Raw genomic sequence first — 72089 nt, forward strand, 5'->3', positions numbered from 1 at the left:
TGTGATTCATAGCCCGGACGAGGCTGCCAACTCCAGCTGCAGGCATACAGTCAGCACTGGCTGGGAAGGCGCTCCCTGCTCTGTGCCCTTGTGTGCCTTACGTGCTGGGAGCACAGCTCCAACCCCTGCTTCCCTCCCCCGACTCTTGTCTCCACATGGAACTGTTCCACTGGACAAAACACCCAGCGAGCTCCTTCATTCTATCCATATTCAATCAGGTACTTGAAACAGCGCATGACTCACGTTGGACTCAGCCAAGACCAACAGCATCAGGCCTCTTTTGTTTAAGAGTTAACTCTAAGTTGCATAAACCATTTCAGTGAGTGGAGTCCTTGTTGCTTACATTGCAGCTCTCTCAAGTCAGGGAAAGAAATGACCACACTGGAGCCACAGAAAAGCCAAGCCACAGAGTAGCACAATCTCTTCCTTAAACACTCTTTCTGGAAGATCATCCTGGAAGTATTTTCCTCTGAGACTTAGCCATAGTCACCAGGTTGGCTTTGCTGTAAGGGATCAATGCAGAGTTGATCAAAGAAGCATGGGGTTTGAGAGGCAAGGCCTAGCAGTGACACTCCAGAGAGGAGGAAGGACCTGAGGACGAATTTCTTCATGTAACTCAGGGGTCTGCTGCGAATGCTGACTGCGGTTTGGGGCAAACCTCAGGATTTCCATCTGGGAGGAAAAACAGTCTGTATCTCCCAGTGGAAATAAAATGGGTTGTCCTGAGAAGCAAGGGGCAATACCAGTAACGAAGCATTAAATGTTTGGTGAATTAATGCTCTCCAAACAATGCAAATGATGCTTTTAACACCTGGGTAGAGGGTGATGAAACTGTCTATTTTCTGAATCAAGTGAGAGATCAAGTCGCCTCCTCGCTTTAAGAAAGGTTCTGTTGACACGCTGCTAAGAGAGAAAAGCAAAGTGCTCTTGCATCTTTGATATACTAACTTTTGTGTGAGAAAGAAGAAATCTTCTTGTATCTGCTCATTTGTGCAAATTAAATACAGGAAGCATAAAGAAGAAATTACTGAGTTTGGTTGTGACAGAGGATGGGTGAGAGCAGAGTGGAAAGGACAGAGGAATGGGGGCAGGGTGTGGGGGACTGTTACTTCTCTGTGTATATCTTTTTGAATAGTTTTGGCTTTTTGTGCCATGTTATGCTTTACACACTCGAAATAAATAGAACCAATAAGACTGAGAAGTAAGAGAGAAAAAATCTCTGCTACTCCTTTAAAAGGAAAATTGAAAATTGTCTCCATGATGATGATGAAGATGATGATGGGAATGGTCAGTAAGGAAAGGGCATAAATAAAGGGCACAATGTTTAATGTCTTTCTGACTTTTTTAAGGAATCTGCTATAAACTCTGAAATTGAAATCTACACAATCTAGAGTTCTATAGCTTCCTCATCTCTGGAAATCTTTGAGAATAGAGTAGACATACAGGGCCGGCCCTGTGGCTTAGCGGTTAAGTGCGCGCGCTCTGCTGCTGGCGGCCTGGGTTCGGATCCTGGGCACACACCTCTTCTCCGGCCATGCTGAGGCCGCGTCCCACATACAGCAACTGGAAGGTGTGCAGCTATGACATACAACTATCTACTGGGGCTTTGGGGGGAAAAATAAATAAATAAAATCTTTAAAAAAAAAAAAAGAATAGACATACAAGTATCTGTATGATCCCAGTAAAGGGCTGACAAGCCTGACACTAAAGACTGAATGTTTGTGTCCCCCCAAATTCATATGTTGAAACCTAACCCCCAACGTGATGGTATTAAGTGGTGGGGCCTTTGGGAGGTGGTGAAGTCATGAGGGTGGATGCCTCATGAATGGGATTAGTGTCCTTATAAATGAGACCCCAGAGAGTTCCCTTGCCCTTTCCACCGTGTGAGGACACAGTGAGAATTCGGCCATCTGTGAACCAGGAAGTGGGCTCTCACCAGAACTGAATCTGCTGGCACCCTGATCTTGGACTTCCCAGCTTCCAGAACTGTGAGAAATAAATTTCTGTTGTTTATAAGCCACCCAGTCCTTGGTATTTTGTTATAACAGCCCGACTGGACTAAGACACGTGAATTCCCTACTGGGGGTTGTGGGAAGTTATCAAAGTTGGATCCAGGCAAATGGTAGAGCAGGTGGTTTGTCTCTGAATCTTGTTTTCTCATTTCCTGTCCTCTCCTCCCTCCTTAGACCTCCCTGCTCAGTTCCCCCAACCTGTCTCCATGCCTGATGATCCCCAATAAGGCATTAAGTCAGAAGTCTGAAGAACAACCTTTAAGTCCTAACACCATACGTTAGCATTTTGATAGCCTAAGCACATCCAGTGTTGAGGACAGTGTCTTTGTAGAAAATAGCTGTAATCATGTCTAGTAAAGGATCGGAAAGATTTGAATCCAACATTCAGAATATGTGATATATGTATATGTTCAAGTCCCCACTGGGATAGTCCAATACGAAGTTGGCTTTTTAGAATGTAGAAAAATCCAGTGTAAACTTGACTTTGCTTCTCCCACTCCAGAAAGTTGGAATGGATGTAATCAAGTCCTGGGAGGAAAGATGCAGATGAGAGACGACTGAGTATCCAGGATCCAGTAAGGATCCTAGTTCTGGCTCAATCCCAGTTCCCCCTAAATCAATGATAATGTTTTGGGGTTAATTAAGACGCCTTTCCCGGGGCCCTGGAACCCATCAGGCTACCTCACAACCTCCTTTTCAGGGCACAAGTCCTCCTAGGACATCTCTTTCCTGGAGTAGGTCTCCTTGGCTGTCCCTTTACCCCCGTTAATTAGCATTGGAAAAGAGAAGGAGAGTAATTGTCAAGACAATGACCCCTTGGAACTTGCCCCAAACATTTTATTCTTGTCTTTTATTTTTGGCAATGACATCAGCTGGTTTAAATTTTGGTTTCTAATGAATCAATTCCATTCACATCACCCTCTATTAAATATGCCAAGCAGATTTTACATTACAAACCTACTACTTCTAATGAGATTTAATAAGCTTATGCTTAGATCTTAAAAGATTTATAGATATTCAGCAGAGTGGGAAAGGGCTGCCTCATTTATTGGCTATATATTTAAAGAACGAATTTCAGAGAAGTCATTAAAGTAACATATGTCTTCCATCTTCAAATTCTTCATAACTGTTTTGCGTACATGTATACATCATAAAAGAGCTTTCTCCAGCCCCCAGCTCTTGAAAACCAGGAAGTGTTACACAGAGTGGTAACTACAGCTCCCCAGAGCCCTGTCTTTTTAGCTCTGAGCCATGTGTTATGATAAATAAATAATCCTTGAAGTGCTTATCTTGCTTTTGGCAAGGATATAACAATTTACATGTACAGCTTCATCACGCCTCCAGGAAAGAATTTAGGAGAAGGAAAAAGATTCCATATCTTGGCATGAAAAAGGGAAAGGCTCGTTAACAACAAAAATTAAAAATGTGGAAAGGATATGGGGGCGACTTGACTCAGAGCTGGAGAGAAAAAAACCCTGGAGATTTAAATACCAGTAGTTGGGTCTAAAGCCAAACAAAAGGAGAGGAACTCAGTGATACCAGGTATATTAAATAGCCAGACGTTAAGAGACTGTCATCATACAAAGGTCCCTGCTTATATCCGAAGCTTAGTGCTGTGGAAGAAGCTATTGTTTCTGGAGCTAATCTATTTAGTGCTAAGCTTTCTGTGAGACAAAGCCGTGCATCCCAGGTGTATTTTGAGGTAACAAAAAACCAGTTATAGTGAGCCCCTGAATTCAGTGTGACTGAAGCCGTTTGCCAAACCTAATAGTTGTAGCCCCCGTGACTTACTGTTGCCGGAAGAGGTCAATCCGTGGAAATGAATGGGTGGCAATTACCCTATAGAATCTCCTTGATGGAGCTAGGCTTGAATGCTGCATACGTGGATTTCACCCATGGTGGACATAAGAAATTGCCTTATCTAGAAAAATGTCTTCTTGTTTTTTTAACCTGCTATTGGAAACGTTATTCAATGTCTTTAAACAAGGAAATCCTTGACAAATTCCCTTTGGAACCAAGCAGTGGGAAAAGGTTTGTTCCTCCTGATGAACTGAACTGTTTCCTAAAATTACACAAAGAAGTCTGTAACCGGCTGCTTTCTACTTTTTCTAGGTTGGTGGATGGCTCAGAAGCAAGTTTTATGTTTGATTGCTCTCATTCTTCTCAATCAGAATTTATTGCTTTTGTTTCCTCTCTTTCCATCTTTACTTTTGAGATCATTTTGGTTCTTAAAACGTTTTCTACAATCTCAATTTTTTTTTTCCTGAAGTGGGTGGCATATAAACAAGGTGTAATTAATTCAGAGATTTAAAATGTGCCTCTTGAGACATGTTTCCAAATGGCACTGCATTCCCCTGGCAGAATTTGTTTCCTCCCTCTCCATTGTTTATTTATTTAAAGTGAGAAAGGACAAGAAAGCAAAAGACAGAAAATCGAGGGTGGAGGGTTTGCCTGGAAAATTCCCAGGAACAAACAACTAACAAAATGATCCCCTCTGAAACAGATAGTTCCTACGAAGAATTATGATTTCCATGTTCAAAGACTTTCTTGCTCTTGTACAAACATAGTTGGAAGCTGGTTTCAGCCAGTTCCTTCCTCAATGCTGGAGCAGCAATTGAAATGCCGTCTTCACAGCTGATGCATGGAAATGTGGGTGTGTTTACCTGTAGTCCGAGGCAGAAGGCAGAGCTTGCAAAATGAGTGGAAATCATACACAGAAGGGGACGTGGGAGATTTCCCCATCCTGGTTGCTAGCCACATCCTCAGATTTCTAGGCCATCCACAAAGATCTTTGCATTTGTTTTAAATTGTCCATAGTGGTTATTAAGCTTTTAGAAATTAATTAATTCACAAGTTGGAAGATGACCTTTTAGGGAGAAATATAAGCGTCTTGGGGCTGTTGCCCTTCAAATGAGTAATTAATGACTTTGTGTGTGTCCAATTTCGAGGAGGAAAGGTGTGCTGCTTCCTAATTCTCTCTGTGCACTTTTAAAGGCATGGTAACAGATACTGATTACAGGAAACAGGAGGCGCCAGTAAGTTTGTTAAATGAATGTTTGTTTGTCTGTTTTTTGTTTTTTGGTGATGAAGATTGGCTCTCAGCTAACATCTGTTGCCAATCTTCCTCTTCTTGCTTGAGGAAGATGGTCCCTGAGCTAACATCTGTGCCAATCTTCCTCTACTTTGTATGTGGGATGCCGCCACCGCATGGCTTGATGAGCAGTGTATAGGTCCACTCCCGGGATCTGAATCCGCAAACCCCAGGCCACCGAAGTGGAGCACGTGTACTTAACCACTATGCCACTGGGCTGGCCTCAAATGAATGAGTTTTTAAAAATAGAAACCTGAAGGAGCTTAGAACAGCAGACAGACTACTGGTCTGGGGATGGGAACACATGAGTTTTATTCTTGCACTGCTGTTATCTAGTATAGTAGGAACAGTGGGCTGGTTTGCCACCAGGCACCTCATCATTCCTCCCCTCTCCCTGCCCTGGGAGGCTGATCCTGCTGACCGCATCACCCAAGCCCCCTTGCAATCTGGCCCCATTGGTCTTTGCCTGGAGATGACAGGCGGGAAATAAGAATAGTGAACAGGTAACTGTCCCCATTTCGGCCCTTGTCTTTGCCTCATCATCCTCTGTTTTTTCTCTGAACCCTGCCCATACTACTCTAAGTGGTCCCCTGCTAAGGTCTTTCCATCTGAACCATCTGGGGTGGATTCTGTTTCCAGCCAGGCCTCTGGCTGTGCAAATGGTAATGAGCTTTAGCAAACTAGAAATGGATGTGGAGCAGTGGGGTTGAATTCCGAAACTCTGGGATCACACCAGCTGTGTCTAGATTCTTTCTAAAAGACTGCTAGGTGGGGGGAGAAGAGGGAAGATTAATCGGTACCAGCAAGCCTAGGCTCTTGTGGTCTGCTGCTCTGTCTCACAAGAAGTGTAGACCAAGGACACTTCAGGGGGCCTGGACACTGCTTCAGAGGTTTACATTCAATTTTACCCACCAAAGATACTGACGCACTCGGGCACTTTGGGATAAAAGAGCTTTGCTCATGACTCAACCAAAACTTTTTAAAAATGGAGTTTTTTTGTTTTTTAATAACCATTTGACAAGAAGGTGAACAGATCCCATATTGGGGTAGTGAGACCAGAGTCCAGGCTTCACTCTGTTGGCAGACCTGTCTTCAGGACCTTGCACTGAACTAGAAATGCACATAATTGTAGGAGAAAACTGGGAGGACTTGCAGAGGAGAGGAGGCCTGAAAGGGCAATGACATCGTCAGTCTTTCATATTTATATATTTTATATATATATATTACATCCAAGTATGACAGTCATTTGTACCATTTCCCAGGGAGACGTGGATGTTTCCAAGACAAGGCAGGGCATGGGGGTCAGGATGGGGGGCAGGCACGGAGGCAGGAGATCAAGGGCGGGGCTGGGGGCGGGGCTCACAGGAGCTGCAAGAGCCTCAGCGACTGTAAGAGGGCTCCGGGCTCCGCGGACGCCAGGTACTGGCAGCAAAGCCAGTCCTCCAGCTCCACCCCGCGCCTGCGGTCCACCGCCTTCTCGGCGAACTTCATCATCATCAGAGCCCGCTTCATGTCGATCCAGTTATGCAGCGTGCTGCAGAGCGCCTCCTCGGAGGTGCCCGGCTGCTCCACCAGCTCCCGCCGGGGTCCCCACAGCAAGCACTGCAGCACCCGCTTGGCCTCGCCGATGCGGATGCGCTTGATGGGGTCGGCCTCCAGCAGCAGGTGGGCGAGCTGCTGCAGGCCGGGCGAGTAGAGGGACAGGGTGGGCAGTGGGGGCAGGTCTTCCTGCCGGTAGTCCTGTTCCCGAAGCTGGGCCCGCACCTCGAAGGGGTTGGGCTGGTGCAGCAGCTCATAGATGAGGATGCCTGTTTGGAACTCATCAAACTTGCGGTACTGGGAGGCGGACACGATCTCCGGGGCCAGCCGGGCCTGGCTCTTCTTCTGCTGCAGGTTGGTGGTGCTGCCTGGCTTCTGCTTGGCCTTCAGGAAGTTGCTGATGATGAGCCGGGGCAGGTGCTTCTCACTGGGCACTCCCTGACAGGCGGGGGCAGCTGGGGCACTGGCAGGCACACTGGCAGGGAGGGCAGCAGAGGGGTGAGGGGAGGGAGTAGCTGCAGGAGAAGGGGATGTGGAGGTGGGAGGGGCGCTGGAGGTGGCAGAGGAGGCAGGGGGAGCAGGGGGGGAGGGGCCCGGGGAGGCCTGGGGGGTGCAGTGCACCAGCAGCAGGTTCTCCAGGCACAGGTCTCGATGGATGATCCCATGCTCCTTCAGATGCTCCAGCCCATTGCAGAGCTGCAGAAGCAGGAAGCACACGCGCCGCTCGTAAACCTCGGGCTCAGACTGATGGCTGGTGGCTGAGTCCCGCACAAAGTCAGAGGCGGTCTGGTGGGGCACCTCTCGGGTGATGACCACCACGCAGTCCTGCTCCTGGGCAGGAGGGTGTGAGGGCGGGGCAGGCAGAGGGTCCTTGGGTGCGTCGGGAGGGGTGAGCATGCTGGAGGGCACCGAGGCGACAAAGTGGCCGCAGTCCTGCTGGATGTTGAAGTGCACGGGCACAGAAGGGCTGCAGTAGGAGGCCGTTTTGGGCTCAGGGGTTTTGCAGATCTGTGGGGAAAAGGAGAAATGAGGTCAAGAGTGGGATCCATCATTCTGTTCAACAAATGGTATTGGGACTTTGGATATCCACATGCAAAAAGGTGAACTCAAACCCTTATCTCACACCATACACACAAATCAACTCCAATGAATCGCACAGACATAGGTGTGAGAGCCAAAACATACAAATTTTAGAAGAAAACACAGGAGATAATCTTTGAGACCTTAGGTTGGGCAAAGATTTCTCAGTACCACACCAAAGGCATGGTCCATAAGAGAAAAAATGGATAATCATCAAAATTCAAAACTTTGGTGTTTCAAAAGATATCATTAAGAAAATGGAAAGACAAGTAATAGATTGGGAGAAAATATTTGCAAAACACATATCTGATACATGATTTGTATCCAAAACTTACAAAAAATTCTTACAACTCAGTAATAAGAAGATAAACTACCGGGCCGGCCCCGTGGCTTAGCGGTTAAGTGCGCGCGCTCCACTGCTGGCGGCCCGGGTTCGGATCCCGGGCGCGCACCGACACACTGCTTCTCCAGCCATGCTGAGGCCACATCCCACATACAGCAACTAGAAGCGTGTGCAGCTATGACATACAACTATCTACTGGGGCTTTGGGGGGAAAATAAATAAATAAATAAAATTATAAAAAAAAAAAAAAAAGATAAACTACCCAATCAAAAAGTGGGCAAAAGATATTATTAGGCATTTCACCAAAGAAATATGTAAATGGCCATAATAAGCACATGAAAAGATGCTCAACATCATATGAGTCATTAGGGGAATGCAAATCAAAACCACAATGAGACACCAGTTGACACCGACTAGAATTTGTCTCATAGACAATAATAAATGTCTATAAGAATGTGGAGAAATCCATACATTTGCTGGTGGAATGTAAAATGGTACAGTCACTTTGGAACACAGTTTGGCAGTTTCTATAGAAGTTAAACATAAAATTACCATACAACCCAGCAAGAGTGGGGTCCCTGCACAACACTTCGCAGTGTGGCGCCCTGATATCAGTAGGAAGACGTCCCTCCGCCCAAGGTGCGGGCTGGACAAATTCTCAGGAAGCCAGACAAGAGTTTACACAGGCAGTCAGCCTTACTCCCCATCCCTCACACCCGAATCTGCAGCTACCTGACAGCAAATGTGTTTGACTTCTGGGGTGCTCCCTTCTTGGGAATCTCAGCGGCAGATGCAGGCCCTAAACCTCTAGGACTTGGCCAAGTTCTCTGAGCTGCCCAGGTTTCTAGATCTAGGCAAATACACATGCCTGCTAGCTGGCATGACCTGCGAGCTGATTTATGTGGAAGGCGCACACTTTCCTCCGAGGGTGAGTCATCGAGCTGAAAGAAAACAGAAAGCTCTCCAGCGACAGCGATCCCCAAGTGCCAAAGGCACCCTCTAAACTGAAGGTAGGAATAAACAAGCAGATAATCTCAAGCTCCTCTGGGGAATCCCCACACCGCCTCTTCAACATCTTGTAATAATGACAGTGCCAGCCACCCGAGGATCTCTAGCAACACTAATCCTCATCTGGCTGCCACACAGCTGGAGAGTCTTGAGCCAGATATAATGGCCCCCTGTCAGGCCTCGATTTCCCTGTAATTATGCTGAAAGGGACTGAAGATGGACTGTGGTCTCCTCTCTCAAAAGGATCTTGTGCAATCTCAGCCATGCTTTATGGAAGGTAAGGAGCAGCGTGTAATCCTGGGAAGAAAGGCATCCCGCATCTACCTAAAAAATACCATCCTGCAAACAATCCCCAAATAACCCTTAGGGAAGCCGGGTGCTACACTCGAATGATTACAGCAGTGTTTACGGAGCACCACAATGCTTACAGGTGATGTTTCTAGAAGTTCTGTTGCAAGCACCTTTTCACAGAGATTTATTTGCATTGCAGCTATACAAACCTTCTCAGCATGAAACCTAGGATAAAAGAGTTCAGCCCATGAGGAAACTTTTAAAAAGATAATTGAGAGGTGGGGGGAGGTAACACATTAATTTAGTAATCTATTTTAGGGGTAGAACAGAAATAAAAGGGAAGTAGATTTTATCCCAGACATTGTTTCCTATTACACTAATAAAAATGATTTTGGAATACTTATCTAAAAGGCATTGTTGCAGGCTCTTTCTTATTCCAGCCCACCCAACTGTATTCAGCTTTTAAGTGGCAGTCTTCTGGGACATTAGTAAACTAAAGGAAATTTGGGGGGTCCTCAAAGAATCGTCTTGCATATAAATACCAACCACTGTGTATGGATGTGTCTGCTGTGCTATCTATGCATACGTGGGGAAAGTATTACTGGATGTCAGGTCGCCCCCTCCAGTGAGGGCTTCTCGACCACAACAGACACCTACCTGACTCTGGTATGTGTGAGGCACTGCGCCTACTAAGCACTTTCCATGCAGTGTCTCATTAAATCTCAAACAACCCGGTGAGGTAGATGCTATTACAGAGGAGGAAACTGAGGCTTCAAGAGGTTAAGTTATTTGCCCAAGATTACACAACTGAGAAGTTGTTCTAGAGGTCAAAAGTATTTGCTTTGGAGTGACAAAGACCTTGGTTTAAATATGAACTCTGTAAACATTGGCAGGTTACCGTCGATTCTAGTTATTTGCAGTAGTTATGTTCTACTAAGTAGCCACAAACACCGGATTAGTGAATACTGAACCTTTGCTCCCAGGGAAAATGCAATGTGAAGTTCTTGAAAGCCTTTGGTCGCAGCATTTTCACCAACTGGCCATATGTAACCCGGTTTTATGTGTGTTTCTGTTTAAAGAAGCCTTATTAGGGCTGGCTCCGTGGCTTAGCGGTTAAGTGCGTGCACGCCGCTGCTGGCAGCCTGGGTTCCGATCCCGGGAATGCACCGACGCACCGCTTCTCCGGCCATGCTGAGGCTGCGTCCCACGTACAGCAACTAGAAGGATGTGCAGCTATGACATACAACTATCTACTGGGGCTTTGGGGGGAAAAATAAATAAATAAATAAAATCTTTAAAAAAAAAAAAAGCCTTATTAGTAGATATTGTCGATTCATTAACACTGAACTCATGGCCAACTGACTGTAACTCGTGCCTGAATGAAGCTTATCGAACACCTCCCAAAGGCACATCACAGCCTTCTTGAGCTTAGGAACCCGAGACAGGACTTCAGTGCTCAGCTTGGCCATTTTAAACAGAGAAATCACCAAAATAGCACAAAAATGTGAAGAAGGAGGCACTAAATAAACCTCCAAAAGGAGACCTGTTTTCAGTATGAGAACTAAAACAAGAAGGTAGAGCATCGCCTTGTTCCACCTCAGCTGGGAGTTTGCATGCCTGGTGACTCCAATTCCCCCTACTCTGTGCATATTCAGGAATGACCACAAAAATGCCACAGTATTGATTTGGGGCTACAAATAAATGTTACCAGTGAATTCACAAATATGGAATCCATGAAAGAGGATGGACTGAATTTATCTCTCAGTCTGTTTTCTCCTCTGTGTGTCAGCGGCAGTGACAGCTCCTTCCGCACGGGGCCATCGTGAGCATTCAATGACACAACACAGGTGTGGCTTTCAGCATAGCGCCTAGTCCACGGTGGGCATCCACTGGGACAGGTTGCTATGGCGACCGCTCTTGCACGTCTGGCCGTACCCATGCGGTGGTGCGAGCAATCCAGAGCTGGCTTGCAGCTTACTGTACAAACCAGAGGGCGCAGCTGCCCGGGGCCTGGGAAGTGTTTCCAAGGATCCCTTTCTCCAGGGCGTCAAAGGCCTGGGCCCAGCAAACACTCTGCCCGAGCTCCAAGGGAGCTGCCGACAGTTGCACAGAGAAGCAGAGTAAATGGCAACTGGGCTGGATGCATTTCAAAATCAGTGAGCCGGCCCTCTGGCAAGACTTCCTCACTGCCTGCACGGGAGAGCCAGCGCACGTGAACGGGAGCGGGGAGCCCTGGGCAGGCACCCCCGAGATCATTCTAGAGCGCGGAGTGCCAGATTAGGGGGGCAGAGGAGCGAGAGGGGGGTGGGGAGACTTCTTCTCCATCCCCATCTCCCCTCACTCCTCCCCACTTCATTTTCAGAGGGTCTGCACTTGGGTTTTGGCTCAAGACCTTCACACAAATCTTTGGTTCAGCTCAAATTTCAAACGTTTTCCTGAGCCAAGTCTCACTTTCAACTTTGGAGCCATGGCCTCATTTGTGGTTGAAAATCTGGGCTAAGTCACGTCTGTTAAATAAAAAAGGCCCAGCCGGCTTAACACGGGTCCCTAATTACGGATCTGGAGTTCTAGTTGACTGGGGAGTGAAACAGCTTCGCAAACTCACACACAGCCAATCACTTCTTTTTCGGCCACATATTCATGGAGTAGGGCGACAAGAGTGGCTTTACCTCCTAGCTGCTGCAGGGCACCCAGCCTGCAGACAGAGGGTCCAGCGTTAGCGGGAGCAGGTGTGAGGCCGCTTTTGTTAATGGGGACTTGCCACCAAGGCTCCTGCTTACCATGCACAGATGAAATGAGCTCAGCGACAGACAGGCGACGCGGGAAGAGAGACCCGCTCCCCCTCCTGCGGATTCCAGATGACTGTATTCCGTCTAGACTGCCGTGCTAATGAAGCGGAACAGCTGCACGTGCGAAATGATGTTCCATAACACCCACCCCGCCCTCCCCAATACCAAGCCAGGCACATTTGCAAATTGATATTGTTGTTCCCCAGACTCTGAATATTTGAAGCTCTTCTCCAGATTTCCTTTCACCCGTTACCAAGATAGTCCTTGAGCTGCCAAGTCTCCGGCAAAGTCAAATAGGAGACCCCTGGGACTCTCGTCCTTGGAGGACCAAGGCCTATCTTCTGGTTTCCTTATGGTTTAGATTTGTAATGAAATGAGGAGCAATGCTTGTTTTTAACATCCTCTGGGAAAGCTGAGTTTTCTGCATTGTTCGTCGGAGAATGTGGCTAATTCTACACTATTATAGGAGGTCCTAGAAGGCAAGCTGCACATCACAATCACTTATGGATATAAAAACCAAACCCCCGGCCCCGAGGTTCTGATCCAGCAGTAGGTCTTGTGCCAGGTGGCCCCTTAGTTCCTGCATTTAGGGTCACATCACTTTCTACCCCATGGGCAAGAGGGATTAAGCCTCTTCCACCAGGTTCTTTCCTCCTCAAAGTGGTCAGCTGCCTCTTGACCCTGAGTGAACGCCCAGGGCCAGCCCCGGGAGACAGGTGAGAGTGTCGGAGGCACTTGAACACCAGGAGGTGGAAGTGGAGGGGTGATTCACAGTCACTCTCTCTGGTTCACTGGGGCTGGCAGATGCGAAGAACTTCCTAAAGGCACCTCCATCCCCTTGGCTTTCAAGGAGCTCAAATTTCCATCCCTTTCATTGGATGGCTACAGACCCCTGGCTCTGGGCCAACAGTGATAACCAGGGTAATCCTGGTCAGCTTACGGGAGGGTCCACTCACTTTTTCCTCTACTGGATATAGCACCATCATAATAGGAAGGGAAATGCTGGAACTGTTTCTTTTTTCTTTTAACTATGGTTGGGGGAGTGGCAGGGAAGGAGAGCTTACCAAGAGAGCAGCTGCTGAGTTTAGATATTATATATATATAAATACAGATGCAATGAAGTTCAAGAAATCCACAGACTCTCATTCTAGATGGCTGCATTCTTCCATCTAGTGCCTGCCATCTCGGCCATATCCCCCTCGTCTTTTGGGGCCTTGATTTCTGACAATTAACTGGATCCTACTAGTAGCCACCCCCTCACACCTAATTTTTTCACAAGAAGGCAGCAAGTAATTATATATATAGCCCCTTGAACATACAATTCAGGGGTTCCTAATCTATATTTCATGGTAGTGTCACCAATTTCTTAAAAGAAAAATCTCAAAGTAAAGTTTACTGCAATTTTCCTTGGCTAATAATCATAATATCTTGAAAAATCTTACTGGTAGGGGCCAGCCCAGTGGTATAGAGGTTAAAATTGTGTGCTCTGCTTCGGTGCCTGGGGTTCACAGGTTCGGATCCCGGGTACGGACCACCCCCACCGCTTGTCAAGCCATGCTGTGGCGGCGTCCCATATAAAGTAGAGGAAGATGGGCACGGATGTTAGCCCAGGGCCAGTCTTCCTCAGCAAAAGAGGAGGATTGGCAACAGATGGTAGCTCAGAGCTAATCTTCCTCAAAAAAAAAAAAAAAATCTTACTGGTAAACAGGAAGCTACCCCACCAAGGTTATTTCATGTTAGTTTACTATGTGCATTTTTCTAACTGGAAATAAAAGGAATATCTTGGGACACATGATGGCAGAAGAGAGCTCAGGAGTCCCCTCCTCACTCCCCCACAGAAGCCTGCATTTATAGAAGGGCCACAAACCCACCAGGCATTCAAGGAACTCCAAATGAAGATGAGAAAGGGGGCCATATGGAAGGATCAGAGTCCGTGGCAGAGATCAGAGTGACCAGATGGGCGCAGACGGCTGGCCCGGCTTGCTCAGAGCTGCACCCTGAGAGAGCAATGGGGTGTGGTCACAACAGCCCTGATCCAGTGGCAAAGAGTAAAGAGCTGTATTACCTTGGGCTAGTCACTTAACTTCTCCGAACCTCATTTTTCTTAACTGACAGGGTGGTAGCATAGGCTTTGGAGATAAGACAAAGCAGGGTTCAACTCCGTCTCAGCTACCAGCTAGCTGTGAGCAGATTACTTAAGCATTTTGAGCCTCAGATTCCCCATCTGTAAAACCTACCTACCTTCTGAAGATTTGAGGTGATGTAGTTAACACTCCCAGCCAAGAGTCTACTTGTATAGCGAATGCTCAAGCAATGCTATTACTCTTATTGTGCAAGATGATGCCTGGGTCTAACTCTCCTTCCAACTCTAACACTTGAAGAACAAGATCTTAATTGCCCATCGCCCTTAGGAGATGATAAGCTCCACAGGAACCATATGTTCACCTCTATATACTCAGATTTTTACAAAATACCTGGCACATAGCGGGCACTCAGGAAAAATCTGCTGAATAGATGAAGGAACTCTGTTGCGTTAAAAGACAACTGTGTCCTTAATCCCATTAGATCACACAGGTTCATTCCTGACAGCACAGAATGACCCTACAATCACACTACAGATCTCACAGCACCAGGACCTGGGCCAGGCAGAGAGTGAAATCGTTGAGCATTAAGTGTTAAAAGGAACCTCAGGAATCAACCCTCCCCCTAAAGCCTGCAGAGGTGACATGATTGCTCAAGCCACAATCCTGCCACCGCCGGAACCAGCTGAGGGCACTGCAGAATGGAAGGAGGGAGTGGTACCTACTTTCACAGCGTAGGTGCTGCCGGGGTCCTCAGAGCAGGTGGCACAGTAATAAATGGCATCCCCCGAGTCACAACAGGGCTTGTTACAGGTCAGCTTGAAGAGTGACCAGTTATTCTCGTTGAAGTGCAGCTCCTTTTTCTGGCCGCCCAAGAAGAGGTCCTCACACTTGGCCACGAGGCGGACCAGGGACTGGGCGTAGAGCCCCCCCAGCTTGGCGTAGGTGCCCTCTTTGCTGCTGACGCTGCTCAGGAGACTGTGGAGCTGAAGCTGGGTGCTGCCGCCGGAGGCCTGGCTGGACACGCTCAGCTGGGAGGACGAGGCCGAGGGGACCCCTTTGCACTGGAGGCTGGGGCTCCCGCAGCCGCTTTTGCTGCCCGCCAGCCCTGAGGCTGGGACCCAGTGGCCACTGCCTTTGAAAGTTTTCTCCAGAGGCTCAGAAGAGGAGAAGAGAAGAGGGTGGCGGCTCCCGGGGCTCGAGGAGTAGCTGAAGGGGGACTCTTCATGGACACAGACATTGGTTTCCGAGTGGCTGAGGTTCAGCTTGGGACTGGTTGCTCTTGGCTTGGAGGAGCCTTGGGTCCAGAAGAAGCCATCAGGTGAAGAGGCTGCCCGGCTCACTAACTTCTTCTGGGGGAGAGGCGGGGGCTGCAGGGGGCCACTGGGGGACACGTCCTCTGTGGAGCCAGAAGGGAACGGAACAGGAGCAAAGAGCTTCTTCCCACTGTTGGTGGGCGAGTGAGTCGGCTCAGAGGATGGGCCTGAAAACAAGAAACAGAAACAATCAGGCTAGAGGCCAATGCCTCTCAGTTCTGGGGACCTGTGGGCTTTGCTTTTGGTCAAAGCAATTTATTTTATTTTATTTATATCTGTTTCTTCAAGAGACAATACATGCACAATGAACAAAATGCAAAATGCAAAAAAGGTATATAGTGCCAATGACGTCTTCCTCCTACTTCATCCTTTAGCACCCAGTCCCTCTCAGCGGAGGAAACCACTGCTGGCAATTTCTCACGCATCCTTCTGGAGATATGCCAAACAACCCAAACACACACACACGTACACATTTACACAAGGGAGAGCAAATGGTGCCCACTGTTTGGAATATTGCTTTTCTTCTCTTGTTACTACATCTTGGAGATATTTCACATCAGATGTACAGGTCTAACTCTTTTTAACAGCTATCCCATAATATATCATCACATGCAAGTATGATTTATCACTATTATCATAATTTATTTATCATATAAATTATTTGATAAATTTATGATAAATTATTTATCATAATTTATTTAACCAATCCTTTCTTGATGGACACTGGGTTGTTTCTAATATTTTGCAAACAATGCTGCAACAGCAACAACAAACGCGAACGTGTGTGGTTTGACTGGATTTTTTTAAAGTCAGGTTTATAGAAGGTGCAATTTACCTACAGTAAAATTCCTCCTTTTTAGTGTGTAGTTCTATGAGTTTTGACAAACACTCAGGTGGCTTGGGGGGAAGGGTAGCCCCACAGATATTTTAGAAGGCAGAGGAACGCGATTTTATAAAAGAAGAAACAGATCTTAAGGAAAGCAAGTCTTTCCTAGACCCCCCAGTTCCCAGATTCGTGCCTGTGGATACCAAATCTGATTGGGAGAAGATTCCATCACAGCCACAGGTCTCTGGAGAGCATGGAGACATTCAGAAATGTCACAGACGGTGAGATAGTGGGTTAGTCTAGACAGGGCAAAAACTGCACTTTCCTCTTTGTACCAATGTATGAAATGGAGGTCTCATACTGAAACAAGAGTTCAGGTGAAAAATATGTAGGAAAAGGTGTGGACATTAAAAGCAAAAAAGGGTAAACTGAAATCATACTCATTTCTTTCATTCTAAGAACTGACTCGAAGATGCACCCACTATTTTAATAACCGCTTTAGGGGGGATTTAAAAAACATTAACTATATTCATAGGTTATAAAATGCATCCTATTATCTTGAAGGTTAAAATGTAAAAGAAACATGGGTCTTAGATTCAAGAAAATAGGTACTTATGATGTGCATCCCTCATTAGTTCACTGTGCCATGTCACCTTAAGGGCAGGGCATGTGGTGCCGCTCTGTCCCTCTCCCCGCCTTAGCAGAATGACTAGAATAAGATACAACAGGCACAGAGGCCCGAGGCAAGTGGTAAAAGGCTCCAAAGGGAGCAAATTGTCCGTTAGTTTTGTGTCACCTCCCTCAGAGGCACGTGAATTTTCTAGGGCTGCTCCTAATAACCTTCTGTACCCACACCGAGTCCCTCTCTGCTTTCTCCAACCAAAGTGGGGACAGAATGGGCCCTTGAGGAACAAGCACTGGCACCAAGCCCCTCAGACCAACATTGGCTCTCCTTGTCACTGACTAGGGGCCTCGAGAAACTCCAAGGGGGTTTGGAAGCAATTAACTGTTTTTCCAGGTTGTTTGTTTTCGTGTTGTGTGTTAAGGAGATATAACCAACAGCCATCCTGAAACTGACCAAGCCTCACCACAAGAACTATGCCCATGACCTTTGCCTTATCGTTTTTTTGTGTGTGAGGATGATCAGCCCTGAGCTAACATCCATGCTAATCCTCCTCTTTTTGCTGAGGAAGACTGGCTCTGAGCTAACATCTATTGCCAATCCTCCTCCTTTTTTTATTCCCCAAAGCCCCAATAGATAGTTGTATGTCATAGTTGCACATCCTTCTAGTTGCTGTATGTGGGACGCCGCCTCAGCATGGCCGGAGAAGCGGTGCGACGGTGCGCGCCCGGGGTTCCAAACTCGGGCCACCAGTAGCGGAGTGTGTGCACTTAACCGCTAAGCCACGGGGCCAGCCCAGCCTTTGCCTTATCTTTAATGCAAAGATCTCTCCAGGAGGAGCTTAGGCCTCATTATGTGGAAGCATGTTCTCCAACTGAGCCTGTGCAAGTGCATACCCGCCTCTCCCTTTTGAATATTCATTCCTCAACCAAACAAAAGTTCCTGCTTCCCTTTGTGCAGGGACGCCATGACTTGGAAATGATTCCTCATGGCCTCCTATTTGCTGTGAACACACCTTACTTCGTGAACAACTTCCGCTGGTGTAGAGTCTTATTTAACTCAGCAGGAGGCGAGCCCACTTGGTTTGGTATCATTCTTACGTGGGATGCTCCATGGGGAGGAGGGTCGCTCTCAGGAGCAAGGTGGATGACCACATCCCCAGGGCTTACCTTGCCCTGGGCGGGGCGGGTGCTGCCACCCATGCCCCAGACTCACTGATGCCCAGACACACAGTGTGTGAAGCAGGGCGCCCCTGCTCTGTAAAAGCCCAAATGCAAAGCTCACAGGAGGTCTAAGTTGGGGCATACAGCTTGTTGAACATAGGAGCCAACAGGTTCATGCAAAGAGAAGCCCTGTGCATTGGAGCAAGGCTGACCCACACCATTTCCTGGCTCCACCATCTCTCACCAGACCCAGGAGGAAGCATAATGTTTCTCATGCTCCCACGTCTCCAGCAGGCAATCACTTTTGCTTCCCAGTGGTTTATCAAGATTGTAGCAAGTTTTCCTTCCCACCTCACCCTGCATGGCTAATGACAGGTGGGGCACCTGCCAGCAAGGCTGAATGAGTGATTTATATCCCTTCCAGGAGGCCCAGGTTAATCATCAATGAAGCCGCAGTGGTGCAATTGGGACCAGCCAGCTTCACACGCCCATGTATTCTCCCCTCAACCATCAGAAAGGGGGCAGGGATGAGACAGCCAGCTGGTGGAGGCGAGGTCCTGAGCTGATTTCAGCAGGATCTGAAACCCTGGGGTCCACGGGTCCCCCATCCCACGCTCCCCAGGAAGCAGCTTTTCTCCTCCCTAGGGCTTGGTCAGCAGTGGGGACAGATGAAAGCTAGGGTAGCTGATTCACTTCCTTTCCCTCCTCCCTCTAGCAGCAGAGGCTAAGAGAGGAGGCAGAGATCGTTTATCAGCTCCTAGGCTAAAAGAGGGAGGAGTAAGACTCCTTATGTATGGGGCTCTCCAAGGACACTAAGCCTCAGCCACCAAGCACCCAGGTGATGAGCAAGAGGGTGGGCAGGTGGAAACACGTCCATCTCCTAGCCTTTCTGCATTCTGGACAGCAGAAGCCCACCACCATCGAGGTGGCTGATTCTCAGTTTACTATCCGCACTCAGAGATGCGGGTCGGGGAGGAAGTGGAGTGTGATCAGAATCCCTGGTCAGTGCTTTACTCAGCGTCTCCAGTGGCAGGGACAGCCTGCCTGTGGTCAGCACTCTTGGTCCCCAGGCCAGCCGGCCGGGGTGAGGAGGGGGGCATGTTTCTGACAATTCAGTTTTTTGGCTCATCCCCTCTTGAAGCCTTGTGCTTATTTCCCCACCCTTCTTGGTCTGTCTTCCTTGCCTTCCTTGTTTGGCTCTCCTTGACGCCTCCACCATGTCCCTCTCTGCCTCTCCTCCGATCTGAGGGCAGACAGCAGGATGACCCTTAACTAGCTATCGACCTTACCCGGCTGAGTTTCCTCATTTAAAAAGTGACCAGATTGCATCACCGAAAGGGCCCCTTCCAGCACTAACCGTCTATAATTTCATCCACTCTCTCCATTTTCAACCTCTCCTAACATGCATTTTGTCTCAAAGCTGCTCCTGAAATAAAACACCTCTAGGCAGATGGTTATCTTGCTTCAACCGGTCCTCTCTCTATCTCTAGTTCCCACAGCTGCCGTGCATGAACTTTCCAATCTGTAAGGATAGCAGGAATCTTAAAAAAACATCTGTACACTTCTTATTCTGGAGATTACCAAACAGAATCAACAAGTTCTGCTTTAGCACAAAAAATAACCCGAGTGATCAGGTCGTCAGAAGGCAGTGATTTTCTCCTGTACCCTGTGTGTGTTCTGCTTTCCTGTACTTTGTGTTAGTCAGAGGCTTTGATCAGATTGATATTCCATAACCACTTGGGTAAATCTAGCGGGGAGTACTGGGTATTAGAAGGGGGCGTGGCTTCAAGGATTAACACATGGGCTAGTTAATTTTTCTTTATTTCTCAGATGCTATGTGTTTATTACCCAGCAATCACTGCATACAGCAAGTACTCATCAGAGGATGGCGCCGCATGAGAATGTTCCCCAACCACGCACTCCTCAGCAGAAGTAAAGGAGGGTAGTTACACAAACCTTGACCGGTGAAGCAAGGCTCACCCGAAATATGGACTGTACCCATATAACTGGGCACTACATATGCACATTGTCCTTTTTTTTCGAGAAAAAAAAACTTGCCTAGTCCTGTAACAGGCACAATGCCTTCCACCCTGAGGCATCCTTCTGAACTTATGGTTCCTTACAGCTGTTCTCCAGATGTGGAACTACAGCTGGTGAGAAGATCACAATTCACTCTGATACCCCCAAGCCACCTCAGGACCATATAACATCTCAGCTGTTAATATTGTTAGGGCTACTCTGAAACAGATGCCGACATGTGGGCCTTCTCGAGGAAACTCATTTCTCTACCACGGGATAAACAGTAGCTGTCTTCTATGGGATCAGGGGCCCGGCCATAGACCCACTCTGACTCTGTCATTTTCTTGGCTCTTGCTTGAGGGAACTTCCTCACAAACACTGCCGTGGGCAACACAGCAGCTCGATTCTTACTATTTGCGGCAGATGCCACACTCTGCATTTAGAAGAGCCAGAAACAAGAGCGAACAAATATTGCCTTGACACCTAAAATAGTTTCAAAATTTACAGGCAAACCACTGGTTCAGAAAAATGTGCCTAAAAAATCCTGAATAACTTTGGCCAACCGCTCATATTCTCAGGCACATGGCATGTGAGCTCCAATGGCACATGAGATGCATTCAAAAATATCCTGGTTTTATGCTCGTGTTAGATCACCCTGTTTCCAAATTCTGGCTAACAATTAAGGGTTTAAAAGGGGTGAGAATGGAAAATACTCTTCTGGGAAGTTGGCCTACATCATTGGTAGGTTTTTAAATGGTTTTGCCTACTATCTGGGCCAGAGAGCTCCAAATCCCAGTTCCTAAGTTTTCCTTTCAATTTCCAATGCTGCATATAAAGCCAGGAGCCGATTACAGAATAGATACACCTCTGCTTCTCTTTAGTGCATGTGCTTCAGGGAAGAGAAGGTGTTTATAGAGGGAAACTACACATCACAGATGGTGCACTGGGTGGGATCTTATAAAGACCAGAGGGAAGGTATACTAGTTTGGTGCCATTATATTTAGAAAGCAGAGAAAAGAAATCAGTATTTCAATGGTCGGGGAAAATAGCTTAACCCCTACACAGAAATGCAGGCCAAAAGTTCAAATGTGGTGCTCTGAGGTTTTCCTTATTATAGAGTCCTCTCTTCTTGCTGGGTTTTAATAGGTACTTTCATTGTTCTCTACGTCCAAAATGAGAGCTGGGCTTACGGAGGAAGTGGTCAGTCCAGTTTTGAGCTGTATAAATGAGCGCCTTCTGGCTCCCTCCGTGCCTTCTGACAGCAGCTGGGTCAGAGCAAGTGTGGAGGCAAAGGGCAGAGTCCCAACTAAAGGTCCGCAAGCTCCAAATGTCAGCTTTGGTGTCTGACTATACTCTAACTTCCAGTAAGGTAAAGCGAATTGAATTTTTTGTTTGTTTGAAAATCTTGGAATAGTCTATGGATCGTTTTTAAAAATGAGGATAATAGATTGCATCGCTGGAAATGGCCATATAGATTTATCCATTCATTCGGTCAATATTTCTTGAGCACCTGTGAAATGCAAGGCATAGGGACAAAGCAAATGGAGAAAACCTCGCCCACGCCCCGTGGCCCTGTTTAGCTCTCTCACGTTAAAGGTGAGAAACTAAAGCCAGACGTGTAGGCACCTTGTCAATGTCACACAGGAAGTGGCAGTCTTGCAGGTTTCTGCCAGACCCCCTCCCTCTAGAAGATGTGAATGGTGGGGGAGGATGGATGTTCTAGCCTCAAATGTAACTTTTTCCTCCAAAGGAAAGTTGTGCAACCTTTTGTTTGGTCTCACAATCAGAATAGGCTCAACTCTAAATGTTTTAAAAAAAAAAAGCAGCAAAACATTCCTTCCAAAGGAGCCCTTGCTTTTTCAAGAAGGTAAACGTGGTCTGAAAATGGAAGCATACTATTAGCATTTTACAACTGGATGGGAAACAGGGCCTTTGTGAGGAGTCTCTCCGGACCACTTCGTCATCCCAAGAGACAATAATCAAGATGGGAATGTGATTTCCATGCAAAAGAGGAAAAGCACTGTCTCAGTTTGGCAAATAGGCTCATGGAAAATATTTCATGCCTACCACCCTAGTGTGGTTCTGGAATCATGATCTTTCAATCTCCTGTTATAACACAATCATTAAGAGTTTTCTTCCAGGTTCACAGTAAAATTAAAAGTCAGTTCAAGGCACTTTCACATGCTGTTGATGGAAGTATAAATTGGCATTTTTAGAGGATAATTTGGTAACATCTATTTAAAATGCATATACATTTTGACACATCAATTCCACATCTAAGAATTTATCCCACAGATATGTTCACCACATTATTTCAGTGTATGTCACAGGATCTCACTGTAGACTTGTAGTGAAAATAACCTGAACATGTATTGATAAGAGAAGGGTTTAACTAATTCATACAATGAAAAAATATGCAGCATTTAAAAAAAATGAGGTAGATCTACAGGTTCTGATTTGAAAGACTTCAAGATATAAATTAAATATAAAAATGTATAGAATTAAAGTTTATGACATTTAAAATATGGATAAAAATTTCTGGGATGATACAGACAAAAATGTTCAAAGTGGGGGTGGAACCTGGGATAGGGGTGTCTGAAGACTGATTTCTCATTTCATTCCTTTCTCCATTGTATGAATTTTTATTATAGACATGTATCAACTTTATTGAAGTAATAATATATGTTTTAAAATTCAGTTTAAAGGGAATAGTTTAAACTAAGATGAAGCTTCACTTTAGCGATGTTGTCAGGGCTCAGGGCACAGATAATCTTAAAAATGAACATTTTTTCCTTTGCTTCCTCATCCTTCAGTAACAGCTCTCCCAGAACAGAACCCATGACTCAGTCTGTCTCCATGAGGGGATGGGGGTCGAGGAGGGACATACTGTGTTAGCACAAAATACCAATGTAATATATTAGACCGAGCTCATCAATTTAGGATCAAGTGCTCTAACAGTCAGGAAACACACTATTTTTAGCCAGAGAGTTTTAGATGTCTTTCTCAGGACCACCTTTTTAAAAATACTATTTCTTCTTACAGAGTCTCAAGTAACGGCCTGAGTCAGGGAGCCAATGCTGGGTGAAGGTCAGGCTGTCACTCATTCTGACTGACGTCTGATCTTTGTGGACTTACTGTTTCCCCCCTTGACAGGTCCTCCCACTCCTCCCCGATCACTTCCTGGCTCGATTTTTCCCCAGAGCACTTACTGCCATCTGATACACAAGCCTCTGGACTCCCTGATCTTCCTCACGGTCTGCCTCTCCCCACTAGAAGCTGAGTGCCATAAAAGAAGGGACTGGGCATTTTTTTGTCATTGATCTATCGTCAACATCTAAAATTGTACCCAGCACATAATTTGCATTCAACAAATATCTATCAAATCAATGATTGAATTAATGTATATATTTTAAGAATTTGCTTGGCATTATTATTGAGAAAAACAAGATGGCTACTGTCAAGATATGTAATTAACTTTCTGAATCTCTGGTTTGCTAGTGATAAAAATAAGAATACCAACATTGCCCTGGTACATATCTTCATGTGAGTTAGACCTATATTCACTGTATAGTTAGACCTCTTATCTATTGTTTGTGCCAACAGTTTCCATTCAACAGAGCACTTGCTAATCTCTTATACTATGGGAACTTGGCAGCCACAGATGTTTGATAAACTGCTGAACTGAATTTTCTTATCCTAACTCAAAAACGAAAATGACCGTAATGTGACATGAGGTTTGCATATTTAAAAGTAACCACCGAAAGCACAAGAGTCTTCTGATGACCATTCCTTTTTCTTTTTTCTTCTGATGACCATTTCTGATGATCATTTAGCCGATTGTTTCCCCTCACATCCATCCATCCATTCACCACAGATAACCTTCCCGTTGGCGGCATTCATAGATCTGTCCTACCACATGCAGTCTGTCCCTCCCAAACCAAGCATAAACTAAGCAACTGCTTCGATGGATTTTTCCTCTGAGTTCACTCACTGTTCAACTGAACGGCCCACATGGACAAATGGGATAACAGATGTGCTTTGAGGAACATGAAATGTGATACAAGCATAAAGAGGTGAAATTTAATATTGATACAAAAATATCTTGTAAACATAAAATTTAGACAAACTCATTTTAAAAATGCAACAAAGTTATAGACTTTAATTATGTTTGTTTTCTTATAAAATTTAAAACTCTTTTTGCCACAAAACTCGAATAGTAGAAAACTAACTTTAACCATTAACCCTGATGAGCTTCCAAGAAGTTTACACAAGCTACTATTATGATATACCCTGGAATAACTTTGTCCTCAACTCACTCTGGCCAGCCTATAGTGTGGATGCAAAAAGTCAATGAATGCATCGTTTTCATTAGTGAATTCCTATTGACAGAATAAATGTTGAGTCTAATGGTATCTTTTGACTTAGTATATAATATTAGAGAGGTAGACACTACATTCTGGTTTCAAGAAACTTTAGCTTGAACTAATTCTACCTCACCCGTTCTGATCCACTCTCTCAGCTTCAGTACTACATGGCAAATAGTAACAAAAGGTATGGCAGGTGAATATCTTGGCTACAAGGTAAAAGTTAATAAGCATTCTGGGACTGAAAGATAACTGTTCAATAGCAGATCTAAGGCAAGTTGCCTTGGTTGATGATGAGAAGCTGAATGAAGGGTTTCTCACATTCCATGACCAGTGGTTCTGGATATTCTCCAGATTAATGTTTAAAAGATGCTAAAAAGGAAAAAAATAAATAAAAGAAAGAAAGAGAGAGAATGCCTTTGGTCTCTTGCCAGTTTCAAAGCATGGTTCCAGGTACAGAGACATATGCAGGAACAGCAGATAGAAACGGTTTGTTCTAAGGAGCCAGAGTCTGGTAACAAAGTACATGCTTTCTTGTTGATCCAGGAATCTAAATTTTGGAGTGCATTTCCATTGAGTAACTAGCTCATGATAAAGGAATAACCATTCCTTTTAATTAAAAAATGTATTCATTTTAATTCAAAAGTGTCACCATTGTGCTCATAAAACTCCAGTGGCTCCCTATTTCTGAACTCCACAAATTGGTTACGAGAGCTTTGTACAATCCATCCTCCAGCTTCCCACCAACCTCAGGTCCCATTTTCCCTTCACCTGCCTCCACTGAAGTGAGTAAGGCTGGTCTTACCCTTTTCCCAATGTGCACTGCTAACCCTGTGTCTTTGCTCTGCTTTTATTGTTTCCTTAACCTGTAAAACCCTCTCCTTCTCCCTCTACCTCCTCAATTCTAATTACACTTGAGATAGGAGCTGAAGTCCCATTTTCTCACAAAGCCTTCTCTGAACCCTCCACCAGCCCTCATTGATTCCTTTCTCTTCTGGAAGTCTTTACAGGCATTCATGTTCTGGGCAGCCCGATTTCCTAGCTTAGCCTATCCACCCTCATGTCATACATTTTAATCTTATTTTCCTAGCTAGATCTTAAGAGCAAACATCATGATTTGCTGGTTCTGAGAAGCAAAGTGCTTTTAAGCTGGCAATTAAGTCCAGTTCTCATCAACACCAGCCCGGCCGGTGGCCAATGGAGGGCTCCACTGTAGACTGCTCCATCAGACTTGGTCACCATCCCCAAGAGAGCAGCTCAGGGCTGACCAGCTCAGGGACTAATGGTGCACGTGCCCAGCCCAGTCCTCTGTAGAATAATCTGCCTCCTGGAATTTTCGCACAGTTGGATGGGAAAAGGAAAAAGACAGAAGCCCAGGAAAATCTGCAGAAAAAGAAAATACTCTTTGCCACATCCCACCCGAATCAAGACTAAGATATTCCTGTTTTTAAGTCAGAGCTATCAGAAGGTTCCCATCAGAACACACCACAGACTGACTTATAATTATGCTTTTGTCTTAGCGGTACTCATCTTTTAGATAGAAAAATGTTGGTGACAGTAAATTTACAATGGAACCTTCTACTTCAAAATTGCCTACTGAGAAGAAATACTTCCATAGAGTGAGCCAGGTAGTCATGTTGGCACATGTGGAAACCTAACATGCTAAAGCAAGTCTATGAGAAATGCAGGAGAGGACACACACAGGGAGAATGCTGAAAAGGTGAGAGGTTAATACTACTCATCACATCTACAGAAAAACAAGACTTCCTTTTTAGGAACATACCCAATTAGGACATAGCCACATATTATGCCTTAGAGCTTTATCCAGAAAGTGGGATGGATGGTGGTCTAATGCTTTAATTCAACAAACATTTAAGTAAACACCTGCTTTGTGTCCAAGTAAGTGTGTGCACGTGGGTGCGCATGCATTTGCATGACAGGGAGAGAGAGACAGAGACTGAGAGATGGGAGGATGGTTGTGTGTGAAAACTTGTGGTTGGCATGTACCCTATCCCCAGAGAACTAATCCTGAGGACAGAAATGGAGAGCAGACCTGTACATAGATGGCTCATCACCGAGGGAATGAGGAGTCTTTCAATATGCTTTCAACTTCTGTCTCCTTCCAGCTTGCTGCCATGTGGATGCATTGTGTACAATTGGAGACGGCAACATGAGATGAGGCACCTTGTCATGTATTCAGTAGGGAATTAACATCAACTGTTCCCTGGCAGAATCTACTTCATGGGGGAAGCAGGACCAAGACAGTAGGTCTACCTCAGCCTTTCCAAATCCTGGCAATTAACCCAGGCCTGGCCTCGCAGACTTGGGAGAATCTAAGTCTCCCCGTCAAGGTCAAGTCTGTTACCTCCGTCACTGCAGGTCCTGGAGTCCGAGGCCAGGCTGTCCGTGGATCCCGTGGTGAAACTGACGTGGACGCCCCTGAAGGATGGGCTGAGGCTCTCTGCAGAGCCCTGGCTCACTTTTTCCAAATCAGAGCTGCTCTTGTTCATTTTTAAAAGGTGCCTGGGAAAATGTAGGAACAAACAATAAAAGTAATTAATTTGGTTTCTGTTCAAACACCAGGCCAATGGGTCACGAACCTACTATGCTCTTGAAGTCTAAACAATGCCAGCAAGTTTTGAAAAAATGATTTTGGGAAGAGAGAACAGGGGCTCTTCTGAAACATTCACGTGCATGGTAGGAGATTTCTATAGTATGGTTAGGAAAGGTGAGTCTATTAAATTTAGACAAATGCCAAAACATGATTTGGGAGGAATTGCCTTCATATTTTGACCCCATCTGCCAAAACATTTATGTCATCTATTATATTCTGGGGAAGATCTCTACAAAGAAAAATTGAACATTATCATACAAGCCACTGTATATATAAAGAGATTGGGTAGCTTTTGCAGGATCACAGGACAAGTGAATTGCAAATTAGGACTAAAAATGTGGGATTTCTTTTTTAGTCTCTTGACATAGCTTCAAAGGGTCTAGGAATTAAGGAAATTAAGGAAATTGGAATTAAGGAAAACTTTATTTCAATTTTAGCCAGACTTCTAGTGCAATGTTCAGCCAGAACCACGTTAACATAACCCTTATTCAAGGACTACGGAATAAATCTGCCCTTAGGCTTTCTATGAAATCTTTTGTGGCATCTCTAAGACAGCATTACCAACATATCAGGAACAGGATTACCAAATTCAAGAAAAAAGAACTCGCCTTGGAGAAAACGGTTGCATTATTAGGTAGAGTGTTTAGTTTATTGATTTCTCCTTCCCCCTCTCCAAGGACTCCATGAATATTCACTCCAACCTGACATTTTCACCACGCAGTGGGGCAGACCACAATCAATCCAGGTCTTTCCCTGTTGGTGGTAACCCAGATTTGTCTGAACTGCTATTTCCTGATGAGATTTCTGTTCCCACTACAGCAGATCTATATCTCAATATCTGCTGTAGGAAATCTACAATATAGTATTGATTTGGCATCAGAATTGCCTTATTTAATGCATATGACCTCACAGTCAAGAATGCATCGATTGTTCTTTGTGTGCAACGTTGCCAGGCCCTGTACTGGTCTTCATGGTCAGTGGAATCCCTTGTTCAGTAACAGAAAAGTTTAGAGAAAGTTTGTTTGCTACCATGGAAAGTGCTCTCTGGAAACATGTCTCTCTCTCCACCACCAACCCCTGGAAACACATTAAAAAATGTTTTAAAGCTGTTCAATGTCAGTGTGACAGTGACGGCAATGTTACAACTAATAGTAGTCTTTATCTTTCATGTCACTGTAGGGATCTTGGAAATATCAAATCCTTAGAAGCGCTATGGCAGTAGAGTATCTTTATTTTACCGTCTGGCAAAATACAATCATAGAAAGTTTCATAAGATATTTTTATCTTCATCAGATCCATCCATAATGGCTTTAACTAAAAAATACATAAATGTGTGCATATGCGAGTATACACACACATACTCATGCAAACAATTATTTAAAGTAACAGCAAAGCACTGAAAGAAAGAAAAATTCTCAGGTGCCAGATACAAAGAGAGAACTCAGTACCAGAGCAGTATGAGGTATGTGTCAACGCAAAGTGCTTATTTTCTATAAGTTTTGGTAGATGCTCTTTATCAGGTTAAGGAAGTGTGTTTCTATTCCAAGTTTTCTAGACATTTTATGTTTTTTGTGTGTGTGATGAAGATTGGCCCTGAGCTAACATCTGTTGCCAATCCTCTTCTTTTTTCTTGAGGAAGATTGTCGTTGAGTTAACATCTGTGCCAATCTTCCTCTATTTCATATGTGGGTGCCTGTCACAGCATGGCTTAATGAGTGGTGTGTAGGTCTGTGCCCAGGATCCAAACCTACAAATCCTGGGCCACAGAAGTGGAGCGTGAGAACCCAATCACTACACCACCAGGCCGGCCCCAACATTTTATCTTTTAAAATCATATATAGTTATTAGATTTTATCAAATGCTGTTTCCATATCTATAAAAAAATCACATAGTTTTCCTTCTTTATTCTGTGATGTGATGAATTACATTAATAACTTTTCTTAAATTAACTCATGCTTGCACACTTTGCATAAACTTACCTTACTACACATTGCTGGATTCAGTTATTCTAATATTTAATTTAGGATTTTTACATTTACATTCAAATGTGAGGTTAGCCCATAATTTTTCTTTCTTGTACTGGTCTTGTCTGGTTTTGGTATAAAGGTTAAATTAGAATCATAAAATGAATTGGGAAATTTTTTCTCTTTTTCAATTATCTTATGTAGTTTATATAAGATAGGGATTATGTGTTCCTTGGAAGATTGCTAAAACTTGCCTGCAAAACCATCTAGGCCTGGTTGCAGTATACATGAGATCAGAAAAGATTTGTTTCTGATAAATCTAGGGCCAAAGTTTTGAGGACAGAGATCCAATAAACAGATCTCTGTATATAGGAACTTGCTATGTGACGAAGATAGTGTTACACCAGTGATGGAAGGATGGACGTGTCAGTTCATGATACTCACACACCAGCTATTTACCCTAGGACTAGGACAAAAAAAAAAGATACAGCTGTATCTCACACCATGTACAAACATGAATTTTCAACAGAAAAAAAAAAAAACCAAGATTTTAAATTTGTTAGAAGAAAATATCAGAGAAAATCTTTATGATCTTGGGGTAGGGAAGGATCTCTTAAATGAGATTAAAAAAAAAAAAAAATGGAGGGGTCGGCCTAGTAGCATTGTGGTTAAGTTTGTGCACTCCACTTTGGCGGCCTGGGATTCGTAGGTTGGATCCCAGGCAGAGACCTACACACTGCTCATCAAGCCACACTGTGGCAGTGTCCCACGTACAAAATAGAGGAAGATTGGCAACAGATGGTAGCTCAGGGCCAATCTTTCTCACACACACAAAAAGAACATAAAGGAAAAGATAGATAAATTTGATTACTTTAAAATTTAAAACTTCTGTCTGATAAAAAACACTATAAAGAAAGCGAAAAAACCAAACCTTGGAGTGGGCAATCCACACATTTGCAATCTACATAACTGTTTAAGTATTGGTACCCAGAATATCAAAAGAATGCAACAGACAGACAAATGACCCCATTAAAAAAAGGGCAATGAATGTGAGCAGGCAATTCACAAAAGAAAAAAAATTAAAAATCACTCAACACAAGAAACGATGATCAAACTTACTAGAAATCAGATTATTAAAAAAACAAGATTTCGGGGCTGGCCCTGTGGCGTAGCGGTTAAGTGCGCATGCTCTGCTGCTGGCGGCCCGGGTTTGGATCCTGGGTGCGCACTGATGCATCGCTTGTCAGGCTATGCTGTGGCGGCATCCCACATAAAGTGGAGGAAGATAGGCACGGATGTTAGCTCAGGGCCAGTCTTCCTCAGCAAAAAGGGGAGGATTGGCATGGAGGTTAGCTCAGGGCTGATCTTCCTCACAAAAAAAAAAAAACAACAAGATTTCATTTCACACCTATCAGATCAGTCTGGCAATGTCAGATACTGTTAAAGATGTGGGAAAATGGAAACTTTCTTGCACTGTTTGTGGGATTGAAGATTTGTACACACACACACTTTGGATGACACTTTGATGAATCTTGTAACATTGGTTGTGCACATTCCGGTAATGAAGTTACTCCATTTTTAGGTATATATCCTTGAACAATGATATTCAAATGACTGGTAGTGAATGAATGGCTAAGTCAATTTAGTGAGTCATGGTAGTTTACTGACCAGCAGTTTAGTTTACGTTAACAAAACAGAACAGATCAGAAAATACGAAAATAAATAGTAAGATTTGTGAAACTTTTGTTTCAGGTGTGTGTGTGCATGTGGGATCACAATATTAAATATATTTCTTTTGGGGGTCCTGGTTAAAAAAAGGTTAAACATCATTGCTCTAGAAGAGGGGTCAACAAACTTTTCCTTAAAGGGCCAGATGGTAAATAGTTTAGGCTTATGGGTCATTTAGTCTCTGTTGCAACTACTCAACTCTGCTGTCTCATCAGGAAAGCAGCCATAGACTGTGTGTAAATGAATGGGCATGTTTTCCAATAAAACTTTATTTGCAAACACAGATGGCTGGCCTGTAGGCTGTAGATTACTGACTCCTGATCTAGAACAGCCTTGTCCAACAGAAATATACTACAAGTCATATATATAATTTTAAATTTTTTAGTAGCCAAATTATAGGTAAAATTAATTTTAATAATATATGTTATTTAATAAAATATGTCAAAATACTGTCATTTCAACATGCAATGAATATAAAAATTATCAATGAAATATTTTACATTCTTTTTTTTCACTCTAAGTCTTCAAAATCTGGCGTGTATTTTACATTGCACATTGCAATTTAGACTAGCCACATTTTAAGCTAGTGGCTACCATAGTGCACAGTGCAGATCTAGAGAAACTCTCATATGTGGACAAGGCTGTATAGTGTCACTAACAGCAAAAACAAAATTGTAAACAGTCCAATGTCCATCAAAAAAGGAATGGATACATTGTGGTATAGTCCTATAATGGAATACTATAGAATACTCAAAAATAAATGAACTTGATTTTAATGTACCAATACAAAAAAGATTCTTAAAATAGTGAATATTAAAAGTAGCTTGCAAAAGGCTCAAGTACAGTGTGATACCATTTACACACTTTTTAAAATTTTTTTTTATTTATTTTCCCCCAAAGCACCAGTAGATAGTTGTATGTCGTAGTTGCACAGCCTTCTAGTTGCTGTATGTGGGACGCGGCCTCAGCATGGTCGGAGAAGCGGTGCATCGGTGCGCGCCCGGGATCCGAACCCGGGCTGCCAGCGGCGGAGCGCGTGCACTTAACCACTAAGCCATGGGGCCGGCCCTACACACTTTTTAAAACACATACAATGCTATATATTTTTTGTCTATCACATATTTGTAGTAAAATGGAAATAATACTCATCAACTTCAAGATGGTAATTACTTTGGGTAGCAGTGGGAAATTGAAATGGAAATTGGATAGGGAGGGGTCTTCCACTGTACCTGTAATATTTTATTTAAAAAAAATCTAAAACAAACGGCAAAATGTTAATACTCGAAAAATCTTAGTGGGACACAGGAAAGTCAGTTAAATTATTCTTTGAACTTCACCGTATGCTTGAAATATTTGATAAATTGAAACTGAACATTTCTAGAAGGAAAGAAGGTCACTAGGGCCTGAATGAGCCCAAGCAGGGCCACTCCTCTTGACTTAATTGCTGAGCCTCCGACAGGCAAAGAGCACAAGGGATGACCCAGCGGGATTTCCACCAGGCCCCACGTGAGAGTTGGTTCCACCACAGAATAGCCTCGTGAATGGAAAAAGTTACTTCTCAGACCCAAGAACTCTTCTGAGACTTTGGGAATTAATTCTTCTGCATCTAGTTACTATGCAAGAGAAGTTATAGATTTAAAGACTCACCAAATGAATGCAGACAAAATCAGACTACTCCTGTGATTGCAGGATAAGGTTTCCACTGCGTGTGTGCATGTGTGTGTGTGTGTGTAGGGAACTGGGGAGTCTCCAAAAGCAGACCTTGGTAAATCTTAGTATCCTAGCCACAAGTAGAGTTCTCATGGCTTCTGAGGATATTACAGCTGTTTCTCTACTAAAAAAGCTCAAGTAGCCCATGTTCCCTCCAGGTAACTAAAACTCAACAGGCATTTGGAATGCTCAGGTGTATGGGGAGGGAAAGGGATGACCTTCTGTCTTAATAGCAAAATCTTGGGAGTGATGACTCTTTCATACTAACTGCATCAAAAACCTTCCACCTTGGAAACCCATGTAATATGCACTCTTAGAGAACTGTCACTTTAATTAGGGAATGAGCAAAACCTCATCAGATTTAAAAATGAAACGGGAAGCTTGCTGTGAGAGCACAGACTGACAATCCAGTTGTTTTCGTATCTTCGGTCTGTGTGCACAATAGATTTCTTAAAAATCCTTAGAAAAGGCTTAATATTCCAAAAGTGACTTTTCTGAGCCCTAATGGATTGTTCCGTCAGACATAAGGCCACAGGACAGTCTGAGCACACTCAACAATGCATGGTGAGACTATACTTATTTTTTTGAAGGCACTTTTCCCTCATTAACGATAGTTTGATTTGTCTTTCATAAAACCGGTACAAACCATCTATAAGACGAAATCTGATGTCATGTAATTTAAGGAAGTGGCTAGAATGGGCTAAACCACATGCTCTAGTCTTTCCTCTTTGGGTGGTGAATAACATTCTTATCAGCTGCAGCTCGAGCATGGCCCGCACAGATGTCCCTGCTCACGCACTGTGATAAACGGCTTGTGCTTGCTCAGACTTCCTTTCCTGCCTCCCCTTGTTGATTAGACACAGTCACAGGAGACGAGGGTGAAATACACGGCCAGTGGCACAGTGTCCTCAGAGACGCTGAGCCCTGCAGCTGCTGCCCAGTGTTTTCAGAATGGCTTTTCCCCCCATTGTCCTAAGAGAAAGAAACCTTGCCAGAAGTTTTCTCCATACTGTATTGGTAGAAAGCTGGAAACAAATATCCAGCCGGAAGAGCCATCTGCCAGACTTCCTCATTTGTAGGAACAAGCCTCATCTAAAAATACTCCCCAGGCTTTCAGAATGTCCGAAATTCCTTAACGGACACCGGGCCCCAGTGTGTGGCAGACTGTATCTCTGACTTCACATGGCTGCTGGAATCCTCATACGACAGCACAAGGGAAAGTGTGACTGAGGGAAATTGTCATTCTCACAGCCCTGACTTTTGTTTTTAGTTCACATAGATTCTTTGGCTGAGAGCTTTTTCCCTCTGGAACAGAGGACACGAACACTCAACGCTAGCGTGCAGTTTTAGACTGGCTCTCTCGACCCTAGTACACATTCACGCCGCCAAGTCTTTGGATTGGTCAAATTCACTGCTAGGTTTAGTGAGGGCCTGAAGAAGACCTTTGAGGTAGCTCTGAAGGCACGCACACATTAGATAATTCTAGATACATTTTTTCGGTTACAAAGAGAAGTGAAAACAGGTTGGTTTTAGATGCAAATAAAGCAAGTCATGCCTAAATGAAAGAAGAGCCTCTTACCATCCTAGACTCCGGCCGGTGGTGCCGTCCTCATCAGCGTGGCCTCCCAGAACCCTGTGATGGGCTGGGTCACTGACTGGGGGGTCCCGTGGAGCAGCCCTGAGGATGAAGGGCCAGCTACAGCAGCCAGGAGTGTCTTGTCAGCCTGCTGTGATTTCACCAGCTCAGAGCTCCCCGTTTCCCTTCAGTTCCTCTCTGACTTTTCTATAAAATGCACTTCCTGCAAAAGCACAGGAAAATAGGGACGGCTCTGCCTCTGTGACCTGCAGCTTTCAATCTCCAATTGTCTTGTTGGGCTCCATCATTAGAAGCAATTCAAATACAGTCTCAAGTACATTGTTTCACTCCATTTATTCTCCACTATTTGGCCACATCCTAAAGTCAAAATCATTAAGCGATTCAACCTGAAACGCCAAGGTTGCTTTGTGAATAAGAGCCCCGTTTTTAACTTATCGTATGCCCATATTACCTTCAGTGTATCCCCCATCCTGTCTATTTTGAATAGCATTCCAAAGTTTTCATCAAATATTGACTGCCTACTCTGTGCTGAGCACTGTGTTAGGTGTTGGGGATACGACAGTGAGTAAAAATGACACCATCCCTGCTTCAACAAACCTACAATCCAGTTGATAAATATTATCAAGCTCCTATAAAAAAGTATCCAGAGTGTTCTGTATACTTCACATACATCTTCAGAAAAGGTTTGCAGCCCTGAGGTAGAGCATCCTGACGCAAAATCTTTCTAAAATACTGCTCTCATAATGACGGCCGACCCTAAAGAGTCTTACACAGAGCTCCTGTAAGGATTCTTGACCTCAGCCACCACATTGGATCAGCTCAGGTCCTTTGTGGTGACAGAAACACACACCCCAGATTTTCTTTGACACTCTCAATTTCAAATATTTTCCCCCACTGTCCATACATTAGAACACACGCCTAGATTTCTTGTTTGGAAAAAAATTATCACCATTTTGGTTAATATACTACTACTTCCCCTCATAAGTCCTTTGCTCCAATTGGGTTAGTCTCTCATTGTCCCCAAAGCACCCTGCATTTCTGTCCCCACCCTGGCGCAGAGGAAACAATTCTCTCTCCCCTTCAAACCTTTCCATCCTCAAGCATCAGTATCACTTACCTACAAATTCCTCCCAAGCCATTTTCAGTCTTCTCTGCCTGATCTGTCCCCTCTGGAACTCACATTGAACTGAGTCTGATTCATATCACTGAGCATTTGGTCATAATCCTGGTTAGATTATTCTAATTGTTTCATGTGAACTAGGCTTGTTACCACCCCCAAATTATAAACTGTTTGAGGAGCTGTGTCATAGTCAAGACACGCTGGAACACAGAGTAATTATTAAATACTTCTTGATTAAGTTTATCTGCCTCAGTTTCAATAACTCGGTGGCATCTGGAGGATAAATGTTTCCTTTAAGAAAAGAATTACACTTGCCCAGCAAAACTTGCAAAAGGCAGGAACACTGAGCAAACAACCCTCAGGAAAGCTGCATTCAGTAGCTGAATCTTTCTCATATCTACAAAATACAACAGTCCCCAAATATCCTGAATTTGCACACATCTCATAGTTTTTAAATTTTTCTTTTTTCCAGGAGATGGGAGGAGCAAGGCAGATGACTAACCTGGAAAGGTTTTTATTGTTTTTTTCTTTGGTGTTCTTTGATGAAGATGCTAAGGGGTTATTTTGCAAGTGTCTATGTGCCACCTGAAAGAAGCAGTATCTTAGTTCTGCTCTGGGGGCCTGTTTCCCCACTGATCTATTTGCATGTATAAAGATAGGAAATCAGTTTCATTTTTGGTCAGATGACCTCTACGGTCCCCATGGTACAGGCCTGTTAATTTGCGTTTGCAGTTAGTGCACTAGTGACCACTGGGGCTCTGCAAGCTGAAAAACCCTTTGGTTCCACCTGAAGATGAATGCACTTTGCATTCAGTGGAAACCATTTAAAAATAGGAATAAAGCCATACTTATTTTTAAAGATAGACACACACACACGTTGAAGTTACTAGTTAGTTTTAGACAAGGATAAAAATGCTTAAATTGGTCACATGGAAATTTGCAGGCATTTGCCCTGACTATATACAGATATACTTTGGCATTGAGAGACGCAAATATTTTTAAAAGATGACCTTTCAGGTCCCAGAAATTCAAAGTCCTCTATTTGTGGCCCCAGTCTGCATGGTTGTGTTCTTTCCTGAAGAAGCTCTGGGCTGCCTGGTGCAGGAGTGAGGAAGGCAGATGTGTGGGGTTACCTAGCACGGAGAGATTTCAGCTAAGGCTGAGGACAGGGAGACAAGCTGTTGAGAGCAGGTAAGCGAGTGCTAAAGAACTCATGACCCCATCACCCAGTCCACTACACTTTCATCTCCAACACAATCACCTAAGAACAATGAGTCTCCAACTCCTGGCCTGGAAAGTCAAGGAAGAAGCTCTTACATCTGTTCACACAAGGGGCAGATGGGAAGAGAAGATGAAAAGGAGATGAATAACAAATGGAAGTCAGGACTCAGCAAGTGCAATTCACAGAAGGGCACCTCCCACCAGCTGCCCTGCCTACAGGCCAGCACAGTGTGGGAAGACCTTCAGGAGCCTTCGGGAAGAACAGTGATGCAAGCATTTGAATAACTTCCCAGATGGACTTTAGAGTCACCTAGGAAGGCCGCTGATGTGGTGGTTAGGGGCGTCAACCCGCTGCCTGGGTTTAAGTCCTGCCTCCACTGCTTAGGGGCTGAGTGCCTTGGAAAAGGCACTTAATCTCTCTGTGCTTGAGCTTCCCATCTATAAAATGAGGATAACAATAATACTTACTCTCATGGGGCTGTTAGGAAGATTCAATGAGTTAACATTTAATAAGCGCTAAAAACAGCATCGGGTACATTGAAAGTGCTAGTTGTATAGAAAGATGGATGGATGGGTGGATGGATGGATGGATGGGTGGGTGGGTGGATGGATGGATGCATGGATGGATGGATAGGGAGAGAGAGACAGAGACAGAAAGAGGACTTTAGCAGCCCCCAGTAAACCCAGTAATTCTTTGTGCTACCTGGATAGAAGTAGAAGACAGCAGATGAGCTAGACTTTTCACTCTCTCTGGATACCTCTACTTTTATTATGGTTCTTTAAAGAGACTCAAAGAAGAAAATTCACTAGAGTGATGCTTTGAGGACATGCTTTATTCTAAAATAACTAGGAAGAGTTGATTTGTCCATCAACCAGACCACGGTTTTAATCTATGTCTCAAGAGCTGGGTATTTTATAGTGTTGCCCCTGGTTCACAAGCTGACATACTCCTCAGCTGGCCAGGTGGTTTAGCTCCATTATACAAAAATTTAGAAACAGAAGAACCTCTTTTATTATATAAGTCTGTGTTCCCTCCACAAAAAAAAAAGAACCTCCCATGATTCCTTCCCCCTTCACACCACCTCCCCAGCCTCCGGCACAAAGAGGACTCTGGAGATTGACTAAACCAAAACAGTAGCAAGTTGTTACTCACCAACTTAGGAAGTGCTGCTGTTCTAGTCCTGACCTATTCCTGCTGGAATCCATCCACCAAGATGATCTGTGCCTGACCAGAATCTTTTTGTTTCTAAACTACTGGTTTTGGCAACCCTGCTTTCAGAATTCTCTCTCTCTCCTTCGCTTGATTCAGCGAATATTTCAAATCCACTTTGTTGACACAGCTTCTGAGCGCAACTATTTGGCTTAAGAAATCTGTATGTATTTATATTAGACTTCATTCCTACCCTCCTGGCTCAGGAGATTCAGGCTATTTGTAACAAAGCTACCAGGATGATTTACTTCTCCACTCCCCGCTCTGGTCTAGCCTGTTGCTCAGTAAGGATGAGGTTCCCCTCCCACTCCCAGGCCAGTGTTTCAGCACTCTCTTATGTGCTCCTCAACAGCTCCATCTCCCTGTCCTCAGACTTAGCCAAAACCTCCCCACCCTAGGTAAGGGTTTTGGTCACCCAATTTCAATGTCCGGGTGGGGGAAGCTCCTAACACCACAGATTCTTGGACACAAGCTGGGTGTCCTACAATTCAACTTAATTCTGACGCTATCTACCTGGAGATAACATCAGATCCCAAAGGTTAAGAGCTCAGTCCCACAGTCCCCTGCCCTCTGTTGCAGATGCCAATTGCAAGTCCAGGTTGTCACCTGTGCTTCTGACTGACCAGCTACAGATTGGAGGTTCCAACGACCCCCTCCTTTGGTTTGATTAATCTTCTAGAGCAGCTCACAGAACTCAGAGAAACATTTTACTTAAAAGGATATAACTCAGGAACAGCCAGATGGAAGAGATGCGTAGGGCAAAGTATGTGGGAAGGAGCGTGGAGCCTCCATGCTCTCTCTGCCCACATCTCCACATGTTCGCCAACCTGGAAGCTCTCCAAACTCCATCCTTTTGGGTTTTAACGGAGCCTTCATTACATAGTCATGATTGATTAAATAATTTTAATCATTGGCCACTGGAGATTGAGTCAACCTCTAGTCCCTCTCTCCTCTCCAGGACGTCATGGGACTGAAAGTTCCAACCCTCTAATCACATGGTTGGTTTCCCTGGCAACCAGCTCCATCCTTAGGAGGGATCCAAAAGTCACCTCATTAACATAATAAAAGACACATTTATGGCTCTCAGCACTTAGGAAATTCCCGGGGTTTTAGGAGCTCTGTGCCAGAAATGGACGCAGACCAAATATATATTTTTTATAAATCACAATATCACACTAGGTAAATCCAAACGTCTTCTGTCTTCACTCTTGCACTGAGAAGCCCAGTGCTTCTCTAGGAAAGTACACCACCATGCAGACTGGAACCACAATTAATTCACGCTTCCTGACTTCATCTAGCTCTTGGGGCTCCCTGGCAATCATTGCACGTGACCTCTCATTCTCCAAAGCAGCTATTCCAAACTTCATCACTTTTCTTGATATTCTTATCACCATCCTTACCTCTCTCAAGTAAGTCCTCTCTTTATCTACCATCGTTCACAGTCTCTCTTCATGTTCGTATTTACTTCAAGTGTAGAGAGGTGAGAGAATCATATGCCTCAATTAATGATACACTTTCCCATTGATCTGCATTATTTTAGTCTTTCTCTTCATCCCATCTCTACTCTAATTCTCTACTTTCCCAATCCCACTTCCAGGTACCCACACTGTATTTCCTTGGAGATATATATATCTTTGGATTTATCTTTAAAGAAGATATACTGTTACTTTGTGCTTTTAAAATTTATATTAATTACAGTGTGTTATAGATCTTGTTCTGTTTCTTAGCTATTTCACTCAATAACCACTTTAAGGTCCATTTGTTTCTACATATACATCTAGTCCATAGCTTCTGACTGCTATTAAGTATTTCATTTCATACTCACTACATTTGACGTTTCTATTTCCCTGGAGATGAATATCTGGGTTTGCTCCAACTACCTGCTACTATGAACAATGTTGTAATGATCTTCATTGTATACATTCCCTTATTGACTTGTGTGTGTGTTTCTCTGAGGCATATACTTAGTAATGAAGATTGTGGGGGCATAGTGTATTCTTATACTTAATTTTATTGGCTAATTCATATTAGCTCCACTTACACCAAGTCCTCAGTATTCAGTGATTAAATGACTGTCAAGATCAAGAAAGTCTCAGACTCTGAACTATAAGAAGAATCTCTTTCATTTTCTTTCTCTGCTTTTACAGGAAGCATGGACAAGCATTGAAAGTAGGATAAGAAGTAAGATCAAGGGGCTGGATTTAGGATTCAGTGTACAGAAAATGTCCCTGTTTCAAGTTTTGGAGAGGACATGAATGTAGAGAAGACATTTTGAGAGATTTGAAGGGAGGTCACCAAGTAAGTATAACAGATCAGAGAATATTCCTGCCCTGGTTTTCTTTTACTTTCTCCTAGGGAGACATACTTTATTTAATAATATTTAATTTCCATTTTCAAACTATCCCTCTGAAAGATTCTGATATACCTCCTGCCCCTACTCCTTCACCCTCCAAACAGGGGCATGGATAATCAGAGCTACACACCAAAGAGGGTGAGACTAAGTGAACATACATTGTTTAACACGATTTAAGGACTGAAAGAGTAAATTTAAGTTCTATAAAGAGAAATAATACTTTAAATAATGGATAATTGACTTAATGGTAACTGTTATTTACTAAAATACAGAGCTCCAAAAATTTATGAAATATTCATAATCACTCTTTACAACTTATGAAATATTTATAATCACTCATTAAGAGGAAACAAAACATTCTGGCATAACAGTCTGAAATTTGAGGTTGTAATGAAAGAGGATGGCCATCTTCTGCCAAACACCTAGCTTAGGGCCGCCTGGGCTGGAAAGATCACAGATACCCTCCCAGGTATGGGAACACTTAGATTCTTAAATTAAGATGAGGAACAGTTCTTGACCATCAATGATTTTGCATTATAGATGGTAAACTTTAGATTTTAAAGCTGGACTGACAAATAGCTGGCACGAGTGTCTGCAGTCCCTCCTTGCATAACCTGCTTTCCTGAAGGGTGGGCACATAGCCTCACTGTTTTCCATGTGGACCTCCAGACTGCTACTCTAATTGATTGGAAGTGGTGTGGAGGATGCAATCTAAATGCCCTCATCATTCAAGAATATGAGATCACAAATTCTTCCTTTTGATCTGCACATACTAATAAGAATTATTTTAAGTGATATCCCCACTATGACTGATTTTAAAATTCTAAAGACTCTTCTGCCCTTTATTCCTGATCTTCAAGGTCATATTACTTATTAATATTTCGATTTATCTCAACTATTCTTGTATTTATCTAGTGTAGTTTTGTATTTTCATTCATTTTGACTGCCATATAGAGCTCCTGAGGAGCAGGAGCCATTCTGAAGGGTTTTCTACAACTCAGGAACATACAGTGGTAACACCGCCAGTTATTTGCCTAGGTTTTAGACTTTGGGAACATTTTTATAGCACATGCATTAGTGGGCATGAAATGACTAAAAACCAACTACCAGGAAGTCAGGGGGATCATTTGATAGTGGTAGATACTAAAATTAACTGGAGAGTAGAATATCTGAGTAAAAAGGGAAGGATTTTTCTAAAGTAGCCTTTAATCTGGAAGTTCCTCTTCTCCCCCAATGAGGAACAGTTGTTTATATGACTTCTTGTTAGAGAAGCCCAGAGAATAAGTCCTCCAGTGCACCAGACAAAGGCTAACAGAAGCAGGAACGTTTACAGAGTTATATGGGAACAGCATGAACACCCTTAACACTCAACATTTTTAGGGATCTGCCCAAAATTCAGCAGAAAGAAATAATAAGTGATTCCAGCACAGAGGATGAAGACCCTGATCTTAAACTGAAAGTTATCAGCTGCAGAAAGGGACGCTGAGTGTTCTTCGTAGTTGGTCTATCAACCCTGCTAGAAGGAAATACAAGTCCTTTCATGAGCACATTCATGATCCCAAAACAACAACAACAAATTACTTGCACCAAGTATAGAGAAAATTTCTCACCAACTGATGAGTTCCACACCCCAAAAGTAGGCTGGCCATTCTAGGAACAAAGTCCCTCTGATCACTTGATGGACAGAGGGGGCTTGATCATAGGGCCCAGGCTTGTGTTTGCAACCGGACCCAGAAAGCATGGAAAATCTATTCTCAGAGAAGTGAAACCACACCCTAGAATTCCTTGCAACTCACTGATGGGGAAAAAAAGTCCTTAGTTGATTACTACCTGAAAGAAACATTCTTGTGGCAAGGGAGGGCTGGCTCCACACACCTGCTCAGCTTTAAAAGAAAAAAAAAAGCAGAGTAAGAGCCCAGTTGCAGAAGTGAAATATACAATCTTTGGAGAGTAATTAATCTGTGAGAGGATGCATTATGCCCACATGGTGTTTGCCCACCTTGAAGCATTAATAATTATTAACCTCAGCTTCTTTAACTCAAGGTGACAATGTGCCTCTGAGCAAGGCTAGCCACAGAATTACAATGAGGTGTCCAGTGAAATCTCAGGCCGAGATCTGTAATTAACTCCAGCCTTTTTTTTTCCTAATTCAACAATCCTTTATTGAATACCTACTATGTACCAGGCACTGTGCTGAGGTATCCTATGGGAAAGTCAAAGAAAAATGGTCCCTGTACTCCCAGGAGTTTACAATTTCTTGAGGCGATACAAACATGGACCCAATTTAATCTACTGCAAGACACACTGTGTTAACCACTGAAACAGAGGCATGAACAGATCACTGGGGCAACCCAGAGACCTGGGTTTCAGAAAGATACTTTGATACAAGTATTCAAAGCTACTTGTTCCTTTCTTCAACATTTCTTTTATTTATTTACTTTTTTGGTGAGGAAAATTGGCCCTGAGCTAACACTTGTTGCCAAATTCCCTCTTTTTGCTGAGGAAGAGTGCCCCTGAGCTAACATCTGTGCCCATCTTCCTCTATTTTATATGTGGGTCTCTGCCATAGCATGACTTGATGAGTGGTATAGGTCTGCACCCCAGATCTGAACCCGCGAACCCGGGCTGCCAAAGTGGAGCGCGCCAAACTTAACCACTACGCCACGGGGCTGGCCTCAACATTTCTTGATGTGCAAAGCACGGTTAGGTGGTTTTGGAAAAACTGAAATAAACAAGATATAGTCTCTGCCCACAACGTTTATTTGACAAATATTTCTTGAGCATCTGTTACGTGCCAGGCACCAAACAGGATATTATGGGATTACAGATGGCTAAGCATGCTCTTTACCTTCAAGGTGCATCTGGCCTTTTTATTTTATTTTATAAATGGTTTATATGCCTGTACTAAGCTTGATCTTGGATCAGGTCAAAAGACAGTTAAAGGAAAGGCTGTTCTTCCACTATCCCTGGGCACCCTGAGCTTACCTTTGCATTACTGAACAGAGCACCCAACGCGGTGAGATTCCAGATGCTATGATAACAGTCTCATCAAAGGGAATCAAAGCACGGGTGATTTGGTTGTCATACTGCACATCTGCTGGTTTCATTTATACCAACCAAACCCTCAGGGGCCTTGAGAAGCAGAACCCCAGTCACTGGCTTCTTAGCACCTTGCACAGAGCCTAATAAAATAAGCAATTTGTAGATATCTGATGAATTAAATAAAGACTCTCCAATCCCTAGCCTTAGCCATGGATGTACATTTTCAAAAATGGAGAGAATGTCCTACGTATTTTATATATACTATTGTTCAACTCAGGGATTTTTTTTCAATTACAAAATAGGAAGCTAGGAATCAGTTTTAATTCTCCCTGCATCATTAGATGTCCAGTGTTTTCAGGTTCTAGCCACAAACTCATGGGAGGAGGCCAGCTATTAATTTGCCCTGGCAGGGAGCAGAATATAAACTTGTATTGTTGATACATGTGCTTTGTTCTGTTTGCCAAACTCTATATGTAAATGTGTGGGGCAATTTCTTCCCCTGAAGTATGCCCAGTATTCGTTCTCCCCTCCACTTACTTGACCTTCAGCTTACTTATTTCAGTTTTGTCAAAAAGGCTAAACATAGTCAGAGAAGATTCTTGAAGCAAATATAGTGCTTTCTAATACAAACTGTGATTTTCAAAACGCCACACGGAAAAGCCCATTACACACCACGACTATGGGATTTTCCAGTAAATTGCTGCCATCCCATCATAATCCACTACAGCAGAAAGTGCCTCAATAAAGCATCTGGAGCTTTCATCAGATTGGATATGGAGCCTGGAGACAAATGCCCGTCTTGTTCATTCTGCTCCCCTCCGCGGGGCTCATGCCGAGAGACCACGTTACAGAGAGACCACACAATGTAGTTGTCTCGATTCCTCTGGTTAGCAAAGTGGCCACTTTTGTGGACAGAAAAGTGCTCCTTCTATGACACTGTTACCACCTGTCTCCTGAGAAGCAAGGTGGGAGGGAGGGGGCAAAGGGAATTAAGAATGAGCAAAGCTCAGGGACAGACTCAGTCTCTGCTCCCCAGGATCCCCGCAGAGGAGGGGAGGAACTTATTTAAATAGGGGGTTAAAATTACAATTAGCACGAGTGATAACTTTAAAACCTCTCTCACTTTCTTGGAGAAACTTTTCTTTCTTTCGATTAGTCTCACCTGGGGCCAGACCGTTTGGCAACTAAAACCATATAAACCTGTCTTAGTTCTTCTTCGCCTGCCGTCCTCTAATTCCACCTCTGAGTTCAGGCCTATCAGCCTAATTTGGGGTTTCTTTGCAAAATGCTTATCTGCGCTAATCTGATGATTCTCCCTCAACTGACCTTGTCACTCAAAAGCCATAAGTCATTTAAAACCAGCTTTGCATCTGTGAGGAAATAAAAGGCAGAAATAAATTTGATTCTTTTGCATCTTAATTATTTCCCCAGGCACTGCTGCTCTCATTAAACCACCTTAAGTCTTGAACGTGACATTTAAACTAAGAAGTCCACACTTCCTTCCTGCAGTTTTTAGTTTTTTTGTGTGTGTGAGGAAGATCGGCCCTGAGCTAACATCTGCCAATCCTCTTCTTTTTGCTGAGAAGACTGGCCCTGGGCTAACATCCATGCCCATCCTCCTCCACTTTATATAGGATGCCACCACAGCACGGTTTGACAAGCGGTGCATCGGTGCGCGCCTGGGATCCGAACCGGCGAACTCCGAGCCGCCGCAGCGGAGCACGCGCACTTAATCGCTTGCGCCACCAGGCCGGCCCTAGTTTTTAGTTTCTTAAGCAGCAGTGCTTGTCTATCTTCACCTTCAAACTCTGCCCTAAATTGGGGCAGGGGTGACCCAGAGACTCTGTGGGGTCCATCAGTCTAAATAGGTGTGAGCTTGTGTGAGCAGGAGGTTGCCTTGGCAACAGGCGGTAAGGAAGCACCCAGACTCTGCCTTACCTGCCCAGTAGGAGGGGTGGGCACCCGCTTAAACACCTCTAAAGGGCTTTCAGCACATGAAATGAGCATCTAGAGCCTTTGTCCTACATGGCATTACAGCAAGAGGTTTCTCAGGAACCCCGATGGGAGTTTACAGCGGACAATCTCTTAGACAGATAAGCTACTGCCAAACATTCAAAATAAGACCACATGGAAAGCCAACTCACTCTCAACATCTACAGTCAGTTTCATAAAACAGGACCATAGGCAAACCAGAAAATCATTCTCTGTTCTTCCATAATGGCCCTAGAAAGCAGATGGATCTAAGTGTAAGCAAAAAGTCACACTGTAATGCATGAAATGACCCCTTTCTCCAGAGTTTTGCATGTACACACTACACATCATGAGATCCGTTACCTTTGTTTGCAGGTGAGGCTGATCCTTAGAAACAGGACCCATTTAACAGATGGCCCATGTGAAGACATTAGGTTAATCTGGTATGTCGCTCAAAGACCTTCCAACATTTTTCCATCTTAGAAACTGACATCAGCCTGCTATAGTTACCAGTATGGCACTAGAATTGGTATTGGATCAACCGTGGGCTACATTCTCATTAATGTTCTGATGTGCCATCACCTGAGCTGTGAAGTTTGAAGACTGTGGGTCCCTGACACCCTCTTCAGAGGAATTCAGTAATTACTGAGTTCCAGAATTAAAAGTTAGCTTATGGTCCCAAGCCTTTATGCTCTTTTATCTCCTCACCCAGGAAATGAGATGATTCAAGACATAATGCCTGTAATGCTTGAAAAATCTTCCCCAAATGAAAATATATACTAGTTTGATTTATTTTAAATAGTACCAGATGCTCTTTTCTTTTTTCTGTGTTCCCTTAAGCTAGTTAATTTTATTTCCTAGATTTTTCTCCCAAAAGTCTTGAAAATAAGAACTTTTTTTTTTAAGAGCTGGAACCCAGAACCTCTGAGATTCCCACCTGGTTTGAGCTGTATATGACCCAATGATTTTATCATAACAAACTGGGCAATAAACTCTGATTTCCACCCAGATGCTAATAAACCCTACCTGAGTCATGTTGCTATGGCGACTGGGGTTTCTGCAAGCTCTGTGATTCTTAAGCAAGAAAGTTTTGGTTCCTTCTCCAAGGCTCAGGTGGTGTTCCTGGGAATGGGCCAGGCCTGTTCCTACAGGGTGTGGGTGTCACGGCCACAATCAACAGCTCGGGGTGGCTTTTGCCTACATAATAACTAACCTCTGCATTGGATTCTGTTCCTTTCATGTGAGGCTTTCAACAACATGGTGTTATAAAAATATTGCTATCACCATTTCATTTGAGAGAAGAGTAACCTGGAGGCTCAGTCATGGCAAGTGGCTTGCTCAAGATCACTCAGCCTGCAGGTGAGATGGATGCAACATGAACTTGATTTTCTGATGCCAGAGGCTGTGCTTCTCACTAACCTACCCAGGTCTGAGGCAGACAGAGCCATGCCCACATTACTCTCATGCCCTATGCCCATGGATGTGCCCTATATGTTTAGCACAGACTTTGGAGCCAGACTGCTGGGTATGGCTGTGTAACCTTGGCAGATGACTTCAGCTCTATCTCTGTTTTGTCATCTGTAAATTGGTGGTGGTAATTCCTACCTCCAAGGGCTGTTCCGAGGAGCAAACGAATTAATGTGTCTAACTCTCTCGGATCCGTGCCCTGCCCATAGTAAGCGCCATATAAATGGGAACTTTTCTTAGCTGCTGAATGCTTCATTCATTCAGGGTGTTAAAACTGTAGCCAAAGAGAGTCTGCAGTCACCTGAGGATCTGGAGGGTGTCTACTCTGCACGGTAGGCGGCCAGTGCAATACCAGAACAAAGTCGTGGTCATGGAAAAAGCCTGTGTTAGAACGCATCACAGCCTGAGAGGCCTTGATGTTCAAAGTAAGCTGTCACAGCTGTTTCTCTCTGCGGTCAATTCCCTGCTTCTGACATCAACCTGGAGGCATATGAGCCAAAACAGAACCACCGCAAATGACACGACGAGAGAAAGTCTGTTCAGGAAGGCTGTCATTTTTTGAAAAACAGCAGGTTTCTCCTTTCCCTGATAGGAATCAGGTTTTTTCTCTAATAGAGAGAAATTTTTTTTCCAGAATTTAAATTCCTTGCACAACTCAATACCTTAAAAAGGGCATTTATTTTTTCTTGAGCCTTTGAAAGGCACTTTAAACTAGCAGGAGCTACCAATGAAGCAGTGGCGAAAGCTGTGAGTTTCAGCAGCTGAAATGAAACTACTTTTTTTTCTTTAAAAATATACATCTAAGGGTTACGAACCACGTGCAGAGCCTCCTACTATTCTGCTTTTGGCCCCAAGGCCTAATTGCCATCGTGGTAACAGTTTCTGGAGCACACATGTGGCATGGTCCATTTTTCTCCCCATCTCTTTGCCTCTCCAAATTCTGTAGCAGAGCCTCCTTAGGCCTTCTGTTGCATGTTTAAATGGAGAATTTCAGGGATTCCTTGAAAAAGGCTGCTGAAGATACTTCAGAGAGATGAAGAGAAAAAGAGCACCAAATTATAAAATTATGAGCACCAGGAAAGAGCAACAGCTTGGCAGTGCTTCTTGGAAAGATTCCTTGCAAATAACCAATCCCAAGCAAGGCATCCCTTGGAGGTTTGTTTGCTGACTACAAACATGAACAACTCTCAGAAATTTACATACAGGCTCAAGAGCCTTTGGGCAGAGGGTGGTGCCCGGAGGGCAGGACTCCCAGCCTGCCTCTGAAGCCGTTTGGTAAAGGAGGCAAAAACAAAGGTTTCTGGAAGAGCCCTCTGTCCTGCTAGATGAGCCCCGAGTCACACACAGACAATAGTACTCACCTCGACTTTGGAGGCGGCGGAGGAGGCGAGAATGCCTCCATCCCGCTTCTGTCCTTGGGGAACTCAAAGGCAAAAGAGGCCGATTTGCTCATCCCAGTCCCGGCTTTGCTGTTCTGCTCAGAGGAGCTGTCTGTGGGGCACAGACGGTGCCAGGTGGAAGAGTTGGAGGGGTCCATGGTGCCATTTTCCATCTCTCTTCCCCTTTGATTCAAGTCCTGTTCCAGCTCCTCTTCTTCCTCTATCCGGCACTGACGACTCCAGGCCCCAGTCTGGTACCGGGACCGCCTCTGGTCCAAGGCTGAGGTGGTGGCGGCAGGCGGGGGGCACCTGATGGAGTCACTAGTGGGGATGCCGTTGGCCCGGCAGGAAGAAGCGGGGTCAGCGGGGCCCCTGGAGGAAGGCTGGGGCCCAATGCCGCCACCAGAGCTACCCTCGCTGAGGTCAGACAGTGGGGAGGGAGATGGTGACACCGGGGACCCTCCGGGGCTACTCTTGGACAGCTTGGGGGGAATGGCAGGCCTCCCCTTGGGTGTGTTCTCACTTGCAGCGTGACGGTGGCTTTCCCTGGAGCTCAGCCTCTGGCCAGCTGAAGTCTCCTCTTCGCCTGCCTCAGAGTCCTGGCTCACAGGCCCACGTGGCCACTGCACCCCCACTGCGGAGTCAGGGCTGCTCAGGTAGATCGTCCGGTGGTCCTCTTCTGGGTGCGCTGCCATGACTGTGATGGTGGCCGCCACCTGGGGGGCCATATCCGCCACGTGGGGGGCCACATCTGGGCCTTCCCGGTCCCGGCCCCAGCCAGATGCTGTTTTCTGAGCCCAGGTGTTAGCTGTCTGTACCTGGCCCTGCCCCTGAGCAGCTGCCACCTGTTCTGCCTTGGCCTGTGGCCTAGAAGGCCTTGGAACCTTCTTCCTCTTGGTGCTCTCAGCATAGATGGGTTCAGGCTGTACAGCTTCCCTGGGGTGGGCTGGGGGCTGGGGCTCCCCAGTTGGCCCAAGGCACCTGTTAGAGGTCACCACATGGCAGCCAGAGTCCTGCTGCTTGCCAGGCACAGCTTCCTTCATGAGGGAGCAGTAATCGCTCTCAAGATGGGGGCCGAAGGGGCTGCTGGTGCCGCTGCTGGCACTCCCACAGGAGAGGCCATCCGGAGAACTGGCGGCCTCTGAGGGAATGGACGGTTTCTTGGGGCCCAGGCGGGACGGGTTCTCTGTCGGGCCCTGGCCACAGCACTCCTTCGGGAAGCTCAAAACTCGCTTCTCCTCTTCAGCCGGCCCCACACAGGATCTCTGCTCCCAACACGATGGCGAGCAGTCCCCTCCACCAAGTCTGTGCCGGGAACCCTCAGCCTGTGAGGTGTCCTTGGCAATAGGGCTCCCAGGGCAACAGTCCAGGATGGAGCAGTATTCTCCCCCTTCACTGTCCCCTGAGGGTGAGCATCTCTGATCACTGTCATCCTCCGAGGGCAGGGACTCCTGCAGGGGCTGTGGAGAGGGGTAGGGCCCAGGGCCCTTGTGACAGCCAGATGTCATCCCCGCAAAGGCAGCCAGTTTCTGGCGGAAGCTCTCCTGAGTGGAGGTCAGCTCTTGGTAGGGAAACGTGGGTTTATCTTCTTGCCCAACCTTCTCGTCAGGGAAACTGACCGGGTGGAAGGCAGTGCTCCGGTCCCCCCGGGCCTCTCGGCCATGCAGGCCGACCATGGCATACGCAGGAGGGCATCGAGAGTGGCCATCTGTGGAGGCAGGGGGCCCAGCAGGTTTCTGGAGGCCACGGAAGCTGCCCAGGTAAACTATCGGCACATCTTCCTGCTTCGGGAGGGGGAGCTTGCCGGGGGTTCGTCTCCAGATGACCTACACAGCCCCAAGGTTAAAAGACTTATGTTAGAACTTGTCAGAGAAAAAAGGAAGAGAGAAAAAGTGAGAGGGAAGGGCCGTGGCATTGCAGACTGTCTTCTGTGCTGCTCTGAGGACGCTCTGCAGCACGCCCACCATCTGATCTCCCCACTGCCTTCTCTTCACTGCCAGGGCACCCGAGCCATTGGTCTGGCCAGACGCTGAGCTGCACTTCCCACCCATGGTCTGTAATTCTTTTGGCTTAAGTCTGTGAGGCAGGGGAAAAAAAGCGCTAAAAAAAGAACATTTTGCCTTCTCCCTCGAAACTGCCGGATGAGATAAGTTCTCTAATGGGTTTTGAAAATAGAGTTTTGGGTTTTGTTTAACTTTTGCTTTGAGTTCGTTAGTCTTTTGATAACTATGTCACAGTGCATTCCTGAAGGAGCCAAAGCTACAAGGCTTTTTAAAACTCCTTGGGTGGGTGGCGTGGGGGCAGGGAGCAGGAGGTGAGCGGTGGTTTCTGAGCTGGGTCCCGGCTTCCTTATTTATTATACATTTCTTCTCTCTGGGCCATGCCAAAGAGCTGCTCCTGCTCCCAGTTACAGGCAGTGACCTCAGGCTGAGCCTGCATAAGTGGCTGGACTAGTTGAGCTATGATACGGACAGTGGACTGGTCATTCCCATCACTGAAGTCACTGTCCCCTCCTCCTTCCTTTCTAAAAGCTCCCCCATCCCCACTTACAGAAGCAGCCTCAAAGTAGGGCCTGCAACTGGCTCCTTTCCAAGATGATTCGGAACTTAAAGAGTCCCTGGCTCACGTCTGTGAAGGGTGAAGGTAGGGAGAATGGCCTGGTGAATGGATGGAGCCAGCTGAGGAGAAATGGAGCTGCCCTGAGGGGAATGGAGCTCAGCGCAACCACAGGAAATGTCTCTCTTCAATTAAGCTCCCCCTGATTTAAAACCAACCTCTGATTTCACATAAACTCACACACCCCTCCTGAGCCACTCACCACGATGGTTTAGGAAAACTAGAACAGGCAAAGAGGTCAAACAGGTGGCAAGCAGTTCTCCGAATATGTCCTAGACGGAGAGCTTCCTAGACATGTCTAGAGGCAGCAGGCTCTACGTGCCCTCTACATAATTTTATCTTTGTGAGGGTTACCTGTGGGATGAGCAGAATGGTCTAATCTCTAGGGATGTACTGTTTTTAGTGACCCTAGCTCAAAGCTGGTAAAACCCAAGCTTCGAAACTGAAAATATGAACACTGGCTGGGAATTGGATGATATCAAGGAATTACTGCTAATATTTTTAAGTGCGATAATGGCATTGTGGTTGTATTTTTATAAAGGCTTTATTTTTTAAAGATGTACTGAAATGATGCGATATCTGGGGTGTGCTTTAAAATCACAAGGAAGGGAGGATGGGGTGGGGGCAGAGCTGAAACAAGATTGGTCATGGGTTGATGATTGTTGACGCTCATGCTGAAGGGTGGATGCACGGGATTCGTTATGCAATTATTGCTACTTATGTATACATTTAAAATTATCGATTGAAGAATTGTAAACACTTTTTTTAAAAAAGCTTCATGTTATGTGTCCTTATATTTATCCAAATAAATAATTAATACAGTCTCCAAATAAACTTTGAGGGACTGGATTACTGGTTCTTAGCCTAGAGGAGCAGATAGAAAAGAGGGCGGCAGGGAGGATGGAGCAGTCTTGGGGCAGGCTGACGGGATGCCATCCTGCAGGAGTCTCGCTCTAACAGTGCTCCCTGGCTACCTGCAGTCACCAAGTGTTACGACAAGAACAGCCCCTGTAAAAATACCAGCGGTGTTAGTCAGCCTCACCTGTGAGACGTCAGTGTTCATGTTGGCCTCTGTCCACACATCAGAGGCCTCGGAGCTCATCATGGTGGGCTTCACAGCGATGGTGGGCTTGGAGTAGGGCGAGCTGTTCACACCTTCATCTTCCAGGCGGCAGTTCTCAGGCCTGGGGGGCAGGCGCGGTGGAGGGGGCAGGCTGCCTGCTCTTGGCTGGGGGTGGCCAGGCGCCAGCTGGTGGTCACTCCGCAGGCAGAAGCAGTTCTTGCAGGACCCGGGCTTCCAGATGTGCTCCACAAAGTCACTGCACGCAGACATTTTCAGGCTCTCGGGGTTCAGTCGGACGGGCTGGTGTACCTTGAGCGGACGGTGTGCTGGTTCATCTTGCGCCTGGCTCTCTGGCGTGGTCTTGTGGGAGGCAACTGGGGGTCACAGAGCAGCTTCCTGGAAAGCAGAATACTCACCTGGTCAGAGGTCTCCCCACCAGGGGACGGGTGCATTATCAATTCCAGTCTGGTTATTTGACTGGGGAGTAGAATGGGGTGGAAGGAGGACAGGAGGAGCAAAAAGGTGAAGATTAGTGTTCCATTTATTCCAAGGCCCTCATCCATTTGTCATAAGGCTCCTAAAGTCATTCCGGTGATGTGACCTTATCAGAGGCTGTAAAAACTAAACACAACTCTGTTACGTGAATAGAGAGCATAAAAGACATTTCAGTCTCCTAAAATCCTGAGCGCTTGGAGATTTGGGGACAGTAATGGGAAGAAACCACACAGGTTTGAGAGGAGAAGCCTGAATCTCATTCATGCATTCATTCCCTGCTGCTAGGGGTCTAGAGCCTGGGACTCTGCCCCAGAGAAACGAGAACTTCAAAGCAGTACAGCAAATAAAGATGGTGGCTTCAGAGGATAAGAACTGTGTGAGCGGGGAGGCAGGCCAGGGCCCTGCCATCAGCTCTGTAATCCATACCTGTGACCAGGTGGAGATGGACTGGATGAGAAAGGGGAGTGGTGAGTGCTGGCCTGCCCCCCAGGGGAACCTCATTAGGAGGTCTGGCATCTTGGGAATTTGCCCCCCTCCTTATAAGAATAATTCCTTATAAGGAATAAGAAAATTCCGTATTCAATCCAGTGCTTAGTGGGGTCAATAAGGCTGGAGCTGGGGGCTGAGGGGGAAAAGAAAGAGAAATGCACGATCACTACAGTCCTGTGGTCCAGGGGTGGCTGGATAGAATCTAACAGAGGGAAGAGACTATCACACAGTTATTTTTCCCTATGGTAACCCTGGAGGTAAGGCAGTCTGCTTGCTGAAAGAGTTAGTTGCCTCTGAGTAAAACTGAAGGCAGAGTTTGCACCATAGAACTTAGTAAATTCACCGTTGAGGAGGAGCTCAAATGGTTGAGGATATTAACCAATTAACATGAAGAACACCGTCAGGTAGCTGTTATCCCCATGATATAGATGGGAAAAGAAGGCAACGACATAAACTAAGACCTGTCCATAGACACAGAGAGTTTGGTGGTCCTAGAAAGAGAAGCCCATTTCGTTGGCAGCCCCCCACCTCACGCGTCACGCGTCATTCAGCACACTGAGTCACTCGCCATTATCTGTTTGCTGCTCATTGCTCTCCTTTCCTCATTTAACTGAACAGACTTCCTCATGAGAATGTTCAAGAGAAAATCGTCCTTAAGAACCTAAGGTGAACAGGTTCTCATTAAACAAGGAGGGTTTTGCCCTGGGGTTTGCTCTCCACGTTCTTCCCGTGAGAACTTGCTTTGAGGTTGATGCTCTCTAAACTGTCAACAGGACTAACTAGATGGAATGAGCCAGGAGCCCCAGAGATCATTCCAGAATCTTTGTGGGAAGTGCTCTCTTTCTGGCCTCCCACACTCAGACAGGGGTGCTTTTTCAACACGTGCTGGAGCTCACTTTGCCTCCTTTCCCTCCAAAGTGCACCATGAAGCTAAATGAACACTCTGAAATGAAAGACAAGTATCTGTCTTCAGCCATCATTGTTAGGATCTTATGCATCCCTCTCAAGATGATTGCAGGTTAGGTTCTTCTCCCCTAAACACACCCATGTATCAGGTTCACTCTTTGCCAAGTTCCCCAGAAGAGGTCACTAAGCTTCAACAAGCAGAGGAGGATGGCAAGGACTTTTCTTTCTCCTACAATCTCAGGCCACAGACAGCTTTAGGCTCTGCTGCTAAATTTTGGAAGGAGGAAAAAGGGGAGGAAGAATTTTGGTGCTCAGTAGGGCAAGTCTCCATACCCCTGCCTGGAAGTGGGGAGTAGGTCCTTTCCTGGGGAGATGATGAAGGCTGCCTAGCTCTTCACCACCACTGAAAAAGACAGGCCCCTCTCTCCTGCAGGCAGAGGCTCCCACGCCCCTCAGTGGACGGAGGAAGAGAGCTTGGAAACCAGTTCTGTGTCGGCTCCTCACGTTCCTGAAGCTTCTCATAAAGCTGTGCTATCTGAGGAGGTGGGCGTCCAACCACTTCCTCAGGGCTACCACAGATTCACAAAGCAGCAGTTTTGGGTGGCCGCATCTCATTTCCTCCTCAACAGGCAACTGACAGCACAAGCTTGTGACGATTGTTTGGTGCCAGAGGTCCCCCACTCCTTAGCAGCCCATGGCCCACTACAGCCCTGGGACTCGTGGTAGGCTCTGGATTACTAACGTGCGAGAAGCTTCCTTTAGAACCTCTCAGCAGTTTATGAGAACTCTCTTCGTTCCCATCCTCAGCTCTGAAATTCTCTCACCATGGGCACAACTTTCGCAGCACAACTTTCGCAGCACAACTGCTCAGAGACACACAGGGTTTTAAAAGGAAGTCTTTGAATGAGAGAACAGAATGCAGCCCTAGGTTTCTCACCATCATTGACTCACTGCATCCTGTTAAAACTGGTTTCTCAGTCACGGCAAACAATTTACCACCAGGTCAAGCGAGAAAAGATTCTTTTCCAGTTCGATCTGTCTCGAGCGGTTCTGTGCCTGGAATTATCTCCTATTTGTTTTTTTGTTTGTTTGTTTGTTTTTGTTTTTTAATTTTTTGTTTATTGTAGTAACATTGGTTTATAACATTGTAAAAGTTTCAGGTGTACAACATTGTACTTCTATTTCTGCATAGATTACATCATGTTCTATTTGTTTTAAGTAAAAGATGAAACACTTAAGTGACGCTCACAAAGCAGGAGCCGAGAGCGCCTACCAGTGCCAGCTCTCCGTAGCCTGGGAATGGCAACTTCCCAGCCCACATTCCTTACCTCTGAGGGGAGGCGGCTCCCAGAATTATGCAAATTCCCCCATTTCAGTGGGAGGCAGCAGTGTAAGATTAGAAAAAGATCTCAGCATTCTTTCTGATCCAAATCCTGATAAAATATCTTTGCAAACTTCTGCACTAGATTTGTGGCTTCAATTTGTAAGACTGAAGCTGTCAGATACACTCCCACCCCATCTCAAAAAGAATCTGAAGAATTGTGGCCAGAACCATAAAATTAAGGCTCAAAATATTGCCCCTCATCCTTGCATCAAAAGTTGCTGTGCCTTACCCTGAAGTGACAGAATTCCAGAAAACATTCATCTAAACAATTTATATATACTACAATTAAATTAATGCAACAGTGGAAAAAGAAAATATGTATGGAAAGTGTTTGTCTAGATTTCGACATGCCAGTGACGGGTGACAGGGATGGAGAAAAGTGACAGCGTTAACACCCCCCCCCCCACACACACACACAGGGAAAGTCATGATATTCACCCAACCTTTTAGTTTCTTTTTTCTTCTCCAGTGCTATGTAATCTAATCTCAGCAGTAGGAATGTGGTTTTTGTGGGTTAGACCCATTCAGTCTAAACCAGTAAGGAGCATACCCAGTTCCACAGGACCCCAGGATAGCAAAATAATTGCAGAATTCCCCAGGACTTCCTATCAAATTTCTCTCTCAAAAAGGGAAGGAGTTGTTAACGACAGTTCAGTCGAGTGATCAATAAGGCCTTCGGAACCTGACTCTGGACTGAACGAATTGCAAAACTCCTCGCCCCTAGACCTTTGGGCTCTGCCGTCGGCTCTGCAAAGCCATGTGCTTGCTGGCTGAGCATTACCTGAGAGAAATATACACAGTCAGCCAGCCCTGCCTTCTTTCCCATTCATGGGACCGGAAAGTGGAGAGATTCTATTTTCTGTGTGTGTGTGTGTGTCCGGTGGGGAGTGGGCAGCACAAGCAAAGATTAAGAGCTTGCCCTCAGCACCCCTTTCAGAGGTCTCAGCCAGGGCTCAAGAAGAAGGCATCATCTCGTCCTCTCTGGAGACCCCGAGGCTGGCATCTAACCCGGTGCCGCATCAGAGGCAGCTACTAATCTGAGTCCCCAAACATCAACCTGCGATCCTGGTCCGCGAAGCCCTGTCGGTCTCTCCCTCTCTGCTCCGTTGACAATACTGCTGCCGTGGAAAGGAAGTCTCCACAGTAGCAATCTCCAAAGCGCTCCAGTCTCTTGCCCCACACAGAGCAGCAAACCGGCAGAACAGTCGGTTTCCCCTCCCGGAACTCGAAGGAAAGTTTCCCCGTTTTAAAGAGTGCGATTCTCGAATGATTCGAAAACCCCTCCGGTTTCCCTGTTCTCCGGGTTAGGCACCTCCACCTCCGGCACAACCCCGGGCGCACGCGGTCCGGACGCTCCACCCTCCCCAGGCGGCCGCCTGTCACCCCGGGGGACGCCGACAGGGGGTCGCCCGCTCGGCGATCGTAGCGCTCCTCCGAAGCTCCCCTCTGCGGCCACGTTTGCCAGACAAAAAGAGGCCACATTTGGAGAAAGCGTCGCGGGCTCACCTCGGGGCCGCGCTCCCCTGGCTTCGCCGTCGGTCTCCGAGCCGCCAGCCGCCCCGCCGGGCGCTCCGGAGCATTGTTTGGAGCGTGTGTGCGCGCGGTGCGGACCGGGCCGCGGGCGTGTGTCGTCTGCCTGGGCCCGGCGGCCGGGTGGCAGCTGCGAGCGCGGCTCCGCCCCCTCCGCCTCCGGTTACGCCGCCCGCCCCGGCTCCCGCCGCACCTCCGCAGTCCCCGCCGCCGCCCCGCGCGCCCCTAGTCGAGCGCGCCCGGCCGCTCTGCTCGCGCGCCCCCAGCTCCCTCCCGGGCGGGCCCCGGCTCTCCAGCCCCCGATTCCTCCAAACTCTGTGTCCGGTCCCTCCCCCCCCTCCCGCTCCCGATCAAGAGGCTCCGCCCCTAACCCGGGACTTGGCGCCGTCTGACCCCTGAGCGGAGCCCCATTTGTACCCCTCCCCAAGGATGACTCTGCGCGCTTCTGCAGGGGCGAGTTTCGGTGTTTGCAATCTTCCTCTTACCGTAATATATGCATAGGTATTATAGGTGTCCCGCATCGCTTCATCCAGCCGGCTCTGCAAGACCCTGGGTGGGAAGGGGCGCGGGGAGGGTAAAGCCGGAGAGCTGGAGTGGCGGAACGAGAAAGCCAGGCGTCGGGAGTGGAATGATGAGGTCGGGATCCCAGACGGGTTCCGAAAGCGGCGTGGGTACCGTGATTGTCAATTACCGTTGCCGGTGGGAGGAGGGTGGCGCGGGACAGAGCCGGGCTGGGAATCCTGACAGCGGGTTCCAAGTCCCGCTCAGTCCCTTGGCTGATTGGAGGCCTCAGGCAAACTGCTTAACCTCTTTGAACTTTGGTTTTCTGGATGTGGAATGCAAGGGTTAGACTGGAGGGAGCTGGTCGTCCACCACGCTGGGACACACAGGACTTCCGCAGGCCAATCTTACACCTGTGTTTACACCATTGCCAGTCAGTGACTCATTCACTGAGATAGAACGGAGTTCGAGATAGTCTTTGGGCTAAAAATCTTTTAACAGAGAGTATGACAGCTTACCACCCAGTCTCCTCCCTTCCTCTTGCAGCCTAGGACAGGCTAGCACCTTGACCTGGGTGTGTCCTCTGGGATCCAGTGCCAAGGTCACTGCCTTGCGCCTGCCGGGGGGAATGTGGCAAAATAGAACAGGGAGAAGACCCCAGAAAAACACCTGTGGCCTTCTCTCTGCCCCTCCCCCTCCAGAGACAGGCAGTGTGTTGTAACTCAATTAGGATCCTCTGCCAGTCAGCCCACCAGGATGAGCCTGTGAGCCCCCACCCAGCTGAGAGCAGGAAGGCTGGTTCCCCTTGAGACACCCACCTTGTGATCTGGCGGTGACATAGCAGGACTGAGGATGAGGAGATAGGAGGAGGGGAGAGAGGGAGAAGACATGGTTTCCAGGTTTGGCTTCTGTGTGCGAAGGGGACAAAGGTAGAAGGTAAATAGAGAATACTTCCTCGTGTTCCAATGTCACTGATTTCTCGTAGGTATGAATAGAATTGGGGGGAAGGTGTAGAGGGATGGAAGTGGATCCAACATTTGGTTAAGTATCTACCCTGTGCTAAGCAACCCCATGAGAGGGACCTCATCCCCATTTTATAGAGAAGAAAACTGAGGCGCAGAGGGCCACATGATTTGCCAGCGCCCATCAGCTGAAAAGTGGTAGCACTGGGATTGGAACCAACAGCTCTCTGGTTCCACTGATGGGCAATTCCACTCTGCCTTGCTGTCCTCCCCCAGTACTGGCAGTCCAGTCCTATTTTTCTTTCTTCCCAAAGTGAGGGGAGACCATTTGAACAAGCGTGGAAGGAAAACCCCGGTTAGGCTCCATTAGCATCCAACAAAACTGAAGGGTCCAGCTCACTCACTTAATAAGACCCAGGAGGGGAAAGTGTTGATCAGCAGGTAGGGACAAAGTGACCCACACAGGAGAAATACAAAAATGACCTCAGGAGGTGCGTGCAGTTCAGTTACAATGGGAGAGGGCAAACCTGGTGTTTGAGAAGATCCTGGTCCCACCTCACAGAATTGAGCACATTGTTTTTGAGCACGCTTTCCCACTCTGTTTTCTTCTCTTTACCTAATTTATCCTTAATACATGAACAGGTTAAAGAATGTAGTTATAAAAGGCAAAGGCTTCAGTGTGACAAGATTGGTGGTTCTGTGCAGCAGGACAGCAATGGAAGGGTTAATTCAGTCTTCTGCAAAATCAACTGTTCTCAAGTGTATTGCTGTGCTCACACAAAATAAATGCATTATAGTGTAGCTGCTGACATATAGTGTGCATCTTTTTATGCTGGTGACATGGCCTTAAAGACGGCTTCATCTTGCCTAATGAAAAGAATCAAAAAACACTTCAAAAGACTCACTTAGATCCACATAAAATACCCATTCTCCTAGGCAATGCTCCACCAGTGACTGTTAAGTATGTTATCTTCTCGGTAAAGCTACGGTAAGCTCATGCATTTTAATACGCAATTCTTGCTTGAACTTCCATACTGCACCCTGCAATGCAGTGCAATTTGTGTATACACAGCACTTTGCTTCTGGCTGCTTATCAGTTCATTTTCATGACACTTAACTGCAGGACTTGGGTTCCCTGATAGAGATCAGACCTTGAAGAAGAGGGTTTCCCTTCAGGGTTTTAGTCTATGAGGAAATTCTGTACAAGAAAGCAGTTAAATTTTGGGAAATTAGGACAAAGGCGGGGCCAGGTAGTGCTTTGGGGTGAGTAGGGTAAAGTAGTTTGGAATTAGAAAGGCAAAAAGCAGAACGAGGAATGCACACTGATAAATTATACTGAGAAATGCTAGCTGGGGTATTTGAGGGGTTAGACAGCATGAAGATTGGACCAAAGTAACCCCATGCGTGATATCTCTCCCCAGCTAGAGAATGGACCTCAAATAATAGAGAAGATTGTCTCGCGTTAAAGAGAGAAAGGTGTTCCATTTTAGTCAACGAACATTTATTGCTACTATGATGCAGTGGATGAGGTACAATAGAGGAAAAAAAGAAAAATGAGTAAGAAGATAATACAGGAGCAGTGGGAGTTCAAAGGAGGAAAAGAGAGAAACACAAAAAATAGTTTCATGGGGGCTGGCCTGGTGGCGTGGTGGTTAAGTTTGCGCACTCCACTTCGGCAGCCCGGGGTTGGCAGGCCCAGATCCGGGGTGCAGACCTACACACCACTTACCAAGGCATGCTGTGGCAGGTGTCCCACAGATACAGTGGAGGAAGATGCGGATAGATGTTAGCCCAGGGCCAATCTTCCTCAGCAAAAAAGAGGAGGATTGGCAACAGATGTTAGCTCAGGGCTAATCTTCCTCACCAAAGGAAAAAAAAAAAAGGTTTCATGGAGGAATGGGGCTCTGGAGGATGAGAAAGATTTTGATTTGTGGACAATGGGGACTTTCCAGATTGAGAGAATGGTATCCATAAAGGAATGGACGTGGGAGAGACGGAAGACTTTTTCAGAGATTTCCCATCCAGTCAGGCTGGAGCGTGGTTGTTGGAGACAAGCCTGGAAGTGGAATGTGGCACTGGGCAGGAAAGCTTGGTTTCTAAGACAGCCAACAGGAGAGCATTGACATTTCCCAGCAGCCGAATGACATTATCCAAGTTGGCTTTTCATTAGCTCTATCTGGATCTTATATCCCAGGTGGATTAGGAAGTGGGAGAAGAGATTGGAGACAAGGGGACTGGCTTAGAGTTTCTATCCCTGGTTCAGATGGGAGGAAAGGGGCCTTGATAAGGGAGATAGCAGGCGGACTGGAAAGGAGCGATGGTTTTGAAAGATATGAAGAGGGAGATATGGGGACTGGCTCCTTACTGATTCACTATGGGCCATAAGATATAAACTAATCATAGCTCACATTATGGAGTACCTACTCTGTGGCAGCCCCTGTGTGCTAGATGATTTACGTGTCTTCTCTCACTTAAACCTCACAGAAACTCCAAGGTAGGTGCTATTAGTGAGAGAGAGGAAGGAATCAAAGATGACCAACAGAACTTTAACCTCAAGAGACTGGTAGAAAGACAGTGTCATTAGTACAAATAGGGAAGTCAGAGGATTCAGTTTGGGGACTTGAATCTGAACTGTGCGGTAGCCATCTGGTGAATGAAGGTAGCCTGCCAGAGTGGCATTTGGAGCCATAGGAAAAGTGAAAGAGGTCGGAGGAGTATGGTGAAGGAGGACAAAGATGACATGAAGAGGTGAAGGACTGGGGACACAGTCATCTGGGAGAGGCCATGAGGAAAAGGAGCATGAACCCTCTCTTCTAGACCTTATTAAATCCAGAGCGGTGTGAAGAGAAGTCTGTTGGAGAGGACAGCCAGGGAGGAGGCGTTATCAAGGGAATTCCATGTTGCAGTTAATTGCATGGGGTGGGGAGTGTTTGAGAAAAGCTTCAGCTCTTAGTTACTGTGTTTATAACTGCAGGAGGTTCCAGAAGACGCCATGGAAGAAATAAATCAGATGGGAGGACAAATGGGATGAGAAAGGTGGGCTTGATAAGGACGCAGGTAGGGAAAAGGAGCATTTCACAAGGGGAGGAGGGAGACAGCAGATAAGACGAGACGGAACATCTGCAAGCAATGGGCATGTGCTGGGGCTGCCTTGGTAGCATCTGGGGTCCCAAAATCACCAGGAAAGGGATTGGGAGGGGAAGGGGGGAAGGACAAAACCCTTCTGGGATCCTTCTGTCCTGCTAGAGGATGATATTCTCAGCAAGCCAGTCAAAGGTTGGTTTAGCAAGCATACACAGCCCCACTCTCCTCTTTCTTTCCTCCGAGTGATAATCAGCTCTTTGAATTGCCAGCCCAAAGTTCTCTCTCCCTTCCCTGAGGGGTGGAAATTCAAGTAATCTTATCGGTTAATCCCTGTCCTATGATTATGGCATCACATCCTTGTGTCCCAACTTTTTCTTAAACCTTTTCCAATATCCTTTCTTCCCTGACTTTAGTCCTAGGCAGTGCTACAGAGGATAAAACATTCTAAATAATTTAGAGGATCGTATTTCAAGCACTGAATAGAATTTTTTTTTTTGCCCAAACTGAAAGCTATTATTTAAATAACTGCAGGATGTCAGAATCTCAAACCTCATGAGACTGAGAGCCGAGGGTTCAAGATTGTTTTGATCTTTCTTAGTGCTCAAGTGCCGTAGAGCTCAGATGTCAGCTATTGAAGAAGGAAAACACTTTTTTTCCTTTTATAATATAATTACAGTTAGATGTGCTTTCAGTGACAGATACCTTATTGCAAACCTCATTTTTTTCAAAATGTTACTGTTACAGGTTGAATTGTGTCCCCTCACTCCCCCCAAAAGATATATTGATGTGCCCAGTGCCTCAGAATGTGACTTTATTTGGAAGTAGGGTCCTTACAGAGGTAACCAAGTTAAAATAAGATCGTTAGGGTGGTCCCTAACCAAAATGACTGGTGTCCTTATGAAAAGGGGAAATTTGGACCCAGAGACAGACACACACAGAGGGAAAACACAACGGGAGGAGAGGCCACGTGACTGAAGTGATGGATCTGCTAGCCAAGGAATGCCAAGAATTGCCAGTATATACCAGAAGCTAGACGAGACAAGGAAGGATTCTTCCCTAGAGCCGTCAGAGAGAGCCTGGACCTGCCAACACTTGATTTCAGACTTCCAGCTTCCAGAACTGTGAGACAATAAATTTCTTTTGTTTTAAGCCACCCAGTTTTTGGTACTTTGTTACAGTAGCCCTAGGAAACTGATATACTTTCTGAAAAGAAAATGTTCCAATGATGGTATACACTACTGCGTCTGACAGGAGATAAAGATTTTTCCAAAATCAACTCAAACGAATATGACATACAAGAGACATATTAATTAATGTCCACAATATATGCAATGCCAGACAGTTCACTGCAATAAGAAAGTCAATGTCCCTTCATTCTCTGTATGGGAGCTTCAACCTGCAAATGGTCATTCTTTCATCCATAGCTCCCTATTTTTCCAGTTTTAGGATCTATGGTTAGGAGAAAGTGCCCATTCCCTAACTGAGCTTGTTTTTGCATGGTTAAGAAACTCTATCTCCACACCCAAGCACTGTGAACTAAGACATATCTTGAAGCCCATCAAGGGATTGTTCTGGGTCCACATCCGCTTCCAGAGATGCCATTAATGAACGTTAGAGACAATCAAGGTCTAACCCTTCACTGACAAATGGGGACATTGAGGCTCAAAATGACCAATGTGACTTGCCCAAGGTCTCTTAGGACGTTTCATAACACTGTTCTTCTGAGCTTTCAAGGTTGTTTGGTTTTAACGTGAACTCAGCTGTGAGTTAAGGATGTCAAAATGAGAACTATTTGAGGAATTAATTCATGACTCCCACTACTTGGATTTCTTACTAAGCTGGGATCAGAGTTGGAAAGAAGCAGAATATTTTACATCAGGAGAGTCACAAGGAAAAAACAAACCCATTTGAAAGATCTGTTTATTTACCCTAAAGAAAACCTCCTAATGGTACAGCCACTTTAGAAAACAGTTTGACAGTTTTTTAAAAAGTCAACCATAAATTTGTCATATGGCCCAGCAATTCCATTCCTAGATATGTCCACACAAAAACATGCACACAAATGTTTATACAGCATTATTCATTTTAGCTAAAGAGTGGAAACAACCCAAGTGTCCATCGACTGGTGACAGAATAAACGATATATGATATATCCATACAATGGAATACTATTCGGTAATAAAAAAAGAATGCAATACTGATACATGTGGCAACATGGATGAACCTCAAAAATGTTATGCTAAGTGAAAGAAGCCAGACACAAAAGACGATGTGATGTATGATTCCATTTATATTAAATATCCAGAAAAGGCAACTCTATAAAGATAGAAAGTAGATTAGCAGTTGCCTAGGGCTGGGGCTGGGAAAGGGATAGCAAGTGAAGATCAAGTGTAAATGGACATGAGGGATCTTATCAAGATGATGAAAATGTTCTAAAACTGGATTGTGATGATGATTGAACAACTTGACAAATTTACCAAAAATTATTTAATTGTATACTTAAAGTGGTTAAACTTTATGGTATGTAAATTGTACCTCAATAAATTTGTTTATAAAAACAGAAAGAATGGAATATTATTCAGCCTTAAAAAGGAAGGAAATTCTGACACATGCTACAATCAGGATGAACCTTGAAGACATTGTGCTAAGTGAAATAAACCAGACACAAAAGGACAAATGCTGTATGATTCAACTTATATGAGGTACTTAGAGTATTCAAATTCACAGAGACAGAAAGTAAAATGGTGGTTGCCAGGGGCTGGGAGAGGGGCGAGTGGGGAGTTAGTGTTTAATGGGTACAGTTTCAGTTTGGGAAGATGAAAAAGTTCTGGAGATGGATGGTGATGTGATGATGGTTGCACAACAATGTGAATATGATCGATGTCATGGAACAGTATACTTAAAAATAGTTAAAAGTGTAAATTTTATGTTATATATATTTTATACAATTAAAACAGAGAGAGAGAAACCACCTGTGTTTCTGTAAGTGAACTGCCTGCTTCTGAAAGTTGAAATAGTTTTGAGAAATTTCATGTTGTCCTTAGGTCAATGAGTCTTAGTCATTCAAAAGCCATCGGTTTTTCAACTCCTGTAGGAAATAGATCTATTCATAATTCTATAAAATCACAGAAACTCTAAGCCTATGGCCACCTGATAAACCATGGATGAGAAAACATCACATGCTTTATTGTCGTTCAATAGTCCCCAAGTCATCCCCAAAGCAGCTTCGCTTTAGGTTTTATTCAGTCAGTAGGCTTCTGAATGTCCTGACCTCTGACCTCTGCATTGTTTTTGTTGACTTTAACCAGAAGCTTCTGTGTAACGTTACCTCTGAGACCTAGTTATCATTTGGCAAAACCCAGCCATGTGAATGTCGTTACATGGACCATATCTTAGGGGTTTTTACTTACAAAGCTAAGTAAATCTAAATCAAATCAAGTTTTCCTGAGGATTGTTCAATGGTGGGGGCGGAAAGAAAGGTTTCTATTTATCTAAAAAGAATATGTCATTTGCCAACTGTTGTAAAGTTTTATAAGTCTGTTAAAAAACAAAAGTGTTTCCTTTCTTATTCACCCTTGAAGTGAGGTGGTCTTTTCTCTTTCCCTTCTTTTTTTCTTACGGTTCTCACAGAAAACAAACCATAAAAGGACCTTAAGACAATCTTTTGGACACTTAAAGCATTTGACTAGTAACCAACATTGGCTCTTTCCGGGAGTAAAATCTCATTTTGATATAGCATGAGTAACTCTGGTGAAATGTCTTCTTTCTCCCTATGGGACACCACGTGGTGAAACCAGAAAAAGACTTGAACCTCTTCCTTCTTCTTTTCAGATTTCTGAGAGCATGAACTCAGTGGAGAGACAGATGGTGCCTGATTTCTGCTCCAGGTGGGGTGAGGTGAGATGACATGCAGGAGTAAATAAACCTTCCTATCTAGGATCTGCAGACAGGTCCAGCCTCCCTTCAATTTCATGTCCACAGTATGTAATTGACAGAGATTAGCTATGCCAACCCCAGAGCCTTCTACAAACACTGATTCTTATTAGCAAATTACTTCTCCCCAAGTCATAATGTCGTAGAATTAACAGTCTCATTTTTCATCTCAGTCGAGTGACCTGGGAGGACTTGCAGAGTCAGACCAGTCAATAATCAAGTATAAAAGATTGGAGGAAAAAAAGGCGATTTATTTGTCTTCCAGATCCCCTATTTAAACTCCCCAGTGGCATCACATACTGTGTCACCATTGCCACATTTTGTGGAGTCAGAATGACCTGCTCATGGATTTACATTCCTAACTGGTTCTGACATATAGTAATGGTGGCTGAGGGGCTCCCAGAGGGACACTTGGTAGAATGTCCAGTGGCTACAGAATGTAGCAGAGTCAAGGAGCTTTGCAGTGACCAATGAATGGGGGCGCCAGGTTTGGGGGGGGTGGGACTAATGTCTAGAAGGGGGAGGGGAGCAAAAGCTTGAACTGATTTTCTGGAAAGCCCCAGGCCTTGTTAAGGAGTCTTTAGGATAATAGCTCTTTTGACTGGCTGTTCAGTTTTTTCCCTTTTAGAAGTAGCCGTGGTGGTTGGCTGGGAGAGGTGGGGAGAGAGCAGGGTAGGAAGGGGGTCAAAAGACACGTGATGGGGCTCATTAACAAGTAGGCTTTGTAAGCAGTGGCGAGGGGACACCTGCAGCTCTTCCAGACATGCCTGCCCAGTAGGGGTTGTTAGAATGAGAAAACAGCTTCCAAAAAGATGTAACACAAGAGCATAAAAGGAAAAGAAAAACGTGTATTTGTGAGAGGAAGGAATCATAGAGTTTTATCTCTGAGTCTCCTTTAAATAAACCTTTTATTATCTAATGTTCTCACCCATAGGTCAGAGCTCACAAAATGACGAGAGAGGACTCATCACCAGGGCACAGAGCTGGTGTTTTGCTTAAAAAGGAATTTGCTTTCAAACAGACATGTATTCACTAATCTCTTTTCTTTAAAAAAAAAAATAAAACAAACACAAAATCTCTTCCAACTCAGCTGACTGAGTCCAAGTGGGGCTGACAGAAGCATTCACGTGCGTGATCCCGCAGAGCTAGTGTCCAGAATGAAAATAAATGTGACTTTTCATATCCGGGCATAGTGTCGCTTTGTTTGTGATTCAATTATAGAACAAGCATTACAATGCTATTGTATGACAGAGGAGATAATAAAGAGATGCACATCCTTTGGGCTGTAAGACCGTTAAACCCGTGCTTGACAGATTGGCATCAGCATCTTAAGAGAGCCAGAAGGGGACAGTTCTTGGTTTCCAAGGAGCTATACTTGGTGGAGGGATCAGGGGAGCAAAGAAAAAAATCCCTATATCTTCCATGGTCAACCAGCTTAGCCCAGATTTATTCCAAATGGTTATGTCTCATTTTTATTGATATTTCCCACAGCTAATAGAGCCTTGGCAAATATCAATTATGTGATCATACATGTGAGATATATATATATATCATATATATCCCTATTGAGATACCAAGTGGCCAGATAAGTTCAGCTACTTAAATTTGGTTTTAGCAGGACTTGGAAGGAATCAAGTGGGGTGTCATCGTTGTCACCTTTGGAAAACCTTCCCTGACTCTGGAAGCTGAGTTGCCTGTTCCTTCTTGGTGCTTCCACTGGCTTCAATTTCCTTGTCTATAAAACACAGTGAGTGATACCTTCCTCAAAAAATTGCTTTGACAATTAAGTAAGCTATATAAAATGTCTAGTTCAGAACCTGGTGCCTTAGTCAGTTCAAGTTGCTATAACAAAGTACCATGGACCATTGGCTTATAAACAACAAACTTTTATTTCTCACAGTTCTGGAGGCTGGGAAGTCCAAAATCAAGGCACCTGCAAATTCAGTGTCTGGTGAGAGTCTGCTTCCTGGTTCATAGAAGGCTGTCTTTTTGCTGTGTCCTCACGTGGTGGAAGGGACGAGGGAGCTCTCTGGGGTCTTTTGTGTGTGTGTGTGTGTGTGTGTGTGAGGAAGATCAGCCCTGAGCTAACATCCATTGCCAATCCTCCTCTTTTTGCTGAGGAAGATTGGCCCTGGGCTAACATCCATGCCCATCTTCCTCTGCTTTATGTGGGACGCCGCCACAGCATGGCTTAACAAGGGGTGCATCAGTGCGCGCTCAGGATCCGAACCTGCCAACCCCAGGCCGCCGAAGTGGAGCGTGCACACTTAACTGCTTGCGCCACTGGGCCAGCCCTCTGAGATCTTTTTTAAAAAGGCATGAATCCCATTCGTGAGGGCTCCATTTTCATGACCTAATCACCTTCCAAAGACCCCACCTCCTAACACCATCACTTTGGGGGTTAGGTTTCAATATATGAATTTTGGGGGAACTCAAACAATCAGTCTACAGCACCTGCATATACTATGCTCTCAATAAATGATGAGCGTTTTTAGAGCATTCCTCAGACAGTTCAACCCTTTCATTCACTTATTCAGCACATTTTTATTGAGGACACACACCGTGCCAGGCCCTAAGCAAGGTCCTGCCAAACAGACATGCTTCCTGACTTTCTGAATCCGACAGTATAGTGGGGGGCAATGACACAGCCAAATAGGACTGTGCATTTTTTATGGCAAACTGTGACAGGTGCTCTAAAGGGACAATGCTCTTTAAGGTCATAGAAGAGGAGAACTCCATAGTTTAGGGTGTCAATGAGGTCTTCCCTATGAATGGACGTTATTGCTGAGATTGCAAGGAAAAGGGCTGACCGTTGGGAGCGTGGGACATGAGACAGAAGCAGGGTGTGGGAAAGGGCATCTGTCCAGTTGTGATTTAATTTCACACTCTTGGAGGATCAAGATATTTATTGGTGCGAACTTGGAAGAACTAAATTCCAGTACTTTTTCTGGCACATGAGTTGCTATCCTCTGGCATCATAGCGGATGCAGACAATGCAAGGAAGGAGGTTAGGGGGTCTGCAGGGAAGACACCTGGGGGAAAGTTATGGAGGCAATAGGAAGGCGACAATAGGATCCTGGGACAAATACAAGGAGCACTGGGCTGAGAGTCAGGAGAGCTGAATCCTGTCTCTGGCTAGCAGTCCTGGTTTACAGATGAGAAAACTGGGTTCAAAAAGATTATATATTTACCCAGAATATACACCTAGTAAATGGTGGAACTTAGACTAAAATACAGGCGTTTTTTTCCAGATCCCTTGACTATACCACAAATAGAAGAGTTGAGAAAATAGCTGCTAGGATTCCTTCCAGATCTAAAGTTCAATGTTATGAAAGATCCCTATGGTGCTTCCTCACCAGCAAAAAGGAAAAGGAAAGAAAAAGAAAGAAAAGAAGGAAAGTTAAGGTCAGCAAGGAAGAAAAAGAGAGAGAGAGAAAGAAGAAAAGGAAAGAAAAGAAAACAATCTTCTATTTATGACTTTTCAGCTTTGGAGTATGTCCAATTTAATCATTTATAGAACCATTAAAATCCACATCAGAGTGATCACCAATTTGGCGTTCTGTCTCCATCCCACTGTAAGGGCAATCACTAGGAGAGACATGGGATTTCTCCACCCTATTATCATAATGGTTACTTCAGCCAATGCTTGATTATCTATCTGTGCCAAATGCAGGGCAAGCCTTGGAGACATGAACCCCTCCGAGAGATCAAAACCATTCTGAGTCATTAGCTCCAGTATCCTTGCAGCTCCAAAAGCAGCCAAGCTGGAGATTTCTGCTGAGTTTTGTTCCCTTAACCACTTCCATGCTATTGTTTTGAGCCTATAGGTAAGAAACCAGAGATGGCACACAGCAAAGAAACAATTCACTTTGCACCCAGGGCAGACAGTAAGTTAAATCATCAGGCTGAAATTCGCATCCTGAGTCTAGGCAATGTCTTGTCCTTTTAGGATACGCACCAAACCTTCTTTTGGCTGCTCCAGGTATAAGGCAAATAAGCCTTTCCTGAAGGGCTTTTTAGCGTTTCCTTTTTCCCTAAGCCACAGTGACCGAAGACACTGTTCTTCATGCCAGTGCCTGCTTTACTGCCCTTCTTTGCCACACACACAATTTTTCTGTTTACACTTTTGTAAAAAATTTACATGTGTTGCCAGCTAAACATAATATCAAAGGCCCCAAGGTGATTATTTCCATCTCTCTATTAGAAGAAAGAAATCGTGATAAAAATTGTGCTTTGCAGTTCTAACAGAATTTATTTATTTTTTTTCGGATGAGGAACATTAACCCTGAGCCACCCTCCGTTGCCAATCCTCCTCCTTTTCCTGAGGAAGATTGGCCCTCATCTAACATCCATGCCCATCTTCCTCTACTTTATATGTGGGACACCTGCCATAGCGTGGCTTGATAAGTGGTACATAGCTCTACACCTGGGATACGAACCCGCAAACCCCTGGCCACCAAAGCAGAGCACGCAAACCCAACCACTATGCCAACTGACAGGCCCCAGAATTTAAATATTCTTAAAATATTTGTGTTGGTAAGAAATATATATTCCCTCCTCACCAAAAAACCCTCATTTTATAAAACAAATATTTAAAAAACATAGAATCTGAGGGCCGGCCTAGTGGCATAGTGGTTAAGTTTGCATGCTCTGCTTCAGTGGCCTGGGGTTGGTGGGTTTGGATCCCAGACACAGACCTACGCACTGCTCATCAAGCCATGCTGTGGCGGCATCCCATATACAAAATAGAGGAAGATTGGCACAGATGTTAGCTCAGGGACAATCTTCCTTAAGCAAAAAGAGGAGGATTGGCAACAGATATTATCTCAGTGCTGATCTTCCTCACCAAAAAAAAAAAAAAAGTAGAATCTGCTTTTTTGTGTGGAATAGAAACTCAGAAGTGACATTGAAACTTGTTATTAGTAATACATAGCAACAGCTCCTGGGCTCTCTGTGGTGTAGAAAGAGAAAACCAGTAGCTAAAATTAAGATACTCTGACGTGATACTATGTACAAAAATAAATCATCTGTAAAAACAGCATATTAATAGTACACTTCTTTTTAACGAAAGTTACAGTAAAACAGAAGGATCTTCTCAACACTTATCTTGAATTCCATTATTTAAGACTCTTCAGGTGTCAGAGGAATATCTAGAAATGCACGAACTAGAAAGTGCTGTGGATTTACAAGACAATTGAGAGAGAAAATAAGGCCAGACACAATGTATTTCAAAGAAAACTGGACACTTTTTAAAAAGAAAATCCCTTATTTTGAAGACTAAGCCATTAGAGAACATTTTTGTTCAGAAATGTCATCTACGTGTAATGGAATCCCCAGTCTAAGATATAACTCAAGATTGGCTATAGTGGGACTTGCCGTTGGAGAGTAACCTCATTTAATTTAGAAAAGAAAAGATATTATTTCCCTTTGTGGATGCTAACACCAGTTCAGGATACAGATACATCCCTAATTTCTCTTAATAACCCATCAAGTGTGTATAAACTATAAGTTTATATGCACACTTTTGAATATATATATTTAGTCTGTATCTTTTAAGATGAACAAGTTCCATAAGGTTTCCAACTACTTTGCAAAGTAATACTTTATTTTACTTGCTCCAAATGCTGTCATTTTCTGCCTCCAAAGGATAATTCTACTTCCCCTTTGGGCTCCAGGGAAGCAGTTCATATTCTCTCACACATCTGCAGGTTTTCCTTAAATCTCTCGATCTTCTCCTAAGCTTCAGTACACGAGTTAATCCTAGACACGCCTGCTTAAATCTGTCATCATTAACAGAATGCATTTATCCTACCAATGAGTTTTTTCTTCTATATTTTCTATTTTAGTTAGTTCTACCTATAAAGCTCTTTTCTCAACCTCCCCTCCAATCTAAATTCTATTCATCCTTCAAAGTCCGTCTTCAGGTCATTTCCCCTACTCCCCCCACCATGTCCTTTCCTCTTAGTCCAATCCACTCTGCACTCCTCCACTGTTTATATTGGTTCCCTTTCATGTTACTTCCATGTCTCCTTTCATTGTTGTTAACCATTATATAGATTTCTTTCTTGCTCTTGCCTGGACAGTAAAAGCCCAAAGGTCAGAAACCCTGATTTACACATATTTTGTATCCCTCTTATCCTGTAGGGGTGAGCTTTGCATATAAGAGGAGCCATACGCTGTGTTTTAGAGCCTTTGATGGTTTCCCAGTTGATTTTTGTCAAGAAAACACCTAGTCTGAGTCTGTCCTCTTGCCAAATTTATTCCCCTCCTGGATCCCTTTTGTTGCTGTCTATGCACACAAGGACACTTGAGATAACTGTAGAAGCTGGTTATTTCAATATGATGAAGCAGGAAAGAAATTCAGTGGATTATCAAGCTGGTAGATGAAGACCATGCATTATACAGAGCATTTGCAGATTTCCTGGAGGCTTTTGACTGAGAATTCCATGATAGCTTTGTTTGAAAGAAGCAGAAATAAATTGTGTTGAATCTGAGCCATTTCTGGATCCTGAAGCAGTTATTACTCATTCTAAATTAAGCCACTGGCCCTCTGGATTTGTATACTGTATCAGTCTCACAGACTTGTCCTGCCACAGCCAGACAGCATGACTGACCTTCAGGGTGCTAATAGGGTCTGGGTTCTCTGCCCTGGTCAAACCCACCACACACGCCCAATTCTCACTACTTTTCCGAGCCAGGGACCTCATCTTTCCCTTGTGCAACTTCTATCACTACAAGCTCAGTGTTAGGCCAACAACAAGGTAATGGGTAACCAAAAAAAGTCAATACAATCTTGGCCTCATTGCAATGTTGGGTGACAGGATCCTGGGCAGAGAAGAAGGCTTAGCAGAGCCAGGAGTCTGGACACTGTTGAAAGAAAGAGGCTAGAAGTTGTATCACCCAGAAAAAATGATTTGATGCAGAAAGGGAGCAGCAGCATCGTATTTTCATCTACACGTGTTGGGAGGTAATGTGGAAGTGGGATATTATTAATATGAAAGCTAGGACTAACGAGGTTAAATTATAGAGAGGCTCAATATGTGTAAAAATTGAAAGAGTTGCATTATAAAGTGGTGATCATGCTCCCAGTACTGGTAAGATGTAAGGACTAGAGTTCAGATAATTAATCAAGATGCTATGGAAGAGATTCCTGCATTGCATGGAACTAAACAGTAGGTGCTCCCTAATGATATACACAAATCCCTC

General features: G+C 44.9%; 1 protein-coding gene across 4 annotated transcripts; it reads right to left on the reverse strand.

Moving 5' to 3' along the window:
- Positions 1-6089: 6089 nt before the first annotated feature.
- Positions 6090-57129, reverse strand: PRAG1 (PEAK1 related, kinase-activating pseudokinase 1). 4 transcript variants are annotated; one of them, XM_087418468.1, is made up of 6 exons: positions 56889-57129; positions 51579-51995; positions 47903-49746; positions 26910-27067; positions 14960-15717; positions 6090-7650 (listed from the first exon to the last, which is right to left on the reverse strand). In XM_087418468.1, the coding sequence occupies exons 2-6, from the start codon at positions 51867-51869 to the stop codon at positions 6463-6465; spliced, it is 4239 nt and encodes a 1412-aa protein (XP_087274594.1). In that variant the 5' UTR covers positions 51870-51995; positions 56889-57129; the 3' UTR covers positions 6090-6462. The 4 variants fall into 4 exon arrangements, with proteins under 4 accessions (XP_087274594.1, XP_004428864.3, XP_087274593.1 ...); XM_004428807.3 differs by lacking the exon at positions 56889-57129 and adding an exon at positions 56380-56531; XM_087418467.1 differs by lacking the exon at positions 56889-57129 and adding an exon at positions 56380-56531 and having other exon boundaries at positions 51579-52076.
- Between the last annotated feature and the right edge of the window lie 14960 nt (positions 57130-72089).

This window comes from Ceratotherium simum, chromosome 28 (genome assembly GCF_057802395.1).
Source record: "Ceratotherium simum simum isolate JZ-2026a chromosome 28, ASM5780239v1, whole genome shotgun sequence".
Taxonomy (NCBI): Eukaryota; Metazoa; Chordata; class Mammalia; order Perissodactyla; family Rhinocerotidae; genus Ceratotherium; species Ceratotherium simum.

What these genes read in the sequence shown, in the direction of transcription:
- PRAG1 (XM_087418468.1), bottom strand. Translation starts at nt 51,869, where the DNA reads ATGTCTGCGTGCAGTGACTTTGTGGAGCACATCTGGAAGCCCGGGTCC. An exon ending in TGAACACTGACGTCTCACAG is followed by an intron (nt 49,747 to 51,578) that starts GTGAGGCTGACT and finishes GGGGCTGTGTAG; the next exon opens with GTCATCTGGAGACGAACCCC. An exon ending in CCGCCGCCTCCAAAGTCGAG is followed by an intron (nt 27,068 to 47,902) that starts GTGAGTACTATT and finishes ACATTTTCCCAG; the next exon opens with GCACCTTTTAAAAATGAACA.